The sequence below is a fragment of the Nelumbo lutea genome, chromosome 5 (genome assembly GCF_056320005.1).
Source record: "Nelumbo lutea isolate HS-2025 chromosome 5, American lotus-T2T, whole genome shotgun sequence".
Taxonomy (NCBI): domain Eukaryota; kingdom Viridiplantae; phylum Streptophyta; class Magnoliopsida; order Proteales; family Nelumbonaceae; genus Nelumbo; species Nelumbo lutea.
The window spans coordinates 10,335,553-10,393,007 of record NC_142688.1 but is presented as its reverse complement, the minus strand read 5'-3'; the positions used below and the strand labels follow the sequence as shown (position 1 = coordinate 10,393,007).

The following is a 57,455-nucleotide window of genomic DNA, read 5'->3' as shown; positions in this document are numbered from 1 at the left end:
CCGATATGCTTGATAGGCATCTCAAACAAACACAATATTGGACCGAAAAATAATAAGAGTTTAAGAACTGAGGCAGGACATCTCCAGGAGGGGTTTTAACCTCTAAAGGTGGCCAGATGCCCCAACTCTCTATTTAGTGTATTGGTCACCCAGAGAGGCGGTATCAATACTTTGAAGTTTGAACCTTGCAATAGGCTATTGAGTTGGATTGAATTCAAACAAAAAGCTATTACTACTTAATGCATCAGTTTGGATTAACCCAATAGTATCGAGAATTCATGCAGGTGAAATGTGTTTGATCCTGAGCAAAGGGTTTATTATTTTTTGTTTTCATATTACTATGGGAAAAATTTATAACCAATTAATCCATATTATTGAAGTGGTAACCAATCATTTCATGAATTGGGATCTGGTCCTCACAGAATGCGCCTCACAGCCTTATCCCACCCTGTATTGGAAACATCTCCCCAAAAATAATAAATTTGAAATTTTCTTATTAGTATCCTGTACTTTGGATCTAGTGTCAATTTGGTCCTTGAACTTTAAAATGCGATAATTCAGTACCTGAATTTTCAAAATGTGCCAATCTAATACATACTACTAGTCAGCTGTCAACTTGCCGTTAAGTGGCATTTGAAAAAGACACAAGTGCCCTTCGAGTGTCATCTAATTTTTTTTATCAACCATCCAAACGTTGTCAAAAAATTAACAGTCATAAATCATTGCCTCTTTTATTCAAGAAAGTTGGGGGGGGGGTCTAGAATGCCCATTGAGATGTGACCCCAACTTTATTGAATAAAAGAAGTAAGGATTTGGGATTGCTAATTTTTTGTCAACATTTGGACGATTGATGTCAATAGTTAGTTAATGGCAGGATTGACATGTTTTGAAAGTTTGGATACTGTTGTGGCATATTAAAGTTGGGGACCAAAGTGGCACCAGACCCAAAGTACAGGGTACTAACCGAGAATTTTCCCTAATAAATACAAGTCTGAAAGATGTTCTCGATGTACAGTCAGGACATATTGTGAGGTCAGTGTGAAGTGCATTATGTGAATTTTCCCTATCTAATGACTTCTTAATCTAGTTGCCACCTTGAAAAATTTTGAATTTTGAGAGTTGTAGCCTATAGAGCTGTTTCACTTCAAGAGCTTGAAATTAACAGGGGGTTTGACTTATTGGCATCGAAACTGGGCCCTTCCACCAATGCCCTATTGCAGGTTAAACCTTGGTTGTTTCAATCTTTATGTTCTGCTTTCGAATGGCCATCAAGATTATTTATCTGAAAAGAATACAAAAAAATAAAGTTAACTGTGGAGCCTTTTGGGTGAAGAGATAACAAAGAAGTCTAACTGTTTTATCTGAAGAGATTATTTCCGCAGTTGAGGGTCTAACTATTTTATATGCAGCAAATGGAAAAAAAATAATAATTCAGCGGAATCAAACAAATAACAAAGGGGTTTTCGTCAATGATTCAATGTGAATGTTTTATTTTTTTTAAATAAAAATAAGTGGCATAACAACAAAAACAACACATTTTTACTGATGTGGCAGTTGTTCTTGTATTAAAAAAAAAAGAAAAAAAAAACAAAACCAACGAACACCCAAAATTAAAAAGAGTTAAAAAAAAACAGAGTTAATCGCAGCCACATTGGGCGCATTATGATTTTTCTTTCTTTAATCGAGATAGACAAAACCCCACGTCGTGGAGACATTCAAGGCCAAATACAGGGTCAATGATCAAAAGGGGAAGCAGGTACGGATTACTTAAGTGTAGAATACAGCACCGTTGCGTCGGAATATTCTGGTTATCGTTCACAGTAGTGAATGAGAAGATCTTGGCTACAGTATAGAGCCTTAAGACATGTTGTCATCAAGCCTAGCTAGAAAGTAGAAACTCCATGACATTGACATGGTTTTATGCTTTCAATTTGGTATGGCTTCTGGAGTGGGGCACCTCTGGAGCCAAAAGCTGCTTCATTGCGGTGGTCTAATTTAGCTCCACTCTTAATGGCGAAAAGCAAGCGCACTCAACAGCTGCTAGCACTAGCACAGACATATATTGTACATTTGCACATTCCTTGATTATAACCAAATCCCAATAACAAAATAATATTTTTAGTGCAGTTGACAGTTGAGACATTGTGGTGCTGTTTCAGTTTCAATACCAATTTCGATGACAAGGGTGCTTTTTCAATTTCACAAATATCAAATACAAGCGCATTCCCAATAGGTATTGGAATCTTCCTTTTCTTTTCCCTAAGAAAAAGGTGAATTTTTTATTGTTAATTATAGAGAAAATTCCCAATAGGTATTCTGTACTTTAGGCCAAATGTTGATTTAATATCCAAACTTAAAAAACGTGATAATCTAGTATCTTTATTTTCATTTTGTGACAACCTAATATATACGGTTAACAGACCATCAGTTATGTATATCACGTGCCCTCATGTGCGATTTGAGACTTTTGAAAATGTAAAAATTACCCTTCTATTTTGTTGATGATAAAATAAAACAGAACCCAAATACACTGTTCATCATCTTCTTTCTCAAGAAGACGTTTTGACTTATTACCTCCGATTAGTCGCAGCAGCAAATCTCTTGTCGTCACCAACTTTTCTTCTTCTCTGGCTTTGGGAGTCCTCCAAGAGGAGCCAAAAAAAATGGGGTCTGAGTGCACAATAAAATCGTTGCACCAAGACAAAAGAAAAAGGAAATAAAAGAACGAGGGGAGAATCAGCTAATGTGCGCCGAGGTGAGTACCGGTTAAAAAGGGGGCCGGTTTAGATCACCGGTGACATCGGAAAGCAGGTGCAGTTTTTGAACAAAATAACGAATGAGAAAAATGGAAAAACGGAGAAATCATGATTTGACTAATCTTCAGTCTTCACTTGGGTAGAAGTAGGACTGCTGTGCATGCAATCGAGTTGATGAGATGAGTGGTGGGATTCATCTATCTCGGTGCTTGAGCAAATCCAGCCGTTGGTTCCTTTAGTCATGGTGAACTGCAGATCGGAGCGTTGTCGATCCTCTTGCATGGGTCGACGGAGGGGTGGGCTGGGTGCTAAATCGGAGGGTGGACGGAAGTGGTGGCGGTTGTCTTCTGCAAGGGAAGATATCGAAGTGGGGGTGCAATGACCATTTTGGTTCTGAAGATGGTACAAGGGAAGGTGGTGGTGGTTGGGGTGTGGAAGAGGTGAGATCTGGTGCTATTGGTGTAAGTTGAGGGGGGGACAACAACGATGACGAGAGCGATGGAGGATGAGGAGACGGTGATATTGGCCATCACTTTTTGATCCACATCATCGACGGAGTGGATGGAGAGAGAAAGTGAGGGAGAAGATGAGAGACGAGAGATGAGGACAACTCCGGCAGCGTCTGCAATGACGATTAATATTTATCAAACCTGGTTTTAGCCCTTTTTTTGAATTGGTATCAGATACCGTCATCGTTAGTCTGCCAAGTGATCTTATTAACTGTTTGAGGGATTTGTCCGCTGAGGTTGTTATGCTTGAAGCTTAATGTCACCGACAATCTGCCAAGTGATCTTAGGATCTCTCCGGAGAAATGATTGAAGGAGAGGTTTAGAGTCTCGGAAAGTGATTTTAAATCGTCAAGATCAGCTGGGATCGATCTATTGAATTCGTTTGACGACAAATCGAATTCAACTGAGTTATCAAGATTGGGCCAAATTCAATCGAGAATCTTGACAAAGAATTTGTTATTAGAGAGAACAAGCCTCTGCAACTGAAGGCGGGGAAAATGGTAGATCAAAGGACATTTTTGTCTTTTTGCATGCCACTTAATAACTGATTAACGATGGGTATTAGATTATTGCAAAATGAAACTTTGGGTACTAAATTGGTAATCGACATAAAGTATAGGGTAACTACCGAGAATTTTCCCTTAATTATATTATATTACCCGTAAAATCACCCAGAAGGGCTGTGGCTGCGATGACCCCAAAATAAATAAAGTAAATACCCCATCCAGAGTCCAGACCGGTGGTGGTCCATCATAACCCAATATTGTTTTGGTCTCCTCATGCTCATTCTCCATCCTGTCTTGGAACATTAATTTCTTCTACTCATATTAATCTCGTTATTATTGCCACTTGTGTCAGCAGCAATACCATTGCTTTTAAACTTATTATCTGCTTGCGCTTGGTGTGATTCTGGATTCAATTCAACCAACCTGATGAGATTGAAGCCGGGCTGCCTTTGAAAATCTTACTCCATCATCATAGAATTATACCCTTTCTGTGCTTGCAGTGCAGACTGACTCAATTGTCAGCTCCTTTTCCACATTAGGTCATGCATACAGGACGAATTAATGGATCTCCTCTTGTACTTCTTTCAATTATATATTCCTATCTCTTGCTCCATCTTAATTAATTAGAATGCACCTGGCTTCCATGGGTTTTAGAAATTGGAACACCAAAATATCCTATCCGTCCTTCTTAATCTTTTCTTTTTTCTTCATCAAATAATTCCACCATCTCGACTATGAAGTTGGCTTTAATTGCCCCAACAATCCACATCTAGTGTTTGCGGCTGATCATTGCTTATCACTCATTGCCGAAATCTTTGGATATTTCTAGGCTGTGTTATTGATTTGGCAGAAATACAAGATGGAGAAGGATGAGCTGATTAATGCTGCTTTTTTTTATAGGTTTCGTTGTTGTATCGACTTAGAATTAAAATAAGGTGTAAAATCTGGAGAATTAGTTGATTCTCCCGGTGTTCTCCATTGTCATTTAAGCGGAGTGGAAAATATCAAAATACCATATGTAATGTAAACGATCGAGTTGATACTTTGCCGCGAGATGTAATTAATTTCAATACAGAACTTACATATATTTTGGCAAAGCTCCTCTCTCTCTCTCTCTCTCTCTCTCAATGCTTTGAAACGGGAACAAAAGTTATACGCCCACTAACATCCAATCACGAATGTTGGCACTCACCATTCCACTTATAGTTTTGATATTGAATCGCCTAAGATTCAGACTGTTGGTTCTTTGTACTGCTGGGTAATGCAACAACTACGTACAACTTAAGGCTACTGATTGAATGGCCAATGGTTATATCTGGATTTGTGTAGTAATCAATTAGTAGCTACACAGATTTTGACACAACATAACTCCACTGAACGTTCACCATTTTGAGTTCTGATCCACAATGAACGATGATCGGAACCATTCATTTCGTAGATTTCTTATTATTACAGATATACAGACACTGGAGAAATTAAAACATGTTAAATATAATTGACAAGTAAGTCTCTCCTTGGATTAGACATTAGAGAGACTGGTAGTAATTATTCTTATTTGAGAGCGCAGGACAACCTTTTTCTTTCTTGGGTTCATATATCCTTTCCTTACGTACAATTCTTAATAATAATCAAGAAATTAATGTAAATTAGTAGTTATGGCAACGGCGGCGGTCGACGATGACTTACCAGTGCGGAGTAAGAAGGCGAAGTAGAAGACACTGCGGTCTTCGAAGGCGGCAAGGAATGAAGAGAAGAGTGATTGATGTTGCAAGGAACGACGCTAGCATTATACCACGGGAGGGAGCTGGGGCAGTGCTTGAGATGGAAGTAGTAGAAGTCCCAGCACTCAGCTGCTGGTCTCTGGTTGGGAAGGCCGTGAATGCAGTTGTTACTCACATCGAGCACTCCTCTCTTGATCAAACTTCTACAGGTTGGGCCCAAGTATCTAAAATAATTATCGGACAAGGACAAGTTTGCCAGGTTTCCCAGACCGCACACCTCCTCCGGTATCTTGCCGTAAAACTGGTTACCCGCCAAGTTTAGCAGCTCCATCTTCTCTAAACACGCAAACGAGCAGGGGATAGGACCTGTGAGAAAGTTGTTCCCAACGTCAAACACCGTCGCCGATGTCAACAGCCCGATCTCGTAAGGGAGGCAACCCGATAGCTTGTTGTTCAAGAAGAGCACCTCCACTAAGGTCGCAGAAGCGTTGCCGATGCTACGCGGAACAGAACCCACGAAGTTATTGTTTGCAAACGTTAGATAGCGTACCGGGGTATTTCCCAGGTTATTTGGGAGTGTCTGCATGAAGTTGTTGTTGTTTATGAAGAGAACGTCAAGAGGTTGCGTGAATATCTGGGCTGGCACTGACCCGCTGAAGGAATTAAAACGAATATCCAAGAAGGAAAGTCCGTTCATGCCCAGCACCGCCGTCGGGAACTGACCCGAGAACAAGTTGTTACTTATGTCGAGCTCGTACAAGTAGCGGAGTTGGGCGATCTTCGGGGAGATGATGCCGGTAAAGTTGTTGGTGTTGGCATGGAAGATGGCGAGATCAGGGAGCAGATCGATGAAGCCGTCGAGGGTAGGTGCGGCAAGTTGGTAGCCGTTGAAATCAATGCCGGCAAGAGCCCTGACGCTCGGATCGTCAGGTGGGTTGTCGCAGTAGAAGCCCCTGTAGTTGCATATGTCGGAGCCTACCCAGGTACTGGTGATTCCCAAGGGGTCGGAGGTGATAATGTTCTTGAAGCTTTGGATTATGGGGTACACCAAAGCGAGCCTTTGGTTTTCGAATACTAGGTCTGGTGCAGGAGATGGCGAACAATTGCAGACTTCACCAAGTGGATGATCACTTGCTGCTGCTTTTCCGCTGATGCCGCTATGACCTGCGTTGATTTCAAGAGCTTCTCTACTGGTTATTTTGTAGACTGCAGCGTCCCCCAATGCGTGTAGGAAAAAGGGAAGGAGAGTGAGGATGATGAAGGTGAGAACTAGAGATTTGACGGGGAAAGGAATGGTACTCATATTTGTTTGGATGTTCTTTGCTTTCTTTTCCCCCTTGTAAAGACGAGTACAAGTCATGAGTACCCAATGGGGATAGAAAAATGGGATTAATTGGAAGAAAAAAGTTACAAATAGACGTACGGGTGATGGATGAAAATACTGATACACCCACCTTGATCTTGAGGTCCAATCATTTAAGTACTGGACGAGGAAGAAGCATCATAATAGTAATTCGATCTGGTTTTCATCAATAGAGTTTTGATGGGCGTTTGTTTAACACTTGTGATGATCAGTCTTCTAATTCATTCGTTGTTGTTGCTCTGCCAGCTACTTGCTGAGCTGAGAGGCCGTGAATAAGCATGAACTTGTTGAACTCTCTCTGGCTCTGTAACTGTCTCTACTCACTCATTATATTCAAAGAGGTGAGGTGCATTCCTATTTGGGAATTGGGATCCAGCAGTGGATGGGATCAGCTCCTGATACTGATACTGATAGCTAACCGCTAAGCAGCACTATCCGGAATTAAATGAAACTCAATGGCTCAAAGTTTCAAAGATAAAGAATAATGGTGATGAGCACGCTTTTGCTTATTGAATCACCACTAGCTCGCTTTGTTCCCATTTTTTTTTAAGTTGCGGCGTTTCTACTTTTCACATTGGACAACGACATTATCACGAATAAGTGCGCCAACGAGAGTGGGCGAACTTTGTTTTTGCTGTCTCTCATTCCTACTCCCCCCCACCTTACTTTCTCTCATAAGTCATATCATACAAATGACATTAATGACCAAGTTTTTTCCCAACCATTACCCACTTAATGATCTTCTTGCTTTCATAATTCTCAGTTTAATACTAATCATGTATAATTAACATTCCAAATACTCGCATTTGATGATAACTTTGGTCGGATAGCCTCCTATGTTGTAAATGGTACTTTCGCTAATTAATACATATAAGTTGTAATAAAATTATATAAACATATTTGGACAAATATCTTAAATTACCCTTATCTTTTAGATAATTGACTAACTCTATTGTCTTAAAAGCATTTCTATCATTTCTGACAATTGACGTGGTTGTTAAGTGGTGATGGATAAAGCAAAATATCAAATTTGCCCTCTATTATTATTATTTTTTTAATTTACAAAATAAAACCCAACTGATGAAAAATCTTAGGATTATAGGAAGCAAATCACTACTCCATCTCCATTTTCAGTCTCTGCATCTCCTTTGTCGGTCTCCGTCTGTGTCCTTTGTTGCAGAGTAATCACTACTTGGGGATTTAGATCCCAACATAGCTTCTAGTTTCAGTCTTTAGCTCTGAATCTAAGCTTACAATAGTCCCTTCATCCATCAGAAATAATTAACAGTCGTTGGAGAATACATCCTTCCCTGTAATTCATTTTCCTTTTGATAATGATTGATCAACAAATTTCTTAAGTGACCACCCCTCTACTGGAGTCAATTTGGGGATATAAAAAATCACAAGCAAAGTTAAAATGGACTCTAATCCATCACTTTAGCATTCAACTCCAAGACGAGATATTTTAATCTGCCAGAAGCAACTGATAGTCATTGGAGAGCACATTTCGGATACGGTGCCATTAAAATTCACAAGCAAACTTAAAGCAGATTTGCTTAGCTATTGAGAATGTATGGGCTGCCGATTGAGTGCTAACACATCATCTCTATTTCGGAGAAAAGCTCACATTCTAATTCACCCACTAGAAATTTTTGTCCGGAGGAAAATCCACATGAGGATTTGATTTTCTTTTTTTCTTCAATTTGAAGGAGATTTAGAGCAAGTAGATTTGCGGTACTTCTGCCAGAAGTCACATAAAGATGCATATGCAAGGATATGCAGTTGGTCGGGCTGTAGACTTGACTGTGTTGGAAGGGTATGATCAGCTTATAAATGAACTGGAGGAGATACTCGACATTAAAGGAGTGCTACGTCCACAGAATAAATGGAAAGTTGTATACACTGATAACGAAGTAGACATGTTGCTTGTGGCTTTGTTTTCTTTTCTCCTTCTGAAAATCGATCAATCATTTCTCTCTTGAGCACCTTTCTCACTTTTCTTCTTTCTCTGTAGTTGTTTCTGTTCCGACAGCCGCACACCGGATGCCAGTAGAGAAACCACCAGAAATGTTTTGTCTTTTGATATTGGTAGGACATGAGAAGAGTGACTTAGCACGAGAGATGCATAGATGGAAAGCAGAGATACCAGAGATAGAGGGAGAGGTTGAGAATTATAATGATAGTTTAAGAAATTTGTCCAATATAACTGATTGTCCCAACTGAACCCAACTGTTTATGTCAGTTTTGGTTCTATGATTTTGATGAAACCGGTTCTGTTTCTCACACAGGGCGCCTCACATCCTTTCATGCATTGGGAACATCTTTAGTACTTATAAAAATTATAGTTCATGGAGATGTTCCCAATATACAGTGGAGGTACCTGTGAGGCGCCCCTGTGTGAGGAGTAGAACCTGTTCCCCTTTCTCATTAATAGTTGGGTCAGTTTCACTTTTTACCTATTTTGAACCAATTTATACCCAAACCAATTATTTTATTAAGTATTATAACTTTTATCTTATTTTATGCTTGAAATGATAAATTTGATAAATAATTTATAAGATAATACTAGTTAAAGTGTAACTTATTACCATATAAATAATTTATTATTTCACTATCATTTTTATTGAGGCTATATTATCAAAGTCTAAGTTTTAATTTATTATTTAAATAAATAAATTTAATTTTCAGTATAATTGTATCTATCGGATCAGACCTGATAGACCCGGCCATTAACCCGAATGATTTGGGTCTGTAAATTTGTCCCACTTAATAATTGGTTCGGGTCTAGAACCACCCTGTCCCAACTCAGACCCGATTTATTGACAGCCCTAAAACATTGTCATGGACTGGATAAAATTGGTTCTCCTCCTACCCTCTACCCCTTGGGTGTCTCCCATTCACGAAATGATACCTATGAGTCTATGACTTATCATTTCTAACCATAAGGATAGGATACAGGATAGGTTTGAGACTGGATCTGCTTCAATATAAAGGAATTTGGATTAGTTGAACGCAATAACTGTTTAGTCAGCTATATAATCAATGATGAGATTTTATGTCAATAATAAATTTATGGACCCCACTGTAAAAAAGGGCACGTCCCTTATATTTTATTACTAACATAGAATCTTATCAATAGTTGCTCCACATTTAGCTAATCCTTTCTCAACATAAAGCTGCTCCACTTTTATAAATATCTTGATTGGTTTACTTTTATGATAGGAATTGAATGGTTGTAATAAAACCCTGTTTGGCATGTCTTTTTGTGCCGGTTGTCAGCTGTTTAGACGCTTGACAGATCGTGTTTTAGTCTTTTCTCATTTGGTTGGAAAAAGATCTAGTTATCAAAAGACGTTGCCCCAAATAGACGCATGAAACCCATTTTGATCTATTTTTGGGAAATTTCAAATTTATCTTTTTGATTTTTTTTTCATCATGTCTTCACATGGAAAGATGCACCAGAAGACATGCCTTAATCAAACAATCTTAAGGTTGCTGAGATTTTAATGCAAAAGCTCATATCATCTTTTTACTATCAAATCTACAAGAAAATTCTTCAAAAAAGACTTGCTAAATGGCACTAAGTTTTTGAGCATAACGTATTCCTAAATCATTGTAGTCAGCCATCCACACCCACACCCACTAATCTACCATATTCATAATACCATCAACTTGGCGGCAGTAGAATTTGATCCAAATCTCTACAACAACGAGTCAAAGATCCATAATTGAATCACTCGAAAGGACAGGTAAGAGAAAATTCGGAATTGGCGACTAAATTAACGATCAAGAGAAATTACAGACATGTTTAGCTAAGGTTTGCGCTGCTTTATTTCCTGTACGAGGGATGTAGGAAACAAGGTAGTGATGAAATTCAAGTAAAATACTCCTGGAGTCTTCGAAAATTGAGTGTAAGCGCCAAGGGACCTCAAAGTTACGGTCCAACACAATAGTGTAGTGATTTTCTTCATGCACATGACTAAGCTTTAGATCTTGTTGGAGGGAGATTCAAATTTACAAGAATCTCTCTCCTCCCTCTTTTATTTTTGTCCTTTCTTCCCTTGAATGACTCATTGTCCTACATTGTTTCAGAAATAAGTGGGAGTAGAGTATATTTGTATTTTTTCTCCCTCTATGGGTAAGGACCCATAGGAGGAGAGGACTATATATATTCCATACATGTGCGGGGGGTTGGGGGTGCTTTTCACATGCATACGCTGAACCGAGCCGGGCCTGGTCGGGTCTGATCAGGGCGTGGACGCGGATGCGCGCGTATGTGCACAATGCACTGAATCATTTGTTTTATCCGAATTACACCTTTTCAATTTTAAAACGTCTCTTCAAATTCAAATTTAATTTTTAAATAAATTTATTTTTCTTTTTTTTTTTGTCTCTTCTTCCTCCTTGTGCCTCTTTGGACATGTGCACTGTTCTGAAAAGGCTATTCTTTGAAATGACCTATCTCTACTAACCCCTTTATGAGGAACCAAATACTGTTAATAGTTCTTGATTTCTCTAAAATTGAACCCTTCAATGGAACCAACTACAAGCATTGGAGACAACGCCTGTTCTGTTTGCAAAACATTGGATTACAGTCGACCACCTTTGCACCAACCATATCCTAAACTACTTGTCCAATGAACTATACAATGTTTATTCTTCCTACAATTATGCTTATGAAATCTGGAATGCTTTGGACACTAAGTATGCTCTAGAAAATGCTGGAAACAAGAAATATGTATTTGCCAACTTCCTGCACTTCACTATGAAAGAAGACGTTGATGTGTCTGGTCAAATAGATGTATTCCAGGTTCTTGTGGGGGAACTGGCAAAAGAAGGCACAATACTGCCAGATGAATTCATTGTCGGTTTTCTCATAGAAAAATTGCACATACATGGAATGATTTCAAGACTGGTATGAAACACAAGAGGAAGGACACTACTTTGGACCAAGTATTTGTCCAAATTAAGATTGAAGAAAATAACAGAAAGAAAGATGATGACCCGTTTTCCAAAACCAATCTGGTGGATGAAAAGATTACAAAATTCAAATAGAACTTAAATGTGAAAAATGATCAAAAATTCAAGAAACAACAAAAGAAAGGGAACTGCTATGTGTGTGGCAAACTCGGACATTACAAGAACTTCCGGTACCAGAAGAAGGACTCTAGGAAACCGAAAGTCAATTTGACTGAGGATGTCATCGCAACAGTGGTAACTGAGGTAAACTTAGTTGATAAGCCAAAGGAGTGGGTATTGGACACTGGTGCTACCAAGCACATATGTGGAGACCGCAATTCCTTCTATGAGTATACAACTTTATTTGATGGAGAGCAAGTCCTCATGGGAAGCTCACAAACTTCGAAGGTCATCGGCAAAGGAAATGTGCTCCTGAAACTAACTTTAGGAAAAATCATAATGCTAAATAATGTACTGCATGTGCCGGAGATCCGATGGAACTTGGTATTGGGAGCACTCCTCAACAAAGTAGGACTGAAACACACATTTGAAGGAGACAAGGCTGTGTTGACTAAAAATAATGTATTTATTAGAAAATGGTACAATGCTGGTGGATTATTTGTACTGAACATCTATGATATTATTATGATTAAAACAAATTCTTCTTCTGCTTATATTGTTGAATCTTTTGATATTTGGCATGCTAGGCTAAGACATCGTAGTGCTCCTTATTTAAAACGCTTATGTAAATTAGGAGTTTTGAATGCTCTTATTAATTTTACAAATAAAAAATGCCAAGTATGTGTAGAAGCAAAATTTACTAAAAAACATCATAAAAGTGTACAAAGAGAAACTGAATTGTTACAACTTATACATAGTGATCTAAGAGACCTTAAATGTCATAAAGCTAGAGGAGGAAAAAGATACTATATAACATTTACAGATGACTTCTCTAGATATGCAAAAGTAGTTTTACTTAGATCAAAAGATGAGGTTGATCAAGCTTTTATAAACTACAAAACTGAAATAGAAAATCAATTAGGAAAGAAAATAAAAAGACCTAGAATAGATAGAGGAACTGAGCATGATGGACAAAACATTAAAAAATTCTTTGAAGAAAATGGAATCATACATGAAACCATACCTCCCTATCAACCTAAATCTAATGGAGTTGCAGAAAGACTTAACAGAATACCAAAAAAATGATGCATGCAATGCTAATTAATTCAGGTGCACCTCTGAATTTGTGGGGGGAAGCAATCCTAACGGCTTGTCACTTATATAAGAAAATACCACCTAAGAAGAAATGACAGATTCCCTTTGAACTTTGGCATAACAGAAAACCTAGTTTGAACTATCTAAGGGTTTGGGGCCGCCTAGCAAAGGTTGGGATACCTGAGCCTAAAAGAAAGAAATTAGGACAAAAAACCTGTGATTGTGTGTTCATATGTTATCACAAAACAGTGCGACTTATTGATTACGTGTAATTAAAACAATTAAAAATGTTGTCGAAAGTAACACAATAATAGAGTTCCGAGATATAGAGTTCTTTGAGCATATTTTCCCTTGGAGGAAAGAAACATTAAATAGGGAACCTTCCCAAAACCAAGTTAGAAACCAAGAATTAGTGAGTGCTCAAGAAACTATTACTTCACTTAGGCAAGACCCAAACTTAAGGAGAAGTAAAACGCAAAAAAAGAGAAACAAACTTGGGTGATGGAATGACCACATTTCTGGTGGACAAGGACCGAATAACCTATCAGGAAGCTATAACTTCACCTGATGCAATATTTTGGAAAGAAGCCATAAAAAGTTAAATAGACTCCATAATCACTAATCACATTGGGAACTTGTAGATCTCCCACCTAGAATTAAGGCACTAGATTGTAAGTGGATTTTTAAGAAAAAACTAAAACTAGAGGGCACAATAGATAAATCCAAGGCTAGGTTAGTTGCTAAGGGGTTCAGACAAAAGAAAGGTATAGACTTCTTTGACACCTACTCCTTGGTTGCAAGGTTAACAACAATTAGGGTTTTGTTTGCTATAGCATCCATTTACAAACTAATTGTTCATTAAATGGATGTGAAAACAACTTTCTTAAATGGGGAATTAGAAGAAGAAATTTACATTAGGCAACCTGAAGTAATCTTGGGGATTAAAATCCATAAAGAACAAGGAAACTTTATTTTCTCCCAATCACATTATGTAGAAAGTATTCTTAGGAAATTTGGACACTATGACTATAAATCCGGTTAAAACACCTATTGACTGTAGTATTCACTTAAAGAAACATGTAGGAGAACCTGTTTCACAAAAGGAGTATACAAGTATAATTGGATCTATATCCTACTTAATGAATTGTACAAAACCAGACATAGCTATAGCTGTGGGAAAATTAAGTCAGCATACTCATAATCCTAGAAATGAACATTGAGAAGTTTTATTAAGATTATTAAAATATTTAAAAGGAACCATAAACTTTGGATTACATTATTCAAGTTTTCCTCCTGTTTTAAAAGGCTTTACTGATGCAAATTGGATTTCAGATTCAAAAGATAATACTTCCACCAGTGAATATGTGTTTACTCTAAGCGGAGGAGCAGTATCGTGGAAATCGGTAAAGCAATCGTGCAATACAAGTTCAACAATGGATGCCAAGTTCGTTGCACTAGAATTGGTAGGGTCCGAGGCAAAGTGGCTAAGGAACTTGCTAGAAGATATACCACTTTAGTCGCGGCCAGTTCCGTCCATATCTCTCCATTGTGATAGCCAAGCAGCAATAGACAAAGCCAAGAACCAGATGTACAACGGTAAAAGAAGGCACATCCGCTTAAGGCATAACTTGGTAAGACAATACCTTAGCGAATGTACGATCGCTTTGGATTTTGTAAGGTCTGAAAGGAACCTTGCAAATTCGTTAACCAAACAAGAAACTTCTAAGGTGGTTTATGAGGCATCGGTAGGAATGGACTGAAGCCCGTTACAAAGTCATTAGTGATGGACACCCAACCTATGTGAAAGGAGATCCGTGGAATTAGGTTGAATGGGTAAAAACGAGTCGCTAGATGACTTGGAAAAGCACTATCATTTGTGTCCCAACTCAGTTGCCGAGGGAAGATAATGCTCACTACAGATTGATGAAATTGAGCATGAGGCTCTTAATCAGTTAAGAAAAGTGCGAAAAATGCACACTAATAACTAACCTAAGTGAGTGTTAAGTATGACTGCTTCTAAGAGAGACCTAGGGCTGACTCTCAAAAACACTCATGATTCCAAGAGGGGAACAAAGCCTAAATGTTCCAAAACAAAAGAACCACTAAAGAACTGATGAGTTGAGTTGGTTGGTCGGTTAACTAGTTACGATAAGGAGGAAAGGTTGAAGGAATCAGACTCCACCCGTACTCTGTAACATAACCTGCCATACCTAAGTGTTGATTGAAGTTCAAAAGACATCACCATGGATACTTTTTTCACTGCGATGCTCAGATTGTTCGATCTTCTTGTAATTTTGAATCTTGTTGGGGATTGTTGAATGAAGATTTAAATTTACAAGAATCTCTATCCTCCCTCTTTTATTTTTGTCATTTCATCCCTTGAATGACTCATTATCCCATATTACATGGGAAAGAAGTGGGAGTAGAGTATATTTGTAGTTTTGCTCCCTCTATGGGTAGGGACCCATAGGAGGAAAGGACTATAGATATTCCATGCATATGAGGGGGGTTGGGGGTGCTTTTCACACGTGCCAAGCCGAGCTAGGGCACGGGTGCGTGTGTACGTGTACGTGCGCGATGCATTGAATCCTTTGTTTTATCCGAATTACACATTTCCAATTTTAAAACGTGTCTCTTTAAATTCAAATTTAATTTTTAAATAAATTTGTTTTCCTTTTTTTTGTGTCTCTTTTTCCTCCTTGTGCCTCTTCGAACAGGTGCACTGTTTTGAAGAGGCTCCTGTCTGAAAGGATACATCTGTGTCTATTTGGGTCTGAGAGCACTCTATAAAAGGAGTGTTGGCCTATCCAATCAAGAATACACACCATTTTCGACTTTCTTTTCTCTGAGAAATCTAAGCATCAATCTTCAGTGGTTCGCAGAGGTCTAGTAAGCGAGTGCATGCCTACTAGTGGCCTATGGGCTGTTTTAACTTGACGACCGGTTTGTGATCACTCGACTGCACCGTAGGGGGCGAATACGATTTTAAGGAGAGTGACCAAGTGGCACGACTCAGCCCTCCATCTTCCTGCAATTTCCAGTTTTGAGTTCCTGCAACAACTTCAAATCACTACAACATCGGCAAAGGAAAGCGATTACCGATAAGTTCCATTTGCTCTCTCTTTACTATTTTCCAACAAATCTCAAGCAAGACAAAGGCCTTCCCGAAAACCTCTAGCTTCAGTGATTTGGAATCATCTAACGCCAACATCACTGCTCTAACAAATGAAAAGGCACCATTGTTGTCCTGAACTACCACACCAACTCTAGAGCAAGCGATGTTTAAAGTACCATCAACATGAGTTCAATTGTATTCTACCCAATTTGAGGACACCAAAAGGGTACAGAATATGAGTATTAGACGGAAATAGAGGTGCAAATCGGGTTGTGCCATCTGCGGCCCGACACGGCCTAGCATGGCCCAACACGACCCATATATATATAAATAATATTATATAAATTATAATAAATATAACAATATATAGTATATAATATATTAATAAAATAAATAATTTTTTTAATTTTATTATACTAATTTATTTAATTATTGTATATATAAGTAATTGTATACACAAAATTCATATAAAATTAGAATTTTAAGTTTTTTGTCAAATTTTTTTAAATAAAAAGCTTTGGCCTGATGCACGGCCCAACCGGGCCCAAGGCTCGGCCCATAAGTCCACACGGGCCTGGATTGTGGGCCATGTCAAGCCGACCCCCAATTTTTTCACTGGGGAGGGTTGCACGGCCCGTAATGGCCCATGGGCCAGCACGGCCACGGCACGCTTTACACCTCTGAATTGATCCCAACCCTGTTGCCACTTGCCACAGCTGGTGAAGTGATTTGGTGAGCTTTCAAAGTTCCATGTTAATTTCTACTTTTTTTTTTCACATTTAAGTGGTGATACATTTACGCTGTGTTTGATTTGAAGGAAGGGTAAAGAAATCTATAAAGTTTTGTAAAAATTTCTTACCTTTTCCATCAAACCAAATATAGCCTTAGCTTTTTCTGATATTAGGACCCATCCACGTCAGAAAAACCGTTTCTAAGCAAAATAATGTACAAGTGGTGGATATGAATCATATTAATTCCCTCACCTATTTTTTTACGGAAGGCAGAATTTAATAAATTCTAGTATACGAAAGTCCTTGCATTAAAGCACAGTTAGCTAGAGCCGCTCTATTCAAGAAATCCAACAATAGGATTACCTTGTCAAAAAAAAAAAAAAAAATCCAAGAATAGGATTACTTTCCACTTTCCATGTTCAAAATCCTCAAGTGGCCTTAAGAATGGCCAATTTCAGATTAACGAGGTGTCTGTTTGGTATGTACAGTGGTGTGTTGTGTTGTAATTGTTTTTTTTTTTCATGGAACTGCACAAGGGGGTGATCCATCCCCAGTCCCTTTAACCCCTAATCCTGGTGACAACAGGATTTGATCCCAAATCCCTGCTAAGACGATTCAGAATTCCTGAAAAATGTATACATGTAATTAATCATCTAAAACAATAAACTTAATATTTTAGATAGTAATAACAATTTGTATTGATTAATCCAAAATGCAACTGCAACGCAATGCATTTTACCAAACACCTCCTAAAATATTTATAGATTTTAATGAGACACGGACACGGTGCCCCAAACAGGCTAACAACACCTAAAGAACACATGCCAGCGTTCTCTAAATATAGATAGATTTTAACGCAATTGCAACGCAACCCAAAACGTACTATGCATCTAAGTGGATATGCCAGTGTTCTCTGAGCTTACATCTCTTGAAAGAAAAAAATTGTACCAACACACAAAGAGCCAGTCACATCCAACAGCACAACCCAATGCTAACGTAACGTGCATCTAATCTATACTAATATAAGGGAAAACCTATGATACCTGAAAGACACTGTATCATAGTCGAACCCTTAGGAGCTGAGCTGCCTCAAACACAAAATCAAAAACAAGAATTTGGAGTCGATCAGTTGTGAGTTGTGAGGTTTGGGGATGCGGGACTCGTAATGGGTCTAGGACAACAACTTCCTAGAACTAAGTAGTGTGGTGGGAGGAGATTAAACAACTCACGTTAAAATTTGATTTGTGACCCCTGTATATGTTTGGTTTGAAGGAAAAGTTGTGAAACAAGGTTTGTATAGGTTTTCCTACCTTTTCTTTCAAACTAAACATAGCCTAAATTTTTATCCTTAACCAATTCCATGAATATTAAGCACGAAAGACATTAGAGTGTTGCAAATCATTAAAAAATTTTTGAAAATTAGAGGCCTTCATTAATTGGACAAAACTCTAAACTCTAAACCAACTTTGGGTAAAATAAAGGCTTTAGAAAAGCGGAAGTCCCCTGATCTTTGTAGTTGCTTTCTGGGTAATCGTTTTTTAGTTAAGGCCCAAGGATGATAACCCTTTTATTGTTGAAGTCTGCCAGACCAGTGAATTGAACGGGCCACCTGTAAAATTCCGGGACATTTGTAGGTCAGGTACGTTGTTGGTCTTCCCTCTGGGCTCTGGTAGGCTGCCCCCCCCCCCACCCAACAGCATCTTTGAAAAGTATAATTTATAGGGTTTTTACTGTTCAGCTTATCTTCAGTGCTGCTAACTGCTGGGTACACTTGCGCTGCTAACTGCTGTTTCGCAAAAGCAATCATTTATGCAAAAGTTCTCAATGCAATACTGCTGCGGTGGCACTGTATCATTGCTTCAATGAGATCTTTAGCCCCAAGATTCATGCATGGGTTAAGACTTAAGAGGCCTTTGGATTTGCCTAACCACGACAAGGTTAGTTTTCATCATGGGCCTTGAAGCCCATTTCGTCCAATGAAAGTGGGAAATTAGTTGCTAGGATTGGATTGGGCTTAACATTCACGTGAAATGGGTTTACAGAAAGAGGCCAGTCTGAGATTGAAGAAATTAAGGGTCCGTTTGGTTTATAATTGGAATCAGAATCAGTATGGCCTATTTCCATTATCTGTTTGATTCAGATAAAAATGAAAATGGGAATTAGAATCAGCAGAAATGGGATTTCATTCCTAAAAGAGGGGCAGGGAATGACCATTCCAGCTGGAATGAGAATAAGATTCCGATTCTGCCCAACCAAACCGTTAGAAATGAAATGAACCATTCCAATTCTGATTTCAGGCTCCTATTCCCACAAACCAAACGGGGCCTAAGATGAACCAAAGATGAGGTGAAATATAATCCAAGTCTGAAAGTATCAAGTAACGTAGCAAAGAATCTGAGCGTCACAGATTAGTAAAAGAGGTGCATTCACCACCTTTGGCAACCCAGAATGTTGACGTGCTCCAGAATCAAGGCCTTCACAATTTCACATAGAATATGGTTGATTTAATAATATGTTCTACTATTAAACCTATCAATCTTTTAAATCTTAATTACTTCACTACCCATGTTTAAATTTTTCTCGACTTTATTTATCTTTCAGTGAAGATAAAATCTGCACTGGCTCTGTTTATTTGCAGTTTCGCACCTGTTTGTTTGTAGGCTTGTAGCTATGATTTGCACTTTTATAAGATACAAAATCTATACTTTTTTGTTTTATTTGCACTTGATAGCAGTGCAGATTTTGCATCCTAAAAACTGATGCAAAATTTATACTGCCTTCCTCCTACCTCAATTCGTTTTCATATAAGATGGAAATCATGTCATCTTGCTTTTGCTTTTAACACTCCCAAGTCCCAAATGAACAATTCCCTCTTATCTCCACTATCTTTCACATAAAGTGGGAATCACTTCATTTTACTTCTCAAAAACAAATAAGGCAAAGTCAAACTTGCAATAAAAGTAACTAGAACCTGGACTAAGCCTAGTTGCACTCCCATGCATTTTGCATTGTGTCTTATTTGTTTGTGAAGAATACACGTAAATAGGAAGTAAAATGAAGTGTGAAGTCTCTACTCTATATGTAAAATAAATGGAAATAGGAGGGTTATTCATTTGGGAGTGAGGTAGGGGCACTTTTATGGAAGTATTTTTATGAGAGTACATTTACAGAAATACTTTTATAAAATTGTTTTTATGAAATCATTTTTACAAAAGTACTTCTATAAAATTCAACTAGGGATAGTTTTATAAGTGGTATTTTAAAATTCAACTAGGGATAATTTTGGAAGAAAAAAAAAATTGAAAAAATGCTTATACAATGAGCACTTGAAAATTGAAAATTTGGACATATAAACATTTATTTTTAGGTACTCCTAAACATGGCCGTAGTCCCCACTTTATAGGAGAGACAGTTGAGGTAGAATAGTAAGTAGAGATGAGATAAGAAGTAGAAAATTTTGTATCAGGTAGGAGTAACTACAAACAAAAGAATGCAAAACTAAAGCAAAGACAAAATAAATTTGTATTGGATGCAGATTTGCAATGCAAATTAACAAACCAAGCCTTCGGGGAACAAAATTTATATTGGGTTCAGACGGAACACTTATAATTTTTTTAAGAGGATAAGATTAGTTTTATTATAGTATACAAGTGTATACGGGTGGAATTCATTAACCACAAAGATGTTAGTATAGAGAAGACTTTTGGGTGTCCACGTACAAAGATGTTAGTTCACCCAGCCATGCATGCAGCACTAATTGGTATAACAAATTAATTATTTATTTCTTCTCTCTTACAACAAGTGGCTGTCTCTCGGTCCCAGCACACTTTTATAGAGCTTATTGTAGATATGGCAATGCTTTAATTTCTTTTTATTTTTGCAGAAGGGTAGTTGCTTGCTGCTTTCATGACCAGTGAATTGTTAATAAACTAGTTTGAGTTGTGGTATCCTGTAGATAGGTGGTGTGGTGTGGTGTGGGCCGGACTGGGCTCGATGAACTTGCAGGCTTTTACCATTTTAAATTAAGCTTGGCTCCATATCTTAACAAACCCAAGCATATGGAATTTCACGTACGGGGTACGGCAGTGTCTTGACAAGTTCTGCACTTGTCAAATTCTGTATTTGTCGGTAGAGGTACTTTAGTCTAGTCCCAAAGAATCCATGCTGCCTTAGCTGGAATTCGTACTTGTACACACGTAAATGACTAAATGTAGTTGTAGATGCTAGATATGAACAAATAATAAGACAGGTTTTTGTTAGTGCATGCCACCCCCACCCGGCTGGGCCACTATTTCTCTGTCACTGCCACGTGCATGTTGCTTTATTAATTTCATTTATAATTTTGTCGTTTAAGCAAAAAAATAAAAAGAAAAGAAAAAGCGACCTAAGCAAACGAGAGGAAAAAAAAAAGGAAAATTAGGCATGTTAATGGTCCTACCTACTATGTACATACAGGCTACGATATAACTACAGTTAAAAAAGAGTTAAATTTCTTGAATTTGATTGACTAAATGTATTGAATATTGTTATTTATGTTATTTCTAACAATTAACTTACTGATGTTCCAGTTCAAGTATGACTTTCAAATGCCCAACTTGCCCTTTTAGGTTCCAAAAGGTTATCTCCAACACTAGCACCGGCATCTGCACCAATGTAGCAGCACAATAATCATTCGGGGGGGCGGTCCTCTTGGAGCCTGTTCAGAGATTAACGATGCCACCGAAATTGACCAAGGGCTTGGAGCGCTTGGAGGGGCTTAATGATGCCACCAAAAACAAATTGATGATGTTCGCGCCTTATCAAAAGCGGCAGCCCCCGTAGAAGCATCGTCGTCAGAAATTTCAATTAGAGAGAAAATCTTCGACTCTGGAAAGTTCCAGAGTGATATCTAAGATCTCAATTGGAGAGAAATCTTCCCCAGTGATTTCAACTTCTACAATCGTGCCAAGGATATCGTCAAAGGAGGCCCCTTCGCAAACACTAAGCAGCTTCAGAGCAGAGCACAGAAATCAAGGAACGTCGCTTTATTGGCTAATAATGTGGGGTCGATCGTCATAAAACCTTGTGATATGAGACCGATAGTTGCAGATGGGAAGCAATGTGTAGCGGTAATGTTGTCGAGGTTGATGACCGGGTAGGGGCTGAAGCTTCGAAGCAGTTCGACATATTTGCTAAGCCACCAATCATGTCAATTGGCGATGACAATAATGGGGGTCCATCCTAGAAAAGAGTGAGCAAGCAGGTGGTGACGAAAAGGGGGACGAACCCGTTGCTGAAGTCGTGGAAGAGATTACCGGTGTGGACACCGGCACTGATAACGAGCGCCGACACATGGTGTCGAATTTGGTAGGGATCTATGGAGGGCGAGCTCTTTGATGACTGAGATGATTCCATTTTCCCATTTCCGAGGATAGGGACGAACTTTCTCAAACGTGTGTTGGGGTGGGGAGGGAGAGGTTGCGTCTTGGTGGTCGTCCCCCCACGACGACCACCAGCTGAACACAAGGGTCCCCTCGTTGGAATCATTGAAGCTGGGGGAATGCAGCTTGCCATCGTAGTTATCGCAACTGTTCATCTTCTTCCGACGAGAACAATGAATCCTCGGCGGATCAACTATTCATCGTCTTCCATCTCGGATCAACTGATCATCGTTTTCAGTTCTCTCTTTCCCTCCTCAAGCTTCCTTCTTCCTCCACCGCGGCAACTGTAGCCGCAAGTCAAGGCTTCTAAATATGGCCAGTCCCTTCCAGTCACGACCCAGATGCTCTTAGTCTCTCCCTTTTCTTTTCCCTCTTTCTCCCCTTCCTCTTCTGTCTCTCGACCGTCTTGATTCCAGTGGTGATTCTTATACAGATTACAAAAAAAAAAAAGCATATCTATAGGGTAAAACAGTCTTATTTATAATAGATATTAAGAGAAACTATCGGAACATTTAGTCAATTAACCAAAGGATTTCTAGCAGATAAAGGCAATTTTTTGCCCTGAATATCAATAAAAGATAATATTTTTATAAAATAACAAAAACAGGGCAATGATACTGTTCATTGTCTTCCTCTGCCCTTCCTCTGGTGATGGAGGCCGGAATTCCCTTTCTGTACCGGTGAAGGAAAACCGAAACACAAACGCGATTGTCTCCATTGTGCCACGAACACGAACACAAAGACGAAAACCGAAAGACGAATACAGCGGTTGTCTCCGCCTTGAAACCCTTACTAAACCCTTACTGGAGCGGTTCATGATAAATACAGCGGTTTCAAGGAGGTCCTTGCTACTGCTCCAGTCTCGCTGACGAGGTTCTGGATGAATACAGCGGTTCCGCTGCTCCAGGGTTTAGTAAGGGTTTGAAGCTCGAACGGGTAAGATCGTTTAACTGGTCGAGGGTGCTCTGCATTAATGAGGAACACATGCGATTACATTGTTTTGGACGACTCCGCGGTTGGCTCCAATTCAGTTGTGAGGTTCAGGATGAACACAGACGCAGAGGAAGACAATGAACAGTATCAGTGTCCTTCCTTTATATTTTTCAAAAAAAAAAGCTCCATTATTTTTATTATTTTATAAAATATTATCTTTTATTGAAATTCGGGGCAAAAAGCTGCCCTTATCTACAAGAAACCCTTAAGTAAACCATAAGGTTAGTTTAAAAAAATTACCATGAAAAAAAGAAAGAAAGAAAGGAAATTGTTGCACACGAATTACGGTTATCTTGTTTAAAGTGGTAGTAGTAGTAGTACGTAGTAGTATACATATTTGCTGCATGTGCGCGTCCGACTGTTACACCGAAGCGATTGCTTAGGCTATTACAATTACGACATAAACACTGGATTTGTAACGAGACGTGCGTTCATTATTTTGCTTAATTTTGTTTACAGTAGAGGTACAAGTGGAGGAATTAATAACGAAATACAGGGAAAATTGATGGATGCATGGAGCGAGGGTGTAGGTGTAGCTACTAGCTACTTCCGTCATAACCGATGCTTTATGAGAGCATTGTAAGAAGGCGAGGGACTGATTGCAGTTGCCGGAGGTGTGGAGTAGGTTTCCTCAGAATAGGGACGAAGCTTGCATGGAATCATAGTATTGGTCTTCAGGTCGGAGCAGTACTTTGGATTACTGGAGAAAAACTTCTCACAGTGGTCGGCAGGTCTCTGTGACGGTAGGTCCAGAATGCAGTTATTACGTATATCAAGTTTTCCCTTCTTGATCAACTCCCTACATTTGGGACCCACCTGCGTGAAGTAATTGTCCGATAGAGACAAGTTTGCCAGGCTGGGAAGCCCACATACCACCTCCGGCACCGGCCCGTACAATTTATTCCCAGCAAAGTTTAGCAACTGCATGCTCTCCAAGCACCCGAACGAGTAGGGTATCGGACCCGTCAAGTGGTTGTTCCCGGCGTCGAACACCGTTGCCTTTTTCAAGAAGCCGATCTCATAGGGTAGGCACCCCGACAACTGGTTGTTGAGGAAGAGAACCTCAACTAAGGTATCCTTGGCCTTACCAATGCTTCGCGGTATGGAACCACTGAACTGGTTGTTGGCAAAAGTTAGATAACGGGCTGGTGTGCTGCCCAGGTTATAGGGGATCGGACCATAAAAGTAGTTGTTGTTGACGAAGAGAACGTCGATTTTGCCCAGGTTGAACACTTGAGGCGGGAGGTACCCATGAAATTTGTTGAACCGGAGGTCCAAGAAGCTCAGGTTTGCAGCTGCGAGGACAGCCATTGGGAACTCGCCCTTATAATTGTTATTGCTTAAGTCCAGCTCGTAGAAATATCGCAGATTTCGAATCTTGGATAGGAGCTCACCTAAGAACCTGTTGGAGTTGGCGTGGAAAATAGCGAGGTCGACGAGATTTTCGATGATGCCATCAAGTGTTAAGTTGGGACCGCCAAGATTGTAACTGTTGAAGTCGATACCGGCGAGTGCCTTTTCTTTGTAATCTGGCACCTTTTCGCAGTATAAGCCTGTGTATTGGCAAATATCACCGTCCTTCTTCCAGGTTTTTAAGATGTGTTTTGGGTCGTCCTTGATTCTTTTCCGCAACTTTTCAATGTAAGGCCTGACCATTTCAAGTCTTGACTTCTGTGGTGGGGGTGGGGGCGGAGACGGCGGAGGTGGAGACGGTGGTGGGGGTGAGGGTGAGGGTGGGGGCGGTGACGGTGGAGGCGGAGACGGCGGAGGTGGAGACGGTGGTGGGGGTGAGGGTGAGGGTGGGGGCGGTGACGGCGGAGGTGGAGACGGTGGTGGAGGAGGAGGTGGACATTCGGGTTCTGGAGGAGGAGGTGGTGGTGGACAGTCCTCATAATAACCACCACCGCCGCCACCTATAATAATCTCGAGCGTTTCTCTGTTAGAAGCGGAAGCATCGGGGAGTACGTGAAGGGAAGATGAGAGAAGAATGAGAAAGATGAAAGGCAGAAATTTAGTAGAGAAAGATAGGATAGTGAGCATAGCCATTGGAAATTGACCCTTGCTAATGCCTAGTGTTTTTCTTTATCAGAACGGAAAGAACAGGACTCATGTTCATGAATGAATGAGTGAAACAACAACAACATATATATATATATATATATATATATATATATATATATATATATATAAGAGGGAAGAGGCTACTGGCCAGCTAGAGAGAGCTGGTTCGCTGGTTCCTGGAGGAGTTATAGAAAATCGTACAGAATGGAAACCGCTGAGACAAATAGGTAGAGGTTAGTTGTGGTGGTCACGAGCAAACAGAAAGATTATTTGGTGTTTTAAAAGAGCATCACAGTCTGGGGGTGGCTGTTGCGCTTTCCTTTTCAGACCCTTGAGATGTTTTCTTCTCATTTGTCACTCACTCATTCACCTTGATTCCTTTACCATTTCTTCTTTTCATTTGTTCAGTCGCCTTTTGCCGCGGGCTAGCTTTCCTTTTCAGCTTACTCCAACCTCCAGGTAGTAAGTTAGTAACTAGTAACAGGGGCGATCCGAGTTTAAGTTTGGTCATGACTGGTCCCCAGATATGGTGAAAAAGAAAACGGTCGTCCTCACTCCTCACCGTTGGATGATAAGTCCACGTCTTCTTGTTATAATTTTCGAGGATGATTTCAACATCGATCCTCAACAGAACCGTTTCCTCTTTTATTAAAAGAAAAAAACAATTGAAAGTCAACACCTTTTCTTCGTATTAGGGTACGTATAAACAATTAATAATTATAATGTGCCCTGATATCATGATGTGCATATTACACCACATCTCGAGATTGTGCCAGCCCATTTTTAAAGTTTCGGATCAACCGCACAGATGAACTAGCCCCATTTTGAAGCTGACAATGGGTCAGTTCTGGTTCGACACAGGATGGATCAGTTTTAAACTGATTTATAATCGGTTCGATAAAATGAACCCAGAACCAACCAATTATTAACCAGTAATGACAACTGTAATTACCTATGGAGCTTCATTTTTCATACACAAAGGAGTAAATTGTTTATTAGGCTAAGTTTAGGAGTATAAATACAAATATATAGATTGTAAAATATTGTATTTTATATGTATTTATATTGTACATATTTGTATTTGTATTCTTTCTAAATCGAGTCTTATTTACAAGAAAATCAATAAAAAAAATTATATGTTATGAATTCCAATACTTTGATTTAAATTTTATAGTCTAGGCAAAAATTAATACAAATGTTGATTTATATAGTATAAATATAGGGGTAAATTCATGGTTTTCAAAACCGGACCTGACTGGATGGTCAGACCGAAAAAACCAGGAACCGATCAGGTGACCGGTTCTATTTTACCCCAGAACCGGTATTTCATCAAAAACCCTTGATTTAGTCAACAAACTGTTGGCATTCAACGGTTTGACTGTTTTTTATTTTTTGTCAAAATGAACTATCTGTTCAGTTCAAATGGTCAGACCATTTTACCCAAGAACTGGACCCCTGACCAGTTCGTTATCCATTACTGTAACTTTTCTTGAAGTTTATAATTAGTTCAAAAACAGTAATAACCAGTCCACACTCAATTATTAATCGGGAGATCAGCCATAAAATATTAATCAATATAATTGGTTCTATGGTTCCGTTTAAATTGGGTAGACCAGATCCAACAAAAAGCAGACCTGCTCAAGTTTTTGCAAAAGCTAATCCTAGGGCCATGAATAGCTTAACGCAAAACTTTCTACTTGATCTTCTGAAGCTACTTAAAGAAGATTACCAAAGACTTCCTGTTCTTTGTATAAGGTAATGGTCTTTGGCTTTGGCTGGGTTAGGAAGGAGTCAAAATACAAATATATAGAATGCAAAACCTTGTGTTTTGTATTATTTTGTATATATTTGTATTTGTATTCTTTCAAAACTAACTCAAAAAAGACTACAAATACAAATTCGTAGAATACAAAACCTTGGATTTGTATTATTTTGTATGCATTTATACTGTAGATATTTGTATTTATACTCTTTCCAGACTGAGCCTTTAGTTTTTTTATGTTGTATTGTTTTTCTTTTTATGGTTTTTGGGGCTGGGTTGAGATGGTGAAATTTTGTGTTTCGTATTTCAGTTTTGGGGCAAGGCAGCCTCCCTTATTTCTATTTTTCTGCGTTTTGATAATGGTTAATTCATAAAATTTAAAGTGGCCATATCCCTCCATATGGAGTAAATTTAGGCATCCTGAAAGAAAAAAAAAAAAAAAAAAGGCTGGTTAAATCGGAATCTCATGTACTTTTTTATTTCACTTTTCTTACACTTTCATTCAATCTATACATACGTTTCAACACTGCTGCTCGACCACTATGTATTACTTGCTATCTAACCAAGTACAAGTGAATACACTAGCATTCTAAAAAGAAAAATCTATCATTTTGTTCACTATTTTTAGTTTGAGGAGTGCAAATACTAAGTTTAGAAATATCATATATAAGGGCTCTGTACATATTTGTATTTGCACTCTTCCCAAATTAAGCCCTATATACAATATCAATATCACTTTTTATAATATGTAATGTTTTAGTCACTTTCGTTTTAATTTTGTTGTTATTAATTTCATTATACTATTTTCATTGACTATATTGAATATCCTATTCAATTATTGTCCAATATGATTATGATGGAGATGGATAAGATTTGATTTATATTTGAATAGTAGAGGATCAAATTTGGAATTTTGGATCTAAGCATAACCAATATTAGAGGTGTAAATGGATCGGGCACATCATGACCCCCAAGAATGTCATGTTCTTTTTTCAGATTTATGTGGGGACTATGCAAAGCTTATTTTCCTAGGTATCACTTATCCGGGTAAGTGATACCCATCTCCTAGGTGGGTAAAAATAACTTTCCCACCTAGGGGGAAAGTTGTCAATACTTGAATGGAACAAAAATCCCCCTTTTGATAATCCATTTTTATGGTTAAAATGTTGATTACTTATTTATATAAGCAATAAAAGAACATAGATAAATACACTTATTCAGATAAATTTTTACCAAGAAAAACTAACCCATTAAATACATTTACCCAAATAAAGAAATTACCAAAAAAACAAACGGGGCCTAAGATATTATTCTATAGGGAAGGCGGACTTTTCAGGCTACATGCAGAGGAGCCATATACATAGATCCAAGGTCCGCATGACTCTCCACTACTTGTCCCATCCCTTCTCATACACAGTATATACGTATATGACATGCAAATTTTTATATTTTATTAATAATAAATTAGATAATAGGGGATTAATTTTCAATTTTCATAGTATAAATTTTCAAAAATACTAAAAACAAGATTTTAATTTGTTAGTAAATTCTTAGCCACGTGAATGAATGGTATGGCTAAATCAGACCGTGTACGTATCAGTTAATGAGAGGCCATATAGGTATATCTCTATCCACATCAGCTTTTCCTTCCTAGTCCTACTATATCAACAATTATTGAAATGGATGAAAACAATTGCTTGAAGCTGAGTTAATTAATCTGGGTCCCAGGCTTGAAAGGACTGTACATTTTGGCTCACCGTTGTAGGAGAATTGGGATCTGCCAACAACACACATTCCAACCTCCTACTAACTTAATCTAACACCGCACATCTTATCATGAAAATGGGAGATAAAGTTGGTAGAGAGTTGAAATGTATTCTATTGGCAGGTGATCCGGAGATTCTTGGATCCCAACTTGTTATTTTTGAGAAAATAAAGCCCAACCTAAAGCAACACAATTGGGCCAGATGGCATGCTGGCATGAAGATGAAGATGGGTGGAATGGGATTGGACAATCCATGCAAATAATTGTCAAAGGCAAATTCATCAAATAATATAAGAACTAGTGCCCGTGACCGAGACCCATATAAAAATCCAAATCCCGATGGCACATGGCAGTAATGGTCAACTAGATAGATGAATTTGCAGCAGCTCTGGGACCATATATATCGATCATGCTTCATGAATGCTATTTAATGTGTTAGCTAGAAAGTTAAACCCACAGTTGCTTTCTTCAATTCGTCTCCAATTATTCACCACAGTTTGTCTTGTTGAAAAGCCAAAATTGAATGCTCACAAACGACATTTGGTCTTTTTCACTTTTCATCAAATCCAGCTTTTATATGCACATAGACTACATTCATGGAAAATGGTTTACTCCTACTTTTTGTTTTCTAGGTCTGTTTTTATGTTGCCTAACTACAGAGAGAGTTAAGCTTTGTTGAACAGTTATAAGATTTTTGGCCAGCTGGCTACCAATTCTATTTGTACAAAGTTAAAAGAAAAATAAGGCTGGAGTATAACATCGGTTGCAAATTGTGACCGTGGTCCAAACAGTCCCTTGCCAACCCCAATGAGAGAGATACAAACAAGCCAACAACGATGAAAACAAATTCAAAACAGCATGTTGTTTTCTTTTTCCATTGTTATTGTTATTAGAGGGTTGCATTGGTTCACGTGAAATAAACACAAAAATGGTCGGGTTGGAAGGGAAAAAGTCATCCCTCCTTGATTTTTTCTTTGGACATAAACCTATGTTATTGATGGACATGTAATCAACGAGATCGGCTTTCATCAGGATAAGCCCACCTTCATACTGTTCCAACCGCCTGAATATTTTTAATATAAGGCTGTAAAAGCAGGCTCGAGTGAATTTTTCCCTAACCAAAAAACTGAATTCGTAATCAACATTGTATCAAATTAAATGCTTGCTTTTTTCAAAGCAAAGCACCACCAAGTACAGCTGGCCACATGTTTAATTATTAAGTTAGTTTGGCATTTACTGGAGTTCAGATCAACTGCGGTATATTGACAACATCTCCCTTGTCCTTCAGATGTTCCTAATTTACGGTAATAATGGCTGTTGGGACCCAGTGAATAGGTACGCATATAAATAATAAAATAGAATTAAAAACTTTGAACCAATTAAAGCTCCATCAGATCGAGTTAATGACAAATTAAATTGACAATATAGCGCTATCTTGAAGATGCAGATCTACGTACACTACATGTATTCATTAACAACATTAATACTAATTTAGAATTGTAAAGAAACTACAATAAGATAAAAAGATATTCCAATTAAGATTAAAACTGGGAGATTAAAGACGAAAAGGCTTGGCTACGAATTACTAGCTATTAACATTAGAATATATATATATATATAATACAATCTCAGATGTATTTTGCTTATTAACGATGGATATTGTGGGGGCTAACCCCACTTTGTGAAGTCCTCCTTATAACTACACAAGAATGTTTAATTTACATAAGCATGATCATTAATCATCGGTTGCAGCTTGTTCAATTCACATAATGGATGATGATACATGTTTTTAGTCCTCCCTGATGACTTTGTTTTGTATATATCCCAACACCCCCCACCCCAAAGACTAAAAGGCCATCCTAATGATGCTGCCGCCACATGGAACCCCAAATTATTATTTGCATGAATTCGGGATATTTAAATGCATGTGCATACATGCATGCATGTCCTTCCTTTTATTATATTCCCAAAATGAAAATGAAATCCCCTCCTTTTATTCATTTATTTCTGAATCAGTAGACCCGATTATTAATCGAGATAAAATTACAGACTTAGGACTGTCCCGATTAATAGTTGGGGTCATTAGACCCAATTATACTGTATAATAGTTTAAGGTTTCGTTAGCATTTGGTAATTTATTTATTTAGGTAAATATACTTATCTAGGTAATTGTTTCTCAAGAAAGATTTATTCGGGTAAATGCATTTATGTTCTTTCATTTCCCATGTAAATAAAGTAATGTCCATTTTATCTATAAAAATTCATTATTATAAGGAGCATTTATGTTTCTTTCAAGCGTTGGAAACTTTTCCCACTGTAGGAAAGTTATTTATCCACCTAGAATATGGGTATCACTTACCCACCCAGGTAAGTGATACACAGGAAAATAAACTTTCTGTGGTCCCCACATAAATCTGAAAAAAAAACATGGGATTCTTGGTCAATGGGAATCAAAATCCCATTGACCAACTTTCCCCCCTCTCAAAATCTAGAAAAAGAATGCCCCCTAAAATTTAAATTTTGATAATACAACCTTAATAAAAATGACAGAAGAATATAAGATTATTTATATGTTAATAGATTAAATATTTTTAACTAATATTATCTATCAAGTTTAACATTCTAAACATAAAATGTGATATAAATTATAAGAAAATATTTTGTATATATATATATATATATATATATAATAAAGTAATTGAGCCTGAGCTCAGCCCAAAACACAGATAGAAAATTGGGAAAAAAATGATTTTTTTCTCTTTTTACTTAATAAAAAACTAATTTCTCTAAAATTAAAATACCTCAAAACTCAAAAAAAATGAAATATCTACTATAGCTTGAGAAAAGAAAAGAAAAACAAAGAAAATAACATATTATGTTAATATATATAATTATCAAATTGAGATTGGGATTGGATCGGGCTTTACAGGCCCAAAAAATATCAGGCTTAGTGTTTTGAGTCAAATCCCAAGTCTATGGGCTTGGCTGGACCGGGTTGGGCTACCTGGCCCATGAACAAATCTACTACAGGTTCTTCATAGTAAGATATGTGGGCCTTAAAATCACCTTCTCTCTCCTCACCTCCTTGGTACGTAATACCCAAGAAAAATACCCTGTTGGGTGAGAGAGACCCGGCCAATACAATATGAGGATTCTAATCCAATAATCCAAAACAAAAAAAAAAAGAAACAAAAAAAGAAAAAGAAAAAGAAATGAAGTTAATCTAACCAGCACATGGTAAGGAAGTATAAAGGCCTCACAACTAGGGTTCAAAGTATTGATATGATACGAGTTTTGGTCGTATCATATTGGTACTTAGAAATGGCCGATACATATATTTTTTTTTTAGTTTTTTCTTTTTCAAAGTTTAGTTTTTTGAAAAGCTTATAAGATATTTTTTATTATTAAGAAAATTAAAGATCTGAAAACAAGTATTTCAGACCGTATTTTTTTCAAAAAATACGATACAATACGTCCCGTATCAATACTTCGAACCACGCTCACAACCACCGAATTCACGTTTCATGAGTTACACAGAAATGGATAAGAACCGGACATGTCCTCATTTCTCAATACACACGGTAACTCCACGGACCCTTACAATGTATACGACAGGAGATATGATTGATTGATCGCTTTGATTTGATTCCATGTTTCTTCCAAGTTGCCAGCTTGCATTAGTAAAGTAGTCAGTCAAATTCAACTGTCTTCAATCTTTATTGTCGATGCTTTGCGTTGTAGAATTGCAGTTATTCTCTTCACCTACAGATCTTTGTTTCCTTCTTATCAAGCTCCACCCCACTGACCCGTCCCTGTTGAATCTTCTTTCATTATTTAATTTTTTTTTTTTTTTCTGTTGGGTTAAGGCCCTCGAAATTTCTTAATTTTTTAATCAAAAGACATTGTAGTTGGATTGCTCCATGGTTTTCAAAAGTGGACCGGACCAAACGGTCACATTGGAAAAAATTGGGAACTGGCTAGGTGATTGATTCTATTTTATTCAGCAAAACATTAATTTGAGCATTCAAACCATTTAATGGTTTTGACCATTTCTTATATTTTTAATTTTTTAATTTTTATCAGAGCGGGTCATTCATTTGATTCAAATGATCGGACTATTAGACCTGAGAATCGGACCCCTGACCAGTTCATTGTCCACTAAATTTTAAAAACCTTGGATATCACTTCTTAACTCAGTGAGGCATGCAGTATCGTGATTCTTTTGTTGGTGATTGTCCCGTGGCCTTATTGACTTCTTTTTCATGGTTCTTCTCTCTTTTTATCGGGTTTAATCAAGGTTTTAAATTCGTCATTGATTCGGACGATTGGACTGTTCAACTGGTCAGAATGTTATTTTTATTTTTGTTTAAAATCATTATTTTTTCAAAAACCATTGAATTGGTAGGCAATCCACTGACCCGAGTCATCAAACCATGGACCATTCGACCCGGACAATATTTTGGATCATTCTTTCTTTTAATTATTTTTTAATTTTAAAAAATATCATAAATTTATCCTTTGAACTGGACGGTCAAACCATTTACCTGAAAACCTGCAGTGAAAGTGGTTACAATTCCAGTTTAATTTTTAAAAACATTAAATTTTCTACCAAAAAAAATCACTGACAAATCAAACAATAGGGCTACTATTTGGGAAGAGTACAAATATAAATATGTACAAGTGTACATATATACTCTCCCAAACTACGGTTAAGGAAAGAATGTTATATTAAAAAGCAGTTATAAGAGCATTGACATCCTGGTCTTAGTGACTGAAAGAATGAAGGAGGAAATATCATTATTCGCTGCTATGACGATTGAGCATGAAAACCTCCAGATTTTGGGAGAACGGACATTCTCCCGCAAAGTCCATATTTCCATAGGCTCTGTTTGGTTTGGATTTGCACTACTGTAAATGTATAGTAGTGCAAATGAACTGAGCCTAGATCCTGGTTCTTTTGTTTGTTTGTAGGAAATAGGATAGGAAGTAAAATAATGTTTTGGTCCCCAGGTTATAGGGAAGACAAGAGAATGGGGGCGAAAAATTTTGCAAATTGATGAAAATTTTGCACTGCTTATATTACAAAATATAACCAAGATGCAAATTTTGCATCAAATAAAAATACAATCATTATTACAAATAAATATATGCAAAACTAAACCGATTGCAAAATTTATATCCGACTCGGATTTAAATTCCAAACACATTAATGTTTGTCTCACATCCCACAAGTCGCATCACGCAGCCACTGTTGTTGATGGGCTTGACCTAGAAAAGTGAATTTTATGGTGGGCTTTTGGAGGTTTAGGTAAGTAGTCAGTATTGAGAATTTTGGAATGATCAGGGCATTCATAAAATGAATTCATTTCTATTTCTCGGGAGAAACCTGAATGAAACCATTTCTGCAAAAGACTGGATATGATGCTATGCAGCAGAACAACAATGAAAGTATTCCATTTCACCGCTTAATTAGCAACAGCATCCACTTGGATTATCTAACAAACAAACACAGCCTACTCAACGACAAATTTTGTCGTCATTAGTTCATAATTAAATAGGAATGAGTTCGGTAGTAACTATCGAAAATAAAAAAGGAACAAAAAATGGTAGATAAAGTGGACCTAGCAAGAATTTTTCTTTTCTTTTTTTATTGGGCCGGGCCAGGAACATTGATTGCTTACACCTGCAGCTCCAACTTGTCTAGGCATATTGGAAACAATTAATTTGAAAATCCATACGTAGGCATATTCCTGATGACATAGTACTGTTAAGTTTGAAAAGACAAAAGCAGCCGGCCCATATTTTGACTTTTAGAGTTTTATTTTTTAAATTATAAATAATGGTGGTATGCATCAAGCTCATCAAATATGTGACGTACTGACGTGCCCAAATCAATCCCCATTTTCTTCAAAAACATTGAAGTTTCTAAATAGGGTGTTAATAGGAGTTGAAATTACCTGTCAACAAAATATGTTCCAAATTCCAACGCCCTCCTAACATGATTTGGCACCATAATCATGAGGTTGAGAAGGGTGTTGGAACGCATTTTGTTGACAAGTGATTCCTAGAAGAAGGTCGAATGCATTTAAGCTGATGCGGACGGAGTTCCTGAACACATGAGCAAGGGTTATGTAGTCTGTCGATTTGTTTTATCCATGTAGGTGGCTTATATGGCTGGAACTCAAAACACTAAGCAGTGGGTTGTCATAACTCATAAATTAAAGGAACCAAGAGAGAGAAGGGAGGTTATTTATGGCTAATTTATTAGTTTTAGCGACCAGTCATGATTGCAGCCGACATGGATTTTTTTTTTTTTTTTTTTATGTAAAGGGAGGTTTCAAAGAGGGGCTATTTTGTTTATTTAAAACTAAAAATTTTATAATTTATTATTGGGTTCTTTTAAATATTTGTTAGAGGATTACATTAGAATGATGTGTTAAGTTATTTAGAAAAAAAATAATTAGCCGTTTACCAAGGAATAGATTTTAAATTAGAATTACATATAACAGGTTATGCTTACTTAGGTTGTGTTTGGTATTATTGCCAATTCAATGATTGTTACATCCTTGAATGGCATGTTGATGTCAAGGTATCTGTGTGGCTGGTATTTAATGTTGAAAGTCGTTAAATTAGTGTTTTTCCCAGTATTGTGTTTTGTATTGGAATTGTCATTATATAATGTTTATATTCAATATGACACTACCCTATTCTCATCCAATAGCGAAATTCAAAAATATATGTTTTGTGATTGTAGAAGCATAGAACCAGAAAAAGAACTTTTGTTTTGGAAGTAGGGTTTATGAGTATATCCATCTTTGCTAGTATGCAATGCACCGGAATATGTCTCTATTGCCATGTAGAGATTCCAAAGAGCCAAACCATTAGACTATTCCTTCAAACAAGCAACCAGAGGAAACGTCAATTTAACATTTCCCATAACACCTCCTGATACGGGCGCCCCACAGCACATCCAAGTTGTGTATTGGGAACATCTCTACCCTGCATGCTGAGATGTGCATGTGGGGTGGCACACCCTGTGGAGTGCTGATGTAATTTCTCAAAACAAACATCATCCTATGGGATATTTGATACTGTAGTTTTGTGGAGAAGTTTTACTTCCATTTAAGCATTATATAGGCATTCTCTCCTTACCAAACCAAAATCTTATTTGATTAGTTTCATTCAAGTACAAATGTTAACTTATAAGGAAAAAAAAAAAAAGACAAATAAAACTATTTTTATTATTCTTTATCTTGAATTAGGTAAAAAGTTACTTTTAGAGAAAACACCTTTGGATTGGTGTTTTGTCTTATGTGACACCCAATGGTATTTATGTATATTAAACAATAATAAACAAGTATAACATTATACTTTATATCCATACCATTTTTTCACAACATATAATGCTTAAACCAATTACAAATACAATCCCTAACACCTTCTTTGCCTATATATAAACTATTATTTGGTGGCTTTAAATATTTATTAGAGGATTACATTAGAATAATGTATTAAGTTATTTAGAAAAAGGAATTAGTAACTTAACAAGTTAAATAGATTTTAAATTTGCTTTCTTTTTATGGGTATTACATTTACATGCAATGATTGTCACATCCTTGAATAAGCATAACAGCTTATTTTTATAGGTTGTGTTTTTGGTTCCATTTCAGGCTCAAACATTTCAAGAGGCCACGTGACATGCTGATATTAAAATGCTTGTGGTTGGTATCTATGATGACCGGGCATTGAATAAGTGGAAAAATGCGGACAGGTCCAATGCAGATTTCTGAATTCCACTGCAGATATAAATATTCAAAATGTCAAAAACCCCATTCTATACGCTAATGCCTGCCTGTAAATTGGCATCAATTCCAACCTGGCATCACCCCAACTTTACTTTAGGTCTAGAAATTCTAACCCTGGACTGAACCATCATTCTCCCTTGAATAAGTATTTTGACCAGTATTGTGTTCAGCATTGGAATTGATATTTGAATGTTTAAATGAGATGTTTATATTCAATGTGATATTACTCTACTATATCGATTCTCATCCAATAGTGAAATTTAAAAATAGATGCTTTCTAATAAATAATTAGCTCATTATTATACACAGATTAACATCTAGATGCAAATCTAATGGTTCTAGAAGCATAGAACCAGATAAAGATCCTTTGTTTTGGAAGTAATGTTTATGAGTATTCAATGGCATATCCGCCTTTACTAGTATGTCATGCATTAGAATATGTCTCTCCATTGCCATGTGGGATGCCAAAGAGCCAAATCATCGGAATGGCATTGTTCGTGTGTGTTTGACATCGTGAATGTCTTTACCCACTTCATAACAATTATGGTGGGCCTTCTAAGGGAGATGGGATTAGCTGAACCCAATAACTGTTCAGTGGGCTTTGAAACCAATAACAACTCCCCACACCAGTCATAAAATACATGGGCCCATAACCGTTCAAGTTTTTACTTTTTGTTTCAAGCAGTTTTTTTTTTTTTTCCCGACTGTGCGGGGCATCGTCACTGGTTCCTGCTACACAAACCATTACCATTGCATTCATCAGCTAATCTAAATTACTTGGGAAGATAGGAATAAGGGGAAAAGCTTTGGCTGTTGGGGGAACGTTCTTGGTCATGAGTCATGACACTACCGTGAGCATGGGGTAAAAGAGTCATTGCGCTCAATATTCTTTTCAAGACAGAGACAACCAAAGGACTTGTGTTTTACATTTTAAAGAACGACTCCAGATCTCCCAACAAAAAGCCATGTGTCTGCACATTCCGTGCATGATGGGTCTCAATCTTGTGGTGAGATGTGTGGATTAGAACATGTTGGGCAGTTTTTTGTTGGAGGAGATCCTGACTCTTGGGCTTGAAAAAAAACGTAGTTGTGGGCCCAGAAATATTATGGGCCGGTCTAATACCGACCATCGCTAATTAGGCGGATTGGATCCGGATAGATGAGCCCAAAACGCTGTTAGGCGGACTGGTTCCAGCACGCATCCAAGTATTCAACCAGCCAACCGAGACAATCTCGAACGTAGGAATTGATAAACAGAAGGTGGTTACAACTTACAAACTACAATCTTTCTTTGCACTAAACGTTTAGTACCAATTTTCAAGGGGTTATAGTATACAGTTAAGATAAGGAATCATTGGTCACTAATCAATCTCTTTCCCAACAAAAACTCTTTATGATAGTCCTCTCACCTCTGTTGTCTTGTCTCACATCTTCCCACCTTTTCTAAGAAAAAAGTCGCGTTCACTGCATGTAGCAATTCCATTTGCTGAAACCTTTCCTGCATGATTACTCCTCACATACAGTGGAATCCGTGTACCCAATTCCCGTAGCCGATTTACCATATCATAAAGAAACTCAAATGTGAGTCTGGATTGTGCATTAAGATCCTCTCTCACCTGCGGATGAATCCTAAACCAATCTCCCAACATCCTGTGCACGTGCACGGATTATTCTCCATGGCACAGGGTATCTCTCACAGAGTTTCAAAAACAAACCAATAAATCTGTCTGATCTACTTCACCATCTACATTGCTTTCTTCATCACCCTCCACCCATTCAGCAGTCAGATACCCAGCAAAAAGAGCTGGATTCTCAAGAAGAGATTCGGCTGAAAGAACACCATCAGCACCTGTCTCCTCCAAGCATCTCTGAACATCATTTATGTGGCGTATGTTCCCATTGGCTAGGACTGGAATCCTGGCAGCACCTTTTACTGCCTTGATGGCATTCCAATCAGCTCTGAATTTCTTCCCATCTTTTTCATCTCTAGTTCGACCATGGACAGCTAAGAGAGAGCAACCAGCGTCCTCTAGCATTCTGACATATGTTATTGTATCTTCTAAATTTGGGAATATTCTGATTTTGCATGAGACGGGGACATGCAGGTTGCTTGCTAATTTGTGCACTAAGGATTTTACAAGAGGGCGTTTGTCCATTAAGACAGCCCCATAGTTCCCTCGCTTTGCAATACGCTGTGGGCATCTGCATATCAAGGCAAGAAGCCAGCTATTATAATTGATTACACTACACAATTAATGGAGTCCAAAATGCACAAAGGAATGACACGCCAGAAAGGACTGCAGTGCAACTTCCAAGAAAATGAACGTCAAGAGCAAGATCACACTTTTATGGTTGGGAAGAATGATAACGTCAGAAAAGCCACAGTTTTCACATGGATTTACGACAAGTAACCTTTCAATTGTGCAGGAAGCAAATTCCTCCCAAAATTAAGCAGCAGAATAGTTTAATTGTAGCTACACACCTATACCACAAATTGTCCTTACATGTCTAGGAGATGGGGGGTTTACCACTGCCTTCCACATGGTTTTCTGCAAGACTGCAAATTTATTGGTGAAGTATTTGAAACTCAGTAAGAGATACGCTGTGCAGAGGGTTTATTTGTAGGGAGAAGCAGGTAGTGCACCTGATTCTTGTAAACTTTAATTAGTTTCTGCTCAGATTCTTCCAAGTAGATTCAGAATAGATTGCAAATGCAAGGTAAATGATGTAGTACGGGATTTGGACCAACTAAGTTAACATTTACAAAGTTGTTTTTCGAAGACCCATCTTAGTACGTATAGGAGAGGATGGTGCATTATAGAAGGAAGCTAATAAGTTCCATGCAAGTTGGGACCACTACAAGACACGTAAGAAGCAGAGATGACACCACTGACCCGACCTAGTAAATATTTACTAAGATAGCATCAATGCAGAATTTCTATCTTAGTTTATTTTTACCAAGCTAGCGCCATTGTAGGATTTTCATCTTAGTTCGTATTTACAAAGTTAATGTTACAATGGGATTTCCGAATTTGTATTCAATTAGGACATTCTTTTTTGAAGAGATTTAATAGGATTATAATGAGTGTTTTATTAGATTATGAAACTTCTTTGTAGGAGGCATATGGGTGTAAAAAAATCTATATAAAGAGTAGCTAGGGCAAAGTTAGGGGAGTTTTTGGTTGATTTTCTCTCAAGTATTCAGTGAAGAGTTGTTCTTCCTACCTATTTCAGCTTTGGTTCTTTTATTTGAAGCTTCTCTGAATGTGGTTTGTTTTCGTACTATGACATTTCATATTAGAGCACAAGTTTGATCATTCTTTGTATTATGGCTCCTAAGAAGACACAAGTGGCTCACATCATGGAGTAGAAATTCAACAACAAAACACAAAAAGAGGTGGTAGAGTTGAGAAGACAAGTCGTTGCTCAAGAGTTGAGATCACTAAGTTCCCATTAGACCTGTTCATGGGCCGGGCCGGGCCATGCTCGGGCCGGCCTTTTACTCTTCATTAATGGAAATTTGTTAGGCCCGAGTCCGAGCCTGGCCCGACCAACAAACCTACAACTTGGGCTCGACCTCGGCCCTGATAAAAAGCCCGAAGCCCGAGCTGAGTTCGCTGTCTGAGCTAAGTGAGCCAGACCCTAATAATTTTCTTAATACAATAAAATGGTAAAGAGGACTCACCGCCGGTGATTGTGTTCGTCGGAGCTGAGTTCACGGTGACTATGAGCTGTGACCTGCGATTTTAGTAGTGATCAGTTCGCGTCCGAGAGAGAGAGAGAGAGAGAGAGAGAGAGAGATGTAACGAAAATCAAATCTTATGGCTTTGTTGATTGCTTTAATATTGTTGAGGGTTGTAACGAAAATCTTGCATGGCCATTTTCCTCAACAATATCTATTAAAGAGAAACTTGTTGATTGGAACAAACATCCAATCTTTGATGAAGAACCAATTGCTAAGGAGGAATCCTCCATCATTCACAATGAATTTCAACATGATGGAGACAATACCTATCATCTTGGGGGTTAGAATTAGGAATTATAATTAGATTTTTATTGATTGAACTATAGTTAGATATGGAGTCTAAAGGAGAGGCGGAATTGTGGAGGTCTATGAATGAAGGCATACTCTGATTTCTGTCATTGAACTGAATACCAGGTTCTTGCAAGGGTTCTGATTTCTAGAGTTCTCTGCTTGTATTGATTCCAGTAAGCACATCTTCACTTTATTCTTATCTCTGTTCTGAATTTTCTATCTTATTTGAAGTGCTGATGGAAAACATTGCACCAGAAACATCAACTTTATAATTCTTCAACATTTCAACTTCAACCTAACCTGAGACTCAACCCGTGAACCTACATACTCTATTCCCTACCTTTCCATCACACCTCTTTCTCTCTGTCTAAAGTCTATTGCCACATATGTGACCAATTTTCTGATGCATTCATGCATATGTACATTATATAACACCTGGACAGCCCATAAACTATGTTTGATAAGAACCCCAGAAAGTCCAAAATAGTTGTCTTTCAGCTAGAAATAGGGCTTTCCGCTGAAGCCTCTTTTAGTGGCTTCTCCAAAGCAGCTCTTTTAGTGGCTTCTCCAAAGCAGCTCAATTGAAGCTTCAGCCCTCCCAAATGTGTTCTTAGTTTAACAACCAGTTGGGTTGGGCAGTATCAAGGGGAATCTCAAAAACATAAAAACAAAAAGAAACATGTCTGGTGGATGGAAAAATACTATAGGTTCTATAACCCACGGTTTGGGTGAACAATTGGGAATGACCGGTTGGAGGTTTGGCAAGGTTATGGAGTTTTAAACAATAAGGATGTGATATCTACTATTCTAAGAAACTGCAGAAATGAATATGACATAGTTTTCAAGGCGCCAAGGTGAGGCTAGGCAATAGGGGGTGTCTTATCATCTAGTTGACTAGGCTAGTGGATTTTTTTCAAGTAAAAATCATATATCCTAGGGTAATTCCCTAGGTTTGATGGCAACTAGCAACCACATTTCTTTAATAATCATCCATAATTTTCATAAGAAAAGTATAAACTTCATGTTAAAGTATAGAAAATCAACATATGCATGAGAAGAAAAAAGAAAGATAAGAAAATTCAGAAAATATAGGGCCTGAAAAGAAAATTTTATTGCTTCGGGTTTTGAAATCTTCGAGGGTTCAAGACAGCATAAAAACATGTGTGTTGATTAAACCCTAACAAATAAGAAAATAATAAAAAATAAACTAGTATATAAACAAACAGAATAATATTTTAGTTTTATAATGTCTATTTCAAAATCTAAAGAAAATTAAGAATATATAAGTATTTCATAACACCATGTACAAATCTTCTTGTTGATTAGCTACTTGATGTAATGCAATTGAGGAAAAAAAGAAATTGTGGGCTTTACATGCATGAAAATGTTTTATATGTTTGATTTTATTTTTAAATTTTCATTTGAATATTGCTTAACATGTTATGTTTATGTATTTTAATTTTAGATAAAAGGTTTTAAATACCATTAATTTTAAAATTTATGTTTATATTCTTATTAATATTATGTTTAATATTTTTTTTTCATTTTTTTAATTTCCTGACCTTTTTATTTTTAGCAATTTTTTGTATTTCTGCGCCTTGCTTCAAAAAGGTGCATGCCTCGCCTTGCGCCTCTCACCTCGAGTGCAAATTGGCCCTTGTGCTTTTAAAACACTGTTATATATGCATATACACTTGTTTGCTTTCAAGGTACCCAATGTAAGTTCCCAAGTCTTATTCATAACTTCAATGCATGTCCTTTTCAGCCTTATACATTGCTCTTCTACAACCTTCAACTTGCACTAGACCATTGCATTCACCAGAGCAGCCACCAGCCTTCCATCCACATGGCCAACCCATGTAAGTTGAGTTTCTTTCACAAAGACTGACCACATAGATGCACTCCTTTCAAATTGTCTCCTTCCTAGTCTTTCCACAAATACATACATTCACTATGTTCATTTTGTGGCAAAGCCTTACTCAGGACTTACTCTCAATTGCCAGCCTCTCTCTGGTTTGTCCCCAACACCAGCAGCGCCCTCCACTAATCAGCCAATAAGCTCTCCCAACTAACTGAAGTCCTTCAGAACAAAAATCTTATATCTACCACATCTTGTTTTATTGGCTAATCCATGTCAGATGTCTAACAATCATCAAAATTATTAAGATTGACTTACTGGCTTCTAATTTTTTAGCAACTGAATTAACAATTACCAAGCATTAATTTATTTATTGATAGCAATAGATTCATGTGCAACTTTATGAACATGCTATAAGGTCCAGAAGAAGTTACCCCAGATTAATGTCAACATAATCACAATGAGGTTCAACCATTTGTGCTGCTTCCAACAGAACATCTGGATCATTTGCACAAAACTGGACAAATAATGGACGATCTTCCTGCAATTGTTATCAATTTTAGCATGACAAGTATTTTTCCCAACAGATAACCCAAAAGATTTTACAAGGTTAAAGCACACAAGTACGCACACACACACACACACACACACACAAGAGATATACATATGCAGGAAAGATTGAAAGCGGGACAAAAAAGAGTATTAAGTAGCTGTAAAAGAAGATGCCACAACCTGTAAATACCCAGTACATGATCAATATAGAAACAATGGGGCCCAACTATGAGGCACCAAAAAAACTAACCAACAGAGGAGAAGGGCACAACCTCAACATAACAAAAGGCCTTGGCCTCAACATAACTCAACCCTAACCACAATAACAAAGAACCAGTTGAAAAGCACCAAAAGAGCTGACCAATAACAACCCAAGAAACCTTGATTAAGCAATGACCAACTGCACTGCACACCCTCAACTTTGCCTATGCCCCTCTACCTATTTCTAGTGCTTTTTAACATTCCGTCTGCCCTTCTTCTCAGTTAATGTGCATGGTGAATATAATCCAATATTCCACTTATCTTGCAAACTAAAGAGACTCGAAGGCTATCTTAGAAACTGCAACAAAGCCTCCTTTTGGAAATATGTTAGGTTCTGAACACTCTTATGTTCATACCTGTAAATAATTCATTTTTTAATCAATAATATGTTATCCACCAAAAAATTAAACAAAATAAGGAAAAAAACTTATTGCTGAAAATGGTGTCTTGAGGGGTCAAAACAATCTTGAATTTATCTGAAATGAGATGATCAGGAGATAGAAAAGTAGCACTAAATTCAATACACCCTTGAATTTATTAAGGGTGCACTGGTAGCCCCATTGAATTTAACTTCTAATGGGGCTCACCAAAATAAACAAATAAATATATATATATATATATATATGTGTGTGTGTGTGTGTGTGTGTGTGTGTGTGTGTGTGTGTGTAACCAAATCATCACCTTAATGATAGGAGAATTGATGAGAAAGAAATAGACAGTCAAGCAACTTCTAATGGGGCTCACCAAAATAAACGAATAAATAAATAAACTATAAATATATATATATATATATATATATATATATATATATATATAAACTGTTAATGGCATATTACAGTTGTGGTTATCTAGCTATTCATAGAAACGTGTGAAAATGTGGAAGATAACATTTAATGGAGGATAATGATCATCTCATGCAAGCACCTACTGGTCCAGCCATCCAGGAGAAAAAAATCAAGCATGCCACTTAGTTGTTATAATGCTGATAGCAGATAATTAAGTAGTACTAGTCCACTAGTTTAGCCTTTTCTTTATCTTTAGCAGCCGCTGTATCCTATGAAGACAATCGAGCTTCCTTCGTGAATCATCTGGGATTTCCTAATATGTATAATTCAAATATCAGAGTGGCCACTGGGAAAACATCACATAGAGAATCTGATTAATGGCCAAATCAGGTAGAGTACTCATGATTATTTAGTCGGACACTCGGACCATCCAAACATTGTATAACCTCTGAATTGAGTGATAGTTGAAGGCATAGTTAAAGACAACTCTCAGTATCCAAATGAAAATCATCACTGAGGAAGTAAGAAGTATATTAATCGTCCAGTTTAATGGTCAACCTCTAACCAACCAAAGTGACAAGGAATCTCAGAACATTTTTTTCATCTACAGAAATTCTGTAGTTGTTTCAATATCAGGAATCTTGATCAACATCCACATCTACAACATGCTAAAGAAGCTTTTTCTATCAGTAACAAGATCAAATGCAATTACTATATGAAAATTGATCAAAAAGCATATGAACCATAGCCTCTATTTATGGGACAGTGGTATTATAGCCAAATACATGTGCTGAAGTTTTCCCCTTTCCTTGTTTTCGTATTGATGAACAAAAAGATTGCATTCGGAGAAAAATGCTGTAGAAGATAATCTTGGAAAGAGACCCTATCACCGTAAGACTAAAAGCAACATTTAGGGAGATTTTTCTAGACCAACCTAATCATTGTCTTTGCAACTATCATGAGATAATCCAATGACAACTACAAATCCCCCAAGCTCTCCAAATTACAGTCCATTCTAGATTATCCCAATATCACAACTTTGCAGAATTGACTACGTTTAAGTCCCGGTAACCCAGTGGCATAATCAGAATCATAAAGCCCAACATAAATGAATTTATCAATTCATTCATAACTAACAGGAAATTCCGATACAGATTTACTATATAGAGTTGAGTTCAAAACTACAAAATAGATACTAAATATGGGGCAAAAAATTTAGCCCCTGTTTGAAAGGGCAGGAAGTGTACCTTGCTGGTGGTGAATTCCTGAGTCCGATACTTCTCATTGTCCAAAAAAAATACGGGAATGCAACATGGGCGTGAGCTCAGAGTTGTCAACCATAGGGGCAACCATGAGCTTTGGTTGGCCCAGCTTCTTCCAGTGAGCCCATGCCCGTTCGATACGGCATTCCACGTTCAGGCAACAAGCCGGAGAGCCCAACGAATAGCACGAAAACGGTGATTCAGAAGGCATGAACGACACTGTAGAAGACGAAGATGAAGAGCTATTTTGCTCGAGAAGACAGCACCCAGTTTCTTCAGCGAATAGACGGTCATCTAGGTCTTCTAGGGAGTCGGTTTGAGTACTGAGAGTAGCCATGCGAGATTTGCAGATACCAGAGTAGACGAAAACGAAAGAGATGGAATATTTGAGGGGACGAGTTGCTTCGGGAGAAGGGTGAAAACCGAAAGGGCAGGGGCGTACGTAAATCCCGTTAGCCGCGGTGGCGACCGTGCTCACGGTTTGGTTAACCAAACCATGAGCTTACTTTTTTAAGCCGAACTGAATCACCGGTTAACCGATTAAATGATTCGGTTGTTCAGCTTTTTCATTTTTTTTGTTTTTATATTTACACTAATTATTATAAAAGATATATCTATAATATACATTATAAATAAATAATAGGTATATTTTACCTTGGGCTTAATTGTTTTTAGATTAGGTAACAACTTGTGGGTAGCCGATCCATTTGAGGGTAGAGTGGATTGGCTCTAAGATATGTGTATAATTTTCTATTATTTTCTGTCGTATATAATATATATATATAAAATATAACATGAACAAACATTAAAATTTTCATTATTCTAGCGAAACATGTAAAAAGTACATAAAACTATCAATTACACTTCACATAAGATTCAAAACATTATCAAATTTAACACATAATACATAAATTCATACCTTACAACAATAAAATTAACATTCAAAAGATAACATTTAATTATGAACACTAAGGCTCCGTTTGCTATTCGCTAAGTTACTTATTCGGGTAAATGCAATTATTTGGGTAAATTTTTTCTGGAAAATACTTATTCACGTAAGTGCATTTATCAATGTTCTTTTATTTTCTAGGTAAACAAGACAATGTCCATTTTAGCCATGAAAATCTATTATTAAAAGGGGTATTTTTGTCCCCCACCTAGAAGATGGGTATCACTTACCTAGGAAAATAAACTTTCCATATTCCACACATAAATATGAAAAAAGAACATAGAATTCTTGGTCAATGAAAACCAAAATCCCATTGACTAACTTTCCCCCCTCTCAAAATCCCAAAAAAAAATGCCCCCTAAAAATATTTTAACAAATTTAATATACAGGTTGGGAAGATGGGATTTAGCCTAATACCATAACCTTACCTATTGGCATATAGATTGTAAAATCCCATAACACATCCCTTCTCCAAAAATCCATTTTTTAAACCAAAAATAAAATAAAATTACCCATCAGAACGAGTACCAACCAGGTAGGGTGAAAATTGCCATCCCTCTTTGATTACATATAGAATGAAAGTATTGCTTAAAAATTGATATTTATATAAAAGGTTAAGCATATCTTAAATTTTTATTACTTCGCTTAATTTAAAGAAGAAACCTAAATAGCTGAGAAATTCATGTTGCAAGATACGAATGGAAGGGACAAACCCTTGAAAAATGACTTAGAAAGTTCTAATCATAAAGAATGCCATTTTCCAATATTTGTATACTTTTATAATGTTCATTTTCCATAGTATTTTTTTATCGGTAAAACCGTAATACAGTTATTTTCAAGAAACCACTTGTTCTTCCTTCAACTTTTTTGCAACTAAATAGAGTTTTTAATAATTGATACTCTGTATTTTTCCTAACCCCAATATGATGAACCCTTGAAAAGAAACATTATAAGACAAAGTTGCAGTCATGTAGTCCCTCGGTAGGTTTGGGTTGAGGTTCAATCCAACCCTCTAGCCCACCAACCGGTTACCAAGTCACCCACTCACTATGGTGGACGTAACGGAAAGTTGTCCACATACCCTCAGAAATCTGAAATAACAGCTCCCTCCTAATCTACTAGGAATTCACCCCTATAAACCCATCGTGCCTGCAGGTTTGGCATTGATTCATGATCAAGATTTGCCCCACCTGTACGGTAGACTTAAGAATTTTAGAGGTGGACTGAACTATAAAAACCCCTAGATTTTATTTAATGAGCACTCTGGCCCTGAATGACTAATCAACCACCTAATCGGCCATCCTCGGTGATGAAGACCTCATTTTTTTCTAAGGCAACTAATGGCCATCTTAGCACTCAAAATGTGGACCATGCCAGGCTCGGGGTTTTATGTCTATGAGCCGGCATGGCACAACATGCCTGTATGTGTCATGCCGCCCGCAGCCCATGTGCCAGTACGGTCTAGCCTGTAGCATGACCCACTTGAGAAACTAGCCTTTGGGGGTACCCCTTCTAACAGTTAGTTTTAGCTTTTTGGGGGTTTTTTTTACAAAAATACCCCATCAACAACTATAAACAACTATATAAGGGGTATTTATGTATTTTGGCTTTGAGGGAAAAAAATGACAATAATGCCTTCCCAAAATCTATATAACTAGTTTGGGGGGCATTTAAGTAAATTGATAAATAATTTTATAATGACCAAAATACTCCTCTCAATAATTAAAAAATAATTAGTTTTTAAGGTATTTTGGGTAATTGAATTATTTTCAATTCCTATAAATAGCCATATCCTCCAACATTCTCATCACACCAATTCAACAATTCTCTTCTCATACCCTCTATCTACTCTCTAATTCTCAACTTTATTGAAGTTTCAACAAGAATGCTTGTTCAAGTATCTCAAGTTAACAATTTGGGAGGCTTGAAGGCTTTAACTGTTAAAATCAAGTTGAGATTCCGAACCAATAATCTGGGTAAGTGAAATTAAATTATTTTTATTTTTTTTAGAATTTAAAAAAATGGTTGGCTCCTCCTGAAACCAATTCCCCAACTTCAACATGTTTAATGCCAATGATATTCAGTTGCAACATGATAGTGTTAGCACTGATATGAATGCTATTGATATTGATGGAATTTCCACCCCAATTACTAATACTAGAGGAAAAAAATGTGGTCACTAAGTTGATTAAACCGGTTTGGAAAATATTTAAAATAGAGGAGGTTGAAGGAAAGGGAAAAAATTGTTTTCTAAATTTGTAGGAAAGACTTTGTCTACTATAGCAATGGTGGCACTTGCCACCTGGGCTGACATTTGTTCTTCCATGAGAAAGAAGAAGAAGAAGAAGAAGAAGAAAAAGGGAAAGAAACAATACTAAACACAAACTGGGCGTGGGATTTTGATACTTTTAAATATTCTCAAGAAAAAATTAGGCAAGAGTTGGTAAAATATATTGTACACGTTGAACAATCAATTTTGTTAGTTGAAGATACTAAACTTGAAAGTTTTTTACATAATTCTATAAATCCACAATTTAAGAAAGTTTCAAGGAATACCATTAGATCAGATGCCTTAAAAGTTTTTTTATTCATATAAACAAAATTTAATTTGTATTTTATCAAATCTTAATTCTAAAGTTGCAATTACTTCTCATAATTGGACCTCTAAATTTAACATAAGCTATATTTGTGTTGTCGGTCATTTTATCGATGAAATTTGACTTTTACAAAAAAAAAGAATTTTAAGTTTTATTAGGCTTGAATGGTCATATACTAGCCCAACTATTACTGCAAGTATTTTAAATACTTTACATGCCTATAGAATTGGCAATAAACTATTTTCTATTACTTTTGATAATGTTAGTAATAATGATTCAACAATAAATATTTTAATATCCCAATTGAAATCATGTTTAAATGGTAAATTATTTCATATCAAATGTGCATGACACATCTTAAATTTATGTATTCATGATGCTTTAAATATTATTTTTAATCATATTTCTAAAATTAGAAATTGTATTTTATATATATACTATTAAAAGTTCTGGAGCAAAAAGCAAGAATTTAAATATTTATGTCAAAATTATGGTTTAAAATATAAACATTTTGTATTAGATGTTAAACATAGATGAAATTCTACCTATGTTATGTTAGAAAGTTGTATTTCTTACAAACAAATTCTTAGTGATTTTTATACTACAAAAATGCTACATGATATTATATTTGAGGAAGACTGGGAATTGATAATTTGTATAAAAGATTTTTTAAAATATTTTTATGATGCAACTAATGAATTATCGGGTGTTTATTATCCAACTAGTTGTAATTTATCTTATCAATTAATGATGATTAGTGATTATTTTGTAAAATATAGAAACAATTCACAATTTAAAAGTATTGTTGAAATATTAGAAAATAAATTTAAAAAATATTGGGAGAACATTTCTCATCTTTATTACTTAGGTACAAAATTAAATCCTAGGATTAGAAAATATGGCTTAGATATTTTACTTGAAACATGTTGTGAAAATATGAATATTGAAATTAGAAATAAAAAAGAAGAAATTAATAGTTTATTATTTTAAATGTATAGTTTATATGAATCTGAAATAACAAGGCATAAGAAATTTATAACTTGTACAAGTGCATCTTCCACTTTTGAAACTAGTTTTGGTAGTGGAAAAGAAAACTTTTGGTCTCTAATAAATAGGAGGCAAAAATCCGTTGCGTCTTCACCAGCAAGTCCATTTATTGGTTTTAATTTTTATTTACAAGCAAAGTTTTATAGTTTAGGTGATTTCTTCACCTCAGAGGAAATGATTGATTTTAATATTTTAGCCTGGTGGAGTAGACATGAAAAAAATTAACCAGTTCATGCCGCCATGGCACGTGATTTACTAACCCTTTTGGTGTTTATAATTCCATCGAAGTCTTGTTTTAGCACACAGGTACTAGAGTATTGGACGACAAAAGAAGTTGCATGAGTGATGAAAGTCTGGAGATGTCTACTTTAAAGATTGGGTAGATGCTGATGATAGATTACAAGACAAAAGAGAGCATGACACTACACCTGATGTGATGTTTTACCTGAAGCAAATGATCAAAGTCAAGGAGATGGAGGTATAAGTGGAATTTAAAGAAAATGATGAAGTCAATCTTTTCTGTATACTCAATAGTTGTATATCTTTTTTTTTCAAATTATTGTAAATTTTGTTTTAATTTTATTTAAATTATTTGATATTTTTTCAACAATGTAATTTTTTATTTTTAATTTGTAACTATATGGTATTTTTTATATTTTATTAATTATTTTCCATATTTCATTCATCCGACCATTGTATCATTCAAATTTAAGTGAAATAAAATTCCTATTTTTTCCAATTTGTTGTCAACTTTGAGTCTTTGACTTTGTATTTGGTTAACTATTTTTTCATTTTTCATTTCTTTGTTAGATTTCTTGTTTTTTCAATTAATTTCCAAAGGAACGTTAAATATTTTAGTTTTACTTAACAAAAATATAAAAGAAAATTAAAAAATATCAAAAAAAAAAAAAAACTGGTCCAGTTTGGTTTAGGCCCACGACACGGTCTACAGCTTGCTCAGCCTAGGCCTGTAGCACAACACAGGCGCACATGGACTCGGACCATGGGCCATGTCGAGCCAACCCCCCAAATTATATTAGGAGAGGGAGGCACGGTCCGCAGGCTGCATCACTTTACAACTCTACTTATGCATAGGTCATGAAAGTTAATTAAATTTGATTATGTAACGTTAAGTTACATGTTTAAAAATAAAAAAATCACTTAAGTCGTGTAGTTTATCCACACGGTCCGCGGCCTGTAGCCCAATCTTGTCATATTCCATTTCCATTGCCAAAACGGGAACACTCAAAACTAATTTTACTTTGTAGATAGGGTAAAATACAAAATGCACTCGTGAAGTTTCTGACCATCGTAAAAATCTTTATTATAGTTTCACTTTAACAAAAACCTTCTTTTTTAACTTGTAAAGAAATCATCAAAAATCTCCCTTATATCACTGACTCACAAGGAAAATCAATAAAATTATGAAATTGTCCTTGATTAATCGCCAAGGCATCATTAAAATATTTCAAAATACTGGAATTTCCTCCCCTTATCTAATAGGACCTTTTGTGTCAGTGATGGGGTTGACGATATCAATTCTGTTTCAGATCCATTGTTTGACATGTAGAGTTTTTTCCCATCGAATCTGACAAACCCTAGGATATGTCGTCTAGAACTCTAAATGATGGAGGCCCATCACAAGGCCCATCTCATCTCTAGGGGCGGCAGCTCCTAGGATAAGGTCAAGAATTCAAGATAAGTCAAGAATTCAAGATCCATCAAGAATTCAAGAATTCAAGAATTCAAGACTCATCAAGAATTCAAAACTCATCAAGAATTTAAAGAATCCAAGACTCATCAAGAATTCAAGAATTCTAGATAATCCAAGATTCATGCATGGATAAGTTCAAGGGAGATCGGACGGGGGAGATCTAGTCAATAAGAGTTCAATCCTATCTACAAGTTTGAGATGTTTAGATCAAATCTAATTTCGTTTCCTAGTTCTTTTACAATTTCCAAATGTATTATAAATGCTGCTATTTTCCCAAAGTTAAGAATCAATTTCCTACTTCAGATTTTCAGAATTTATTCAAGTTCTCTTCTTCCTATTTTCGCTACATTTTTCTCTCTCCTAGAGAGATCGGTGTTTTTCGCTAGGTGCTAGCGGACGCCCGGTGCTTGCATAGCCAGCTCCGGTTTTCATTGCTTCCATGCTGCGTCAGGTGGTATCAGAGCAAGGAATTCGCCCAGTCATGTCCAACCCAGACGGTAGCAGTCGCAACCCACCCCGTGACGGAGATCAAGGGTTCCCAGCTGTTTGGAGAGCAATCGAAGAGCAGCGTACAGCCACACGTAACATCGAACAGCAGTTGGCAGAGGTGACTGAACAATTGCAAACCTTGTTATGGGAGGTTTTCCCACGAATCCGGGAAAATCCACAGCAGATTGCAGGAGACAACCACGACAGACCATCCGTCGCTACTGCGTCCCGATGTCCAGTTCTTGATGACGACAGTGATGATGATTTCGAATTTGGTGGTGCACCAATTCTTCCCGGCAATGACAGAAACGGTAGAAATTGGCACAATCAAGGTAATTTCAACCCCCGTAGGAATAATCATGAATTTAAATTCAAGGTAGATATTCCTACTTTTAGTGGAGATCTTGGTATAGAGGGACTTCTGGATTGGATCACAGAAGTCGATAGGTTCTTTGATTACATGGAAATACCAGAGGAACGAAGGGTAAAATTAGTAGCTTTCCGATTAAAGGGAGGCGCATCTGTTTGGTGGGAACGGATGAGAGAGACCCGGATGAGAGAAGGAAGGGGTCCTGTTCGAACCTGGAGGCGCATGAAACAATTAATCAAAGGTAGATTTTTACCTCCTGACTATGAACAATATATGTTTGAATCTTATCAGAGGTGTGCGCAGGGTTCTCGTAGTGTTAATGAATATACATCTGAATTTTTGAGATCAGCTGAAAGAAATCAATTATCTGAAAGTGATAACCAGTAGGCAGCCCGTTATCTAAGCGGTTTAAGACCGTCTATCAGAAATAAAATTGGTGTACAGATGGTTCTTAGTGTGCAGGAAGCAAGGAACCTAGCCTTGAAAGCAGAATTAATGTTCCAGGACAAGGCATGCAGTGATAATTATCGCCGGTACAGCGGGAGCGACAACAGACCGGCAATTGTCGACAGGAACAAGTCAGTTCCAGCAGCACAACCTTCTCACCCGGCAAGTACAAGTAACGCCGGTAAGGCTACTACAGGAGGACATACTCGAGGTAATCCTTCCAACCCTCCTAAACCCAGTAACCCTTATGCAATGCCTGCTCCTATTAAATGTTTTAAATGTAATGAGGTTGGACATAGATCCAGTGACTGTCCCAGGAGGAAGGTAGTTAATATGGTAGAAAGGGAAGAGGAAGAAGATATTGAGGAAGGGGTATATTGTGGACCTGATGGGGAGGATGAAGAGGGTCCATATGAACATGAGGAGTATACTTGTGTGGTAAGAAAATTAATGTTGTCCCAGAAAAATAAGGATACTTCTCAACAGCACAGATTATTTCGTACCAGATGTACAATCAAGGAAAAATTATTTAATTTAATTATTGACAGTGGTAGTCAAGAAAATATTATTTGCAGGGATGTCATCCAACAATTACAGCTGATTCCTGAAAAACATCCCAACCCATACACAATTGGGTGGATCAAGGAAGGAGGCGGCGTACGAGTGGAAGAACGCTGCAAGGTACCTTTTTCAATTGGTAAGTACCATGATGAAGCATATTGTGATATTTAGATATGGATGCTTGCCATATTTTGTTAGGGAGGCCTTGGCAATTTGATACAGATGCAAGGCACATGGGTAGGAAGAATACCTACCAACTTGAAAAAGAATGTACACGTTATACTTTGTTACCCATAGCAGAAAAAAATATTACAAATACTCCAAAGGCACTTGAGAAAAATTTCCTTACCATTACCCATCATCATGCGGAATTTGTTAAAGAATGTAAGGATACTCATGAGATACATTTGTTAATAGTAAAAGGAGAAGATGTTAATGATGAAAATACAATTCCAGCTGAGATACAGGGACTACTGAATGAATTTAATGATGTAATTCCAGAGGAGTTACCAAATGAACTCCCTCCCATGAGAGATATACAGCACCATATTGATTTTGTTCCAGGTGCTAGTCTACCTAACCTCCCACATTACAGGATGAGTCCTAAGGAGAATGAAATTTTACGAGAAAAAGTAGAAGAATTATTGAAAAAGGGACACATTCAAATCAGTATGAGTCCTTGTGCAGTACCTGCCTTATTAACACCTAAGAATGATGGCAGTTGGAGAATGTGTGTCGACAGCAGGGCCATTAACAAGATCACCATTGGGTACAAATTTCCCATTCCTAGGCTGGACGACATGCTAGATCAACTAAGCGGAGCTGTAGTTTTCTCAAAAATAGATCTCAGGAGTGGATATCATCAAATCATGGATCCGTCCCGGAGATGAATGGAAGACAACCTTCAAGATTAGGGATGGCTTGTTCGAATGGTTGGTCATGCCCTTTGGACTAACCAATACACCCAGCACTTTCATGAGACTGATGAACCAGGTATTGCGCCCCTTCATTGGTAAATTTGTGGTAGTCTATTTTGATGATATTTTGATATATAGCAAATCTATCACTGAGCATGTGGGACATATTAGGGAGGTCTTGAAAACATTGAGGGAAAATAAATTATATGCTAATTTGAATAAATGCATCTTTATGAATGATAATTTATTATTCCTGGGATTTATTATAAGCAAGGATGGTGTGAAAGTAGATGAGAAAAAGGTGAAAGCCATTAGGGAGTGGCCGACCCCATCCACTGTCACAGATGACAGGCGATTTCATGGGTTGGCAACCTTTTATAGGCGTTTTATTAAAAATTTTAGTAGTATCATGGCTCCCATTACTGAATGCTTGAAAAAGGGGAAATTTCAATGGGGAGAAGAACAAGAGCAAAGTTTTGCTCTCATAAAAGAAAAGTTATGTACTGCTCATGTTCTTGCCTTACCTGATTTCAATAAATTATTCAAAGTTGAATGTGACGCCAGTGGAGTTGGCATAGGGGCTGTATTGTCTCAAGAGAAAAGACCCATTGCCTTCTTTAGTGAAAAATTATGTGAAGCCAGGAGAAAGTGGTCTACTTATGACAAGGAGTTTTATGCTGTGATAAGAGCCTTGAAAACATGGGAACACTATCTAATTGCAAAAGAATTTGTTCTCTATACTGACCACCAGGCCCTAAAATATCTTAGTGGGCAAAAGCAATTAAGAAGTGATTTACATGCCAGATGGTCTGCTTTCCTAGACAAGTTCCCATATAAAATTGTGTATAAGACATGACAGCAAAATAAAGTGGCTGATGCACTTAGTAGGCGTGTAGCTCTCATCAAGACCCTCAGCGTTGAAATTGTGGGTTTTGAGTGCCTAAAAGACTTATATGCCCGAGATGAAGACTTCCAACAGGTATGGGAGAAATGTGTGAATAAGCAGCCAACGGAAGACTTCTTTATTTATGACGAGTTCCTTATGAAAGGGGAACAACTGTGTATCCCTTGCACCTCCCTCCGCGAAAAGATCATCAGGGATTTGCATGGGGGTGGAATAGCAGGACACTTGGGAAGGGACAAAACAATAGAAGCTGTTAAGGGGCGATATTACTGGCCGAAATTGAGAAGGGACGTGTCTATCATCGTAAGCAGGTGCTATGTTTGTCAGACAACTAAGGGACAAACCCAGAACACAGGTCTCTACATGCCCCTACCCGTTCCTACTACTATATGGGAAGACTTGTCCATGGATTTTGTGCTAGGCTTACCAAAGACCCAAAGGAACATGGACTCCGTCTTCGTGGTAGTTGATAGGTTCTCAAAAATGGCCCATTTCCTCCCATGCAAGAAAACAACAGATGCATCCGCAACAGCCAAATTATTTTTCAGGGAGATTGTTCGCTTACATGGGGTACCCAAGACCATCACTTCAAATCGTGACACACGGTTCCTCAGTCACTTTTGGATAACCCTGTGGAGGATGTTTGATTCATCACTTAATTTCAGCAGTACAGCCCATCCGCAGACAGATGGACAAACAGAAGTGGTAAACCGGACCTTAGGGAATTTAATCCGCAGCATATGCCGAGAAAAGCCAAAACAGTGGGACTTCGCCATTGCCCAGGCTGAGTTCGCCTATAACAATGCAGTGCACAGTTCTACAGGCAGATCCCCATTCTCCATCGTATACATGAAGGTCCCTAACCATGCACTGGACTTAGTGAAGCTACCCAGAGTACCCAGCGCAAATATCTCAACAGAACAGATGGCAGAACAAATCCAGTCCGTCCAAGAAGCCATGAAGCAGAAGCTAGAGCAATCCAACGCCAAGTACAAGATGGCCGCAAACAAGCAATGCCGACCTCAAGTGTTTGATGTAGGTGATGAGGTTATGGTCTTCTTAAGGAAGGAAAGGATTCCCGTAGGTACTTACAACAAGTTGAAGCCTCGGAAGTATGGTCCATATAAGATCGTGAAGAAGATTAATGACAATGCCTATGTAGTAGATTTACTAGATCATATGGGTATGTCCAGGACCTTCAACGTTGCTGACCTTCATCGGTACCTGCCGGAAATAACACTCGCCTACCCTAGTTACGACTCAGGGTCGAGTTCTCTCCAGGTGGGGGAGAATGATGGAGGCCCATCACAAGGCCTATCTCATCCCTAGGGGCGGCAGCTCCTAGGATAAGGTCAAGAATTCAAGATCCATCAAGAATTCAAGAATTCAAGACTCATCAAGAATTCAAAGAATCCAAGACTCATCAAGAATTCAAGAATTCTAGATAATCCAAGATTCATGCATGGATAAGTTCAAGGGAGATCGGACGGGGGAGATCTAGTCAAGAAGAGTTCGATCCTATCTACAAGTTTGAGATGTTTAGATCAAATCTAATTTCTTTTCCTAGTTCTTTTACAATTTCCAAATGTATTATAAATACTGTTATTTTCCCAAAGTTAAGAATCAATTTCCTACTTCAGATTTTCAGAATTTATTCAAGTTCTTTTCTTCCTATTTTTGCTACATTTTTCTCTCTCCTAGAGAGATGGGTGTTTTTCGCTAGGTGCTAGCGGACGCCCGGTGCTTGCATAGCCAGCTCCGGTTTTCATTGCTTCCACGCTGCGTCACTAAACTATCATTTACCTCTATCAGTGTGCTGTAAAAGGGGAAGTTTTGATATGTGTTGGAGAGTGGCTGTAGGGCACCTAAGATGTGATTTATTCTGGTGGATAAATGTCTTAAATTATTCATTTGGTTTAGTTAATTGACTAAATGTATCCTTATTATTTGAAAATTGTCTACCACTACTCTTATTGTTTCAGACAACTATTTAAAACTTTCTCTACCCTTAACATGATTGTTATA

General features: G+C 37.4%; 1 protein-coding gene and 2 pseudogenes across 3 annotated transcripts; all 3 read right to left on the bottom strand.

The window, feature by feature from the left end:
- Positions 1–5,158: 5,158 nt before the first annotated feature.
- On the bottom strand, positions 5,159–7,356 carry LOC148850277 (uncharacterized protein At4g06744-like). The gene has a single exon (XM_088943323.1). It carries the CDS (start codon positions 6,850–6,852, stop codon positions 5,425–5,427), a length of 1,428 nt encoding a protein of 475 aa, XP_088799449.1. The 5' UTR covers positions 6,853–7,356; the 3' UTR covers positions 5,159–5,424.
- A 16,344-nt stretch (positions 7,357–23,700) lies between these two features.
- Positions 23,701–25,447, bottom strand: LOC148850276 (uncharacterized protein At4g06744 pseudogene; annotated as a pseudogene). The gene has a single exon (XR_016099602.1). The product of XR_016099602.1 is annotated as an uncharacterized protein At4g06744 pseudogene (transcript).
- A 12,460-nt stretch (positions 25,448–37,907) lies between these two features.
- On the bottom strand, positions 37,908–45,890 carry LOC148850275 (uncharacterized; annotated as a pseudogene). Its single transcript, XR_016098974.1, has 3 exons — positions 45,421–45,890; positions 43,010–43,116; positions 37,908–38,883 (listed from the first exon to the last, which is right to left on the bottom strand). The product of XR_016098974.1 is annotated as an uncharacterized LOC148850275 (transcript).
- Between the last annotated feature and the right edge of the window lie 11,565 nt (positions 45,891–57,455).

Coding starts and splice junctions, on each gene's coding strand:
- LOC148850277 (XM_088943323.1), bottom strand. CDS start 6,852: ATGACTTGTACTCGTCTTTACAAGGGGGAAAAGAAAGCAAAGAACATC.